This window comes from Xenia sp. Carnegie-2017, unplaced genomic scaffold (assembly GCF_021976095.1).
Source record: "Xenia sp. Carnegie-2017 unplaced genomic scaffold, XeniaSp_v1 HiC_scaffold_3, whole genome shotgun sequence".
Lineage (NCBI taxonomy): Eukaryota > Metazoa > Cnidaria > Anthozoa > Malacalcyonacea > Xeniidae > Xenia > Xenia sp. Carnegie-2017.
In genome coordinates, this window is record NW_025813493.1 from 2,225,140 (window position 1) to 2,297,228 (window position 72,089).

At 32.8% G+C, this 72,089-nt stretch overlaps 4 protein-coding genes and 1 long non-coding RNA gene across 8 annotated transcripts in view; 2 read left to right on the top strand and 3 right to left on the bottom strand.

Moving 5' to 3' along the window:
- Positions 1–7,030: 7,030 nt before the first annotated feature.
- Positions 7,031–9,246, bottom strand: LOC124454986 (angiopoietin-related protein 7-like). Its single transcript, XM_047005747.1, has 2 exons — positions 8,891–9,246; positions 7,031–7,414 (listed from the first exon to the last, which is right to left on the bottom strand). The coding sequence occupies exons 1-2, from the start codon at positions 9,243–9,245 to the stop codon at positions 7,158–7,160; spliced, it is 612 nt and encodes a 203-aa protein (XP_046861703.1). The 5' UTR covers position 9,246; the 3' UTR covers positions 7,031–7,157.
- Positions 9,247–33,742: 24,496 nt separating this feature from the next.
- Positions 33,743–37,712, top strand: LOC124454866 (fibrinogen C domain-containing protein 1-like). Its single transcript, XM_047005619.1, has 3 exons — positions 33,743–33,746; positions 34,174–34,551; positions 37,391–37,712. The coding sequence occupies exons 1-3, from the start codon at positions 33,743–33,745 to the stop codon at positions 37,642–37,644; spliced, it is 636 nt and encodes a 211-aa protein (XP_046861575.1). The 3' UTR covers positions 37,645–37,712.
- An 810-nt stretch (positions 37,713–38,522) lies between these two features.
- LOC124454867 (fibrinogen C domain-containing protein 1-B-like) lies at positions 38,523–50,511 on the top strand. Its single transcript, XM_047005620.1, has 4 exons — positions 38,523–38,675; positions 38,790–38,842; positions 44,505–44,908; positions 50,087–50,511. Exons 1-4 carry the CDS (start codon positions 38,523–38,525, stop codon positions 50,347–50,349), a joined length of 873 nt encoding a protein of 290 aa, XP_046861576.1. The 3' UTR covers positions 50,350–50,511.
- A 427-nt stretch (positions 50,512–50,938) lies between these two features.
- Positions 50,939–57,650, bottom strand: LOC124454980 (choline kinase alpha-like). 3 transcript variants are annotated; one of them, XM_047005739.1, is made up of 10 exons: positions 57,270–57,650; positions 56,229–56,469; positions 55,746–55,879; positions 55,438–55,545; positions 54,285–54,343; positions 54,124–54,208; positions 53,443–53,551; positions 52,750–52,841; positions 52,308–52,389; positions 50,939–51,126 (listed from the first exon to the last, which is right to left on the bottom strand). In XM_047005739.1, exons 1-10 carry the CDS (start codon positions 57,428–57,430, stop codon positions 51,097–51,099), a joined length of 1,101 nt encoding a protein of 366 aa, XP_046861695.1. In that variant the 5' UTR covers positions 57,431–57,650; the 3' UTR covers positions 50,939–51,096. The 3 variants fall into 3 exon arrangements, with proteins under 3 accessions (XP_046861695.1, XP_046861696.1, XP_046861697.1); XM_047005740.1 differs by lacking the exon at positions 55,438–55,545; XM_047005741.1 differs by lacking the exon at positions 52,750–52,841.
- Positions 57,651–60,407: 2,757 nt separating this feature from the next.
- The window catches only part of LOC124454987, a 16,549-nt gene continuing 4,867 nt past the window's right edge, over positions 60,408–72,089 (bottom strand). Inside the window, exons 2-4 of one of the 2 annotated variants that reach the window (XR_006951636.1) lie at positions 67,504–67,510; positions 66,010–66,014; positions 60,408–60,684 (exon numbers count right to left, since the gene is read on the bottom strand). This is a non-coding gene — a long non-coding RNA (uncharacterized LOC124454987). Of the gene's footprint in view, positions 60,685–61,286; positions 61,368–66,009; positions 66,015–67,503; positions 67,511–72,089 lie in introns of those variants that run through there. The other variant, XR_006951637.1, reaches the window with a different exon arrangement.

The following is a 72,089-nucleotide window of genomic DNA, read 5'->3' on the forward strand; positions in this document are numbered from 1 at the left end:
CATCAAATTAGTGGTACTTTTCTTCTATACTATGTAACTAGAACATCTTTTTCATAACAAGACTGACAAGAACAAGTAGACTATATAGTACTCACAAACCTTGGGAAGTATTCATCTCAAAAGCATCACAATTTTGGAGGTTCTCTAGTGCATGTGGTGTTAAAGTTGCATAATCAATAGATGACATTCAAACCAAAGTTGTGGAATGTGATTCTTCTCCAAGCTGTGATTCTGTGCACAATTATTCATTTTGAGTCTTTGTTAGTCTCATGTCTTCCAAATCTAATTGCTCTTCCACAACATCATCAACTAATTCATTAGCAACTACAAAACAAATATTTGTATTTTTATCAATAATGTAACTTATTTAAAAAAAGATTGTTGCATAACACACTTTTGATGATTTCCTTATGCACTCATATTGGAATTCTCAAGTATAACATCAGAATGAATGTTGCCTTTTACAGTATTAATGTGTAATATTTAAAGTTAGCTCCTTATAAAGTAAGTGTTTAATTTTATTTGTAGCATGATAGTTTCATAAAATTAACCAAATGGTGCAAAAATTATTATATACTTGAGCTTACAGAATTACTTTGATTGTTAAATGCTCATAATTAGGTGTTAATCAACATTAATAAATTGCCTACGCATTAACAAAGTGTTTTTAATAATTAATAGAAAACCTCTTCACTTTCATAATCCAAAGTCTTGCTAACATGCAAATTGACATAACTGCATGGCCTGCAAGGTAGTCCTTGTACTTTTCTACAGAAAATGTTTCTGTTGTGCCTGGTAAACATAAAACTCCATATTAGGGTACAACAAAACCCATTCGGAACTTTCATCACAGAGTTGCTTATTGTGAGCCTATTGCTTCTCCACCCTAGCAGTTTCTATGACATCATGACTCATGAGAATCACATTTTTTTACATCAGTAGGAAAAAGTGAGCCTCGCTTAGTTTTCAAATAATTCCCATCCAGCTCAATAATTCCAATGTTTATCTGGGGTGGAAAAAATATCCAGTTACAAGGTGCTCATGACCTGCCATCACAAAATGTTTGATAAATAATGAAAAAATAATTAGACATTTTAATGGAAATACTATTCCATCCTTCTCCGTGAAAACCTGAGCCTGATTTTTAAAGCATGCAACAAAGTATTATAGCAGCATTTTATATTTCAGCTTACATAGGTGGGAATTACATAATTAACATCTATATAAAAACAAGCATTGAATATAATTATTCACGAACATCACCCATCCTTCAAATAATTATTGACATGACCTATTTGCAGAGGTAGTAATAATCACAAACCTTGACAGTCTCATTCTTCTTCCCCTTTTTCGTGGAGACAACAATCTTGACGCTTCCTTGTCTCAACAGTGGCAAATGAAATATCTGCCAAATACACTTTAAAAGTCAAAGGTTTGGTGGCACAAGGTCATTAGAAGGCCCAGCTGATGTTGATGGATCACTGTTCCGCAAGGTCTTTGATTCGTCAGACTTTCGAAGATCCGTCTCACTGTTAGCACAAAAATTACCCTTGTATTTAGTGAACTCCTGCATACTGTACAAAACATGGTGTTCAAGTTCACATTACCAACAGCCGGAAAAGATAATACGAACATAGACATGAACGCTAAATGTAATAAATACCTCACGAATATTTTGCATTTATCTTACTTTCTCGAAATAAAACGAAAATATAAGAATATGACAATATTCTGCACTTCGGCAACTTTGTAAATTCAGAACACATTTGGCGAGCAAATTAACCGGATATGAATTTTGCATATTATAATTTGTGTTTGTGTGTGTGAATTTGCGTTAGTGTAATTGATTTTGTGTTTGTGTATTTGAATTTGCGTTTGTGTATTTGAATTTGCGTTTGTGTATTGGCATCTCTGGGCCTCCGTAGTATGTAGTTGATGTTAAGAAATAACAATGTTTTGGGTAGTGCTTGATATTTGTTGTTGTAGGATCGCCATAGTTTGAAAATTTTACATCAGCTACTTTCTTTTTGAAGAAACACTTAGCTATTTTAATGCACTTGTTGAACTGATTAGAGATTTAGCAGCGTGGAGCGCCGTATACGTCAGAGGAAATTACTTTTTAGGTCATATCATCAAAAAAATTTGAGCTTGCTGTTTACAAAATTAAAGTTATGTTCAATGGTTTATGTTATACAGCATAGCATTTAAAAACAGTAAAAAAACAAGCACTATTTTGTTTTCTCGATAATTTGAAAGTGATATAAAAGGCAATCCAACAAATATCATTCGTAATAAATTAAATGGTTTGAACCTGAGAGTATCGTTACATGTTTGTGGATGTAGATCGTCCAAGCTAGTAGAGTCCTGAGAAGGACTATTGTTGTTGATGTTAATTGACGTTTTAACAACCTTATAGTGGTAAGCCATTTCAGTTTTTAGCCTGAACAGTCGGCTAATGAAGATCAAGAAGGTTACCAGTCAATTGAGAATAGGAATTTGAGTATGTTGATCATCAGCATTAACCAAGCCTCAACAGTTGATGACGAACAATGGCGTGCCATTCTTCAATAATGAGTTAAAAATAATTGTAACGTTGACAGATGTTTTGTAATTATAGAGATGCAAGGTTGGATCAGCGCCCACAGTCAAAATAAATTATAAATGAATTCGATCAAGCTATACGTAAGTATGTTTGTTTAAATAAAGTGCAACGTTAGCATAATTCGACGTCTGCCGTAAGAAAAACCGGCTATCACTTTCACACGTGCACGACGGACAAGTTTTTTTTGCAATAATAAGTTTTGAACCATTACAAAAGTTTCGTCGAAATAAAACTTTGATTATATATATTTGTTATGACTGAATATGTAAGAGCACCTAGATGCAATCAGACGTTAACATGCATGTTCTCTTTTACATAGTAGCCATACAAACATACCAAGTTTCATTGCATCCAAGACTTACTTGAATAGAATTAACTCGTGTAACGCTAATGAAACACTTATTTGCAAGAGAAAAACAATTTGTAATTATGGAAAATGTAAGTTATACACATAATCTAAACATAAGTTATATACTGGGTGCTTACAACTTGAAGCGTATGTATATAAGAGCCTGTTCATATGAGCCGGGCTGGCTCTCCTTACCGGGCTAGCCCGGCAGTAGCAAGATCTCACCTCTTTTAGTATTTAAATATAATTTCAAATTTGATTCATATGAGAGACGGCTGGCCCGTTTTGCCGGGATGTCCCTTAAACGAGGCAAGATCTCGGCATAAAATGGGTTCATGTGAATTCACAAGGTGGGCAAGACCGGCATGCCGAGTTAAGCATCGCATCGTACTATTGCGCATGCTCATAAAATTCAATGCGATGCAAAAGATAGGGCAAGCAAAAGAACAACTTTCGGTGGACTATAGACTAATAAATAACATCATTGAGTTTCTTTCAGCTTATAAAAGTAACATAAAGTATCGGGATTTGAACTTTTATGTGGTGTGCGTAAATAATTTTTACTGTACTTTGTCGGGCTAGCCCGCGTCATGTGAATCAAATAATAAACTGGCCCGGCAAAGTCGGCCAGCCCGGTTCATATGAACAGGCCCTAAACTAATAATAATTCGTTATTTATTGACATCACATTTCTTTGACATAAAGGCAGCCGTCATACTATCTCACCGACCAACGCAAAAGCAAATTTTGCCATTTTATGATATGTGATTGATATCCACAAGCTTGAAGTGAGGACAAGATCATGAAAGCTCTATTTATGTATTTGAGTCAACTGTATTTTAATAATTTATTGCCATTTATCGATGATGCATGCACGTAATTTCATGTTAAGTATTTATAAAGAATAAGATTGTTTCAGCTGATAATAAAAGAGTTTAATTATTTGAGATTTAGGCAGTAGCCATTTTATGCTCAAAGTTTTGTCCAATGAATTTGCATTATTACAAGTTCTGCTTGATTATGCAATGTTTAAAAGACAAATTTTGCGCCACCATTTTATTGTATATAGTCAAACCTTGATGTAAATCAACTTGCACAAAAAGATTTCTTTTTTCTTTAGTATGAAAAGCAATTTTACTATTTATAAGGAACAACAGACCCAACAGTTTGTCTACAATTTCAAACTGACAGTATTGCATCATATGTTTGGAATTTGTATTTAAATAAACATCCTGTTGTTTACTTATTTGATATTTTGTTGTATAAAATACAACAAATTTACAAAGTATATAAATTTCTATGCCTAAAACTCGACCCAGCTGTTTTCCTGTCTACAAGTGATATGTATTCTTATTTTCACATTCTGTCTCAGCACTCAATTAAATTAAGTAATTTATTCATACACGACTTACAAAGAAACCTTTAAAACGTGGCACTCGATACAAATATGGCTATATTTTGTGTACTTACTTTTGATACAGTAAAATTGATTACAAGCTGTATTTCGCCGTTGACCACTCTTAAAACAATTTACGTTGCAGCTATATTGAACCAAACTGGCAATAATTCCCCCCAGCTGTCTCCAGTACAAAAATTATATAAATATAACTCTATTATCTCAAACAGCATCTTTATTGTGAATATCAACTTTGCACGTACATTGAAGGAAATTGTTGTGTCATAACGAACAACACATGCAATTACGTACATATTAACGTTATCAACATGAATTTTTGAAACTTCTACTTTAAAATAATGAATGTACAGGACATTTTTTTTTAACGTGGTTCAAAATGAGAAAAATGTTTTATTTACAGTTCGTATCTCCAGCATGCTTATGTAATCCTGCTGTCAATCTCTTTGTGTTTATACTCACGGCAAAAACATCGAATTTAAATAGACATAAATAAGGATGATGAAAAGCTGGACTAAAACTTGAGAACTAAAAAACTAAACATCACTTGAAACATAGCCACCATCAAGGTATGTAGCTATAAACTTCTACCTCATAAATTGACCGAAATTATCCATTTCAAAAAGTAGCTTGTGTTGATGTGCTTATTTTTGGTTTCAGCAAGCTATTGAAATTGATAATTAATTCATGCTTTATTTTCAAAGGAACCGTAAAAACACAAACGTGGCATTTATAAATATCTACATTATAATGATATTAGTTGAAGTAATTTCATTTGTTGTATATTTCTTAAAATGATTAATTTCTCACTAGTCTACAACATGTCTTTTTATTTTTGTTTGTACGTTCATGCCTTATTTAAAACGTGATCTTTTAGAGAACCTGAAATTGATGATCTAACTTGAATTAGTTGAATATGCCAGTATTGTATCGATTCTCTTGGCCTTTGCAAGCAACACGACAATTTTACAAGACGTTTAAAAAAGAACTTGAATTTTCAAAGTGATTAACAAATCATTCCTCTTTAAAACTGAGATATTTTCCTCTGCTGCATGATGTTACGTTCTGACAAAAATCTTCAACTCTAGTCCCACTGATATTCACTAAGTTTCTGAAGATTGCAGAGCGAGCATTCTGGGTACAATGGCTGGGTACTGCAATATAAAATTAATACGCATGCGCATCATTGCTTTTAGCGCGCTTTGTCAACGAGAGCGACGCTGACTATTTTTGCTCTAAATTACTCATTTCATTCCTAACGATTCGGAGATGACTTTAACCACCAGGACAACGATAAACTGTTTTAGCAATGTGATTATCTTTCTTCAACATTTATAATTTTGATTCGGTGTTGTAATGTTGTTTTATTTATTTTGCTATTGGTAGAGGATAATTAAGCCACTGATATGTAAACTAAACTGGACTATTTCTCTACGCAAGACACGTCCACAAATGTCAGTATAGAAACCAATTAGGCACGACTAGAAACCGACACATCGGACACCTCAGTCAAAAGAAAATCTTCTATAGGACGTACATTACAATTAACGTTCTACATTTGATTACCAATTTTTATGAAAACTACTCTTAGGTCCTTCAAATTATAACCTTGTTTTATTCCTTATGAGGAGATAGATGTAACGATATAAATTATCAAACATAGTACACCGGCCTTTTGACCGGATGTACTGTAGTGTTGGGAGATTCTAGCGCCTTCTAAATTGTGTAAGTTTTCCTAGGACTACGTGCAATGATGGGGCTAAAACGTCGGTCCTTGGTGAGTCCTAGGTCAGGCTTGATGTGTTTACACTGGAGGCCTAGTCAGTCCTTGGTAAGTTACGAGAACGCAGTGTAAACACGGTTTATATATGGTGTGCAACCATTCTCTTTGGAAGGAACAAGATTGCTGACGAGCCAGATAATAAACAATTGTTTGGATGAGGTTGAGCATGATATCAAAAATTTTTCAGACCAAGGTCAATGTTATCTGCAGAAGCAAAGCTGAGGAAGATAACGTTGCCGAGGTCTGAATAAATTTTAATATCATAGCTACGAAAATCGAGTTCAATAATTATTTTATTATTCACTTTAACTAACTGAAATATTATTAACACATATCAATATAAAACATTTTTCAAACCTTCGTTAATTTGTTTTTGTCGGCTGGTTTATTCAAGTTCGTCTGGTTTAATTATGTTGTAAGCACGTTCAAAGCCATCTCTGCCACATTTTTAGTGTTTTCTGGATGCTTCTTTTTTAAAAGCTTTTACATCGTTTTTAGAAACTGTGGAAAACATCGCTATGATTTGACTTTTTTTCGAAACCGGCTCTTAATGACGTCCATAATTGTAGAAACTGTTATTTGTAAATAGACGTCTTACCTACAGATATGTAGAATTATTTGCAGGTAGTTGGCCAATCAAAAGCGACATTGCTTACATAGTGAATAATGATGTAAGATAATTGCATGAAATGCATGATACACCAAGATTGCGTGGAACGAGGCGAAAATATAAAATTAGCTACTTACAGAGCAACATCTCATTAAAGAAATGAGTGAAAAGACATAACATTAGAATCACATAATTACCTAAATCAGCTCTAATTTTAGCGAAAATATTAGAAAGTTATTATTTCACCACAGTATTTTTAACTATTTTTCAACGCTTTTTTAAATGATAATGATTATAAAGGATCTTTAAAAGACATAAAAGTTATTTTTTGTTATTATATGTTGAAAGTTTCATTAGAAATAGTGATCAAATTTATGACATTACAGTTTTGGAAATTCTTTATGGTTTTATTTTCATCTCAGTGAACTTTAAGGATTTACCACCTTTCCATTGTCGCCAAGTCACACCTTTGTAATTGTTTTGGTTGCCACTATAGTAGTGTCCATTCAGGTTAGAGTCATAACAATAGTTATCATAACAATACCACCAAGCTCCTTTCCAGTCAGTGGCACAGTTTCCTGCACTTTGATGATTATTTGAATCTTTTGTTGAAAACGCCTTGGCTTTATGACAAGATAATGAATTGCTAGCATTTCCTACAAAAGTAGTACCTTTCAAAGTTCGCATTTTATGCAGTTATAGAATTCTTCTGAACTTGCAGAAACTCTCCCAAAATGGGTTTTATGTCATTGTTAGAAGATTCCTACAGCGGTTTTTTGGGGGGCTTTTGTGAGATTTGCCAATAAGTTTTTTTTATGTAGAAAAGAGGAAGGAATGATGTAAGTGTTAAAATATGTTATATAACACTGAGTTTTCATTTCACATATTCTGGTGCATGTGGGACATCCAACGACAATCACATTATAACATTGCTACCGTTTGTCATAAAGTTGTTATAGCTGACTTATTTAACAATATGCTATATATCCTGTTTCAAAATGGAATAAATAAATTGCAAAGGTAAATTTGTCAAGACTTTGACTTTGATCCTACTTTCATTTCCCAGAACATTATTTCCACATCCTAGCCTTAACTCATTGCTCTCACTCCTATGTTAAGTAATGAATGGTATTTAATTTTTATTATAATAGACCTTAAAAATTCTTTATTGACTTGATGATATACCTGTAGTGTTGTCCGAGACTTAATTTACATTTATGTTTTTCATTCTTCTATATGTAAATTTATCCACGTATAATTGAATGAATTTCAGTAACGTTTATATATGTATAAATATATTATATTTATTTATACCTATTCTTGAGGTTAAATAGTTGGAATGTTATGAAACAAAAAGAATAATAGCATAATGCTTTAACGAACAACTACAAACAATAATGACCTTATCTAACAACATTTGAAAATTAAACTTCCACCCTCTTCTTTGTAAACAAGACAAGTCTATTCAAAAGCAGAGAGCCTTAATTACAAGTCCTGAGCTTGTGACCAGTATAGCAGAGTATAATTCTAGGACTAAAAGGAACAGGAGTGGAAGGTTAATTTTGCAAATGTTGTTAGATAATGTCGTTATTGTTTGTAGTTGTTGGATAGAGCATTATGCTATCATTTTTTTATTTATACATATATAAAAAATCTTGGAATGGAAGCCTGAATTTAATATTATATATTACAGGTTTGCATATATTTTATATAAAAGGTTTTAATGTTTATTTAAGTCCACATAATTTAGCAATGTTTCAGGCGCATGCTCATTACTTGTTTACAAAGCTTCAATTGAATTTTCATTTAATCTTAATCATACGGTAAGCACAATCCATGAATGATCTCTTTTTGTAAGTCAAAAATTGTTGTCGTAGGGTGCAACTTAATGATTCACACAACAAAATGATTTTTATGTTTGTTCAATGTATTTTGTTCGTAATATCAAATTGATTATATTTTTTAAGATCTAACAAGACTTCCGCTCAAAGTCAACCGTTAAAATATCTATGTTTTTCCCAAAATTGCTGACCTGCCCACGCAAACTCGAATCATTACAACGTATAATGCTTATATCAAAAAATGGCTTAGAAATTTGTCCATCAAATGTTTACATTTACTTATTGACTCACCAGAATATGCACCAAGACTCAACTTATATTTATTTGCTTCATTCTCTACAGCAAAATAATCATATTCAGCATATGCTTTGTTTCCTGACCAGTCTCCAAGGTCAACACGAAGTTTATTTCTCCTTGCTGATGTTAGTCTGTATATTTTATCCAATCCAAGCCAGAATTCGCCTTTCAGATCACCAAAACCATTCTTATAATCCCTCCAATCTCGATAAAAGTCTACACTTCCATCTTGACGACGTTGAAACACAGTCCAACCTCCACTAGATGTTGTCATATCACAGAAAACATTGAAACTGCCCTGGCCATCTGGATCAATTTCATAAACTCCATTCTTCCTCTTTCCTTTCATGTATAGATCTACACAGTCTTTTGCCTATAAAAATATTATTGAAAAATCTATTGCATTGAACTTCCTACGGGTTATAAATCATTAGGCATCCAAAGAAATTGTTATGAAAAGCTTTCCTACATAGATCCATTGTGCCAAATAGCTGTTCAAAACATTTTAAGATTAAAATAAACATATTTAAAATTGGCACAATTTCATTCTTATCCTCAAAATCGTATGAATTTTAAAATTGCATTCTTTTTCTCGAAATCGAATTAAATTCAGTAACCTAAAAATAGACACTTGATTGGGCATTTTTCTTTTAATTAGTACTTTAAGTCAGATTTTATATAGTTTTGCACAATGCTTATCAGGAAAAAATAAGCGTTAACAATATATTTAAAATTAACACATAATACCCACTTAACAAACATTTTCAAATCAACCACTTTCTTTTTTCTTACCAATGCATGAGATTCATAAAAGTCCATTTGCCTTCTGAGGCTAGTTTCTCCATATTTCTGGTTTTTTCTGTTGGTAATTTGGCAGTTTATCTCAAATTCTTTTGCATCAAATAAGAAATTAAAGCCAACACATAGTTTCTGTTGATGACATTTCATGGAACATTCAATGTCATTGTGAACAGCATGAGTTGAAATGATATCTTTTGGTGATAACGTCTCACCTTTAAAACAAAGAACAAAACAGGATCAATTACAAAAGGTGTAAATAATACAAAAAGATAACAAAGTCTATTTTATAGTCAAAAATACAAAAAAGAAATAACAAGATTTATAAAATGCAATGAGTCATGGAGCAAAAGAAAGTGAAAGATTATCTTCGCTCGTCAAAATTAACCAATAAATTATCAACGTTTAAACCTTAGATGGAAACATTTTATATAAATATCATGAAATATAGGGTGATAACACAATGGTAAATATATAATATTTCCTATAATTTCTACACTGTGTTTCGTATATCACCACTTTTATTGCTCTTGCTTCTGAAGCTTTTGATAAATATTTCCTCAATCATAAAGATTTTTATACAATTTAAATATTAGCCGTCATGTTTAAAGTAAACATATAAGATCAGTACTGTACATTGCCCCTTGCTACTCTTAAATAAAAGACCAGCTTCATGGCTGTATAATTTCGGACTTAAAGCTTCATTTGAAAAGCTACTATTACATTTACACTGATGTTGAAAAGAACCATAGCTACAAGTATAGCAGGTAGATTCTTTAATCATGGAATGATTTAAAATTTTAGAAATCATAGCATTACGACTTATTTCTTATGTATAGCAATGAAACACTATTGTGTAAGTATGCCTGAATGTTCAATAAGAATAATTGACTTTATGAGGTCAAATGCAGTGTTCTTAAACAAGTCCCAGCGTATTAATTCTGTCAGCGCAAGCTCCCGTAACTTTGCCTGAAAGAGAAGGTTTTGTTTTGGATAAGGGTAGAACTAATCATAAAAGTTTACAACTGATCAAAAACCGTAAAAATTTTGGCTAGCGTTTATTTTAGCATCGGCCGACCATTCGCACAGATATTACGTTCATTCAAATTTTAATTATAATAAACCAAAAAGAACTCCTTTCATACATTTTGGTTTGTTTTATTTTATATGTACAAACATGTTTTTAATATCTAACCTCTAGTTCTTTCCTCTTTTCTGGAAATAGGATGACATTGCAAAATTTTTAGAAGTTAACTTCGATGCATCAAAGCTGGAAAATAACACGACAAACATTGCCTCGTCAAATTTATACCGTCCTAACAGCAGTTTTGTTAAGTCTTGGTTTATTCCAAACATTTCATGAGAAGGAAATAGCAAAAAGTTCAAAATATTGATGTGTCCTTGTCGGCTTTCTGATTTAATTGGTAACATACACCAGAAAGGGAAAACAGCCGAAGATCATACTGTAGTCAAAAATTGAAGCTGAGAAGTCTGCCTGCTTCTATTTACTATCTACAGAGATGGATTTCTCTAATTTACTATCTACAGAGATGGACATTTCAAATCTTTTTGCTTCTATTTACTATCTACAGAGATGGACATTTCAAATCTAAATTTTTTAAACTACAGTGTATGTTCATTTTGAAGCAGGCAGACTTATTACTTATTAGCATAGATTCATGACGTTAGACAGAATGTACTAATCTCACATCAGAAGACGCAAAATAATAAATAAGAATCAATGATCTGAAATGTGTTAGAATGCTGTTGAATTGATTTGATAAATGTTAATAAAACAGCAAAATAAATCATCATAATTATTTTTTTGTGGGTTTGGGAGCTATTACGATAGGAATTGTTGTTCAAATATCAATCAAGATATGGTTTAGAGGTATATATGCATATGTAGATGCTTTTGCAAAAATTTTTACCATGACATAGTGAGGACATTGGGATTATTACTGTTTCATTATTCATGATGATAACTCACACTGTAGGTTTATAATACATCTGCTTACAGGACCCTAATAACGTCATAAAGTGAAAAAGTAAAGTACACAAATCTAAAATATTTAAATTCGTATAAAAAATTTATATTTTATTTGAAACAAAAAAAACTTTGGTAAATTTTGCTTCAGTTTTTCAGTGTAATGTAATAAGACATATTTAAGGAATCGCTGGATCGATGAAACATTATATAATTGTTCTTATGGTTTTGTCCTTTATCATAAAACAACTTTCAAAACTTCAGAATAAACCAAAACTCAGTAATTCTACAAGTAGACTGCTTTGTTGATTTGAGTGACCACTAGGTAAAATTTTCTTGTTACAAAATTTGTCGTGTTATTGCTTTGATGCATCCAAGTTTACATTCAGTAACTCTGCAACGTTATCCTATTTCCAAACAAGTGGCTAAGAGTAGCATGGAAGCAGGGGCGAAACTAGAACGTTATTGGGGAGGGGGGAGTGAATTTATATATCTAGACAACACAGACGTCTCATGTAAATTAAATACATTAATTTCTTTTATTATATGGCTGGTGTCACTTCCAGTAAACTAGCGTGCCTTCATTAGCTCAAAATCTGTTTTGTAGGTCCATTTTTGCAAACAAACGTAAACAAATTTCGTAAAGCAAATATTTATAAAACGCAAAAAGTTAAGCAAAAAACAATGTACGGAACTGAGTCCAGCTAGAAGTCTCGGAGTCTTACCTGTTTTATTATTCTTATCAATGACACAATTACATGTATTTTTACTAACGATCAAACGTAAAGAATTGAAGGCCAAAAACAGCGAGAGCAACAATGTTAGATAGAACGCTTCATTTTAGATTAGAAAAAACATATATGAAAAATACTATCTTCGCTTGTTCAGTTTTTGCTAATACATTTTGCCAGAATGGTATAAAATAGAAATGAGAAAGCTTTATTTCAATTAAACAACTACAAATGTAGCATGCAGGTACGCGTTTTAAAACATTTATTTTATCTTTTACTCTGTAACTTACCGTTGTCTTTTATCTTCATAAAAACACTTTGTGAACTTTGACAAGCATTATTCGATGCATTGCAGATAGCAACTAAAAGAAAAACTACAGAAACGCGCATCAGCATCTTGCATAAAAGAAAGAAAACACTTTATGTTTGAAAAACGTTTTTGAGAACATTTATATAGCCACCGTCATAAAGAATAATGTATATTTTGTACATGCAGCTGTGTTTAATTTACCTAAATTGCATAAAAAAGCACTTTCCGATATTTTGGGAAGTTTTAAGGCGATAAAAGCGATTTATATTCAATTCCTAAAGGCGTAAGCTTGTAGAAATATTTTTGCTGATTTACAATTGATAAATTGGATAAATTGGTGTATTAGTGAACATTATCTTAAAACATTGTTCACACTAATTATATCCTATGTGATAGACAACGCATTAACTTAAAACTACTAAGTTATTAATCATTAAGTACTCATGTGTCTTCGTTTCACATATCGTGGTTAATAATTGATTGCTAAAACCACCAGGTCTGTATTAATTAAAAACGTAAAAACTTTGCAAAATCATTTATAAATAAAGTAACTGTTAAAGACATCTTTAGACGATGTTGTTGTGTTTTGTACTGTAACATACCATTGTCTTTTGTCTTCATAAAACCACTTTGTACGCTTTGACAAGCATTATGTGATGCATTGCAAAAAGCAACTAAAAGAAAAACTACAGAAACGCGAATCAATATCTTGCATAAAAAAGTAAACACTTTGTGTTTGAAAACTTTTGACAACATTTATATAACCACCATCATGAAGAATAAATTATATTTTGTGCAAGCACAGCTGCATGTATGCTTTACTTAGATTGTATAATAAAGCCCTTTGGGATTTTTTAGGCAATCGAGCTATAAGGCCATAAATGCCGATTTTTCTTTAATTCTATGAGGCGTAGGCTTGTAGAAATATTTCTTTCTTGAAGATAATTGATAAATTGGTGTATTGGTGAACATTATCTTAAAGAATGTACACATTAATTTTACCTATGTGACAAAATATATATAGATGAGTTAGTTAAAACTTAGCTTTTTTATTATTAAGTACCCAAATATGTCTTCCTTTCACAAATTATTGTTAATAATAAATAAAACACCAGGTCTGTATTAATTACAAACGTTCTAGTTTAAAAATCTTTGCAAAAAACCTCATTTTGAAATTAGTGAACAGTTGTACAGACTTCTCCTGTTTTGTTTTTTTCGTTTAAAATTAATTTTGGGGTAAGTACGTATCATATATAAGGGGTTTTTACGCGATATATGATGATGGTGTTAATGTCCGGAAAATGTTTTTATTTCAAATTGGACTGAAATTACAAAGCTTTTACCGGACAATGACGTGCTGTTTTGATAAGCTTAATGATAAGCTCTTTTACAAAAACATATACGTCAATGTAAGACGTATATGATAGTGCTCAGAACAAACAACAGATGAAGCGTTAAGTAATATATCACTAAAAAAGATAAAAGCATTTTTAAAGAAAAAAATTATCTCACTCTTGAAGTTCTATAGTATTAAAATACATAGAACCTATATGTTTAAAAGAATGTTTCAAAGAATAAAATTTCATTAAAAAGAGAGTCTAAAAAATGCATGCATATAGCTAATTCATAAGGTGATAAGAAGGTTTTTATACTTCACAGCGATTATGAAAGAACAACAAAGAAACTCCTATAGCTGGGGAAAATCTTTCAACATAAAGAATTATAATTTTTTAATGATTAGGTTTATCATTTCACGAAAAACATAAAAAAAGAGCAATCATATTTTTCTTTTCGTGAAATTGCAGTTGTGTTGCATACATTTTTTTGCTATTTTTTATTATTCGAAATGTTTAAAGACAGCTGCCATCTTCTTTCGTTCATTTTCTTGTCCATTAGCTATAATAACGAAATTAATTTAAATTGAGACAAAATGACAAAGCGTGAATTAAACAATGACATCTAATCATTTTAAAATCATTTGCTATATTGTTTTCACTCACAGTCCTTAACATTAGTCCAGTCTTTAACTTGTGAAACGGGGAAACTGGTAGGAACTTAAACATAAGACTTACTGAACACAAACGAGGTACAAAGAAACAAGAACGAACTAATCACATTGCCGAACATCACCGAATCACAAAGCACAACATTGACTGGGACTCGGCAAAATGCATTACTTACAGTACTGACTATAGACAACGGCTTACATTAGAAAGTTGGTACACCAACTTTGAACAAACCCCCCTGAACAGATAACAGCAATTACCGGCACCTTACAAACGACTTATTCACAATACAAACAAACGATCAACTAAAAACATTACACTTCACATTAATTCACAATGACAATACACAATTGACACCCATACTTTTCCAGTACACTCAATACAATGAGGTAAGAACCAGCTAAAAAATACGGCTAACCTGACGTTTACTCCTCATTGAGCTCTGAAGATGACTACCGCTAAGGTTGTCGAAACGTCAGTCAACAACAACAAAAACAATCCTTCTCAGGACTATGCCAACCTGGACGATCTACATTTACAAACATGTAACAGTTATTATATTCAACATGTTTTTTGTTTTCTGACCAGTCTCCCAGGTCACCGCAAAGTTTATTTTGCCTTGCTGATGTTAGCGTATTTCATACAATCCAAGCAAGAATTCAGAACTAAGATTACCATAGCCTTGTTTATAGTCATTCTAACCACAATGTTTCTGTTACTGCATTGCTAGAATATAAGCCAAGCGTTAAATATGACATGTACAATTTGTTTCTTTGAGATTAAAATGTACACTAGTGTGCTACTTTAGTAAGAAATCAAAATGGCAAGGTTGTCATTTTCATGTTAACGAAAAACAACAGACAGGAAAATTGAGAAAATTTATATAGCCACCATCATGAAGAATAAATTATATTTTGTAGATGCACAGCTGCATGTACACTATTCTTAGATTACATAATAAAGGACTTTGGGATATTTTAGGCAATATAGCTGTAAGGCCATAAGAGCTGATTTTTCTTTAAATCCAGGAGGCTTAAGCTTGTAGAAATATTTCTTTCTTCATGATAGTTGATAAATTGTTGTATTGGTGAACATTATCTTAAAACATTGTTTGCACTAATTATATCCTATGTGATAGACAACGCATTAAGTTAAAACTACTAAGTTATTAATCATTAAGTACTCAAATATGTCTTCGTTTCACATATCGTGGTTAATAATTGATTGCTAAAACCACCAGGTCTGTATTAATTAAAAACGTAAAAACTTTGCAAAATCATTTATAAATAAAGTAACTGTTAAAGACGTCCTGTTTTGTTTTGTGAGCTAAAATCAATTTTCGCTAAAGTCCTACCATAATTGGTTTTTAATTACGATATCTACAGCCATAATATATTTGCAATAATGCCCGAAAAGTATTTTTATTGTCAAGTGAATGCAAATTAAAGCTTTTGGGGTACAAGAAAGTGCTATTTTTAGTATAAATGTTATTTTAATACACAAGTTTAATGATATGTTCTTTTAAAAAAAACGTCAATTTCAAAGTAAGACGTAGGTGAAAGTGCATAGAACAAACGACAGCTGAAGCAATATATCACTAAAAAAGGCAAACGCATTTTCAAAGAAAATAAATTACTTTTTCTTATAGTTTCACGACCTTGCATGATCAATTATCAAAATCCAAAATAATAGATGTGTGATTGCTTTATCATTCTACCATCGCTCAAATATTTATGCTGTTGCAAAAATGTCGGTTTGAGCTTGTTTACATATTAGTCTATGTTAAAAACTTGGGAGATGTTTTTTTTTTTGAAAAGGTACAATAAGAGTGTTTTTTAAAAATACAGGCATAATATTTAAAACAAGTTTTGAACAATACAGCAGAGATAATGAAATAACAATAAAGGAGCCCCCATAGACTGAAGTCAGGAATAGTAAACTTCAAAAGCATATAATTCCTTCCTATATTATTAAGAAGTATAATTCTTTATTCCTTTGCCATAAACAGTGCTTTTAAGCAGCCTTCAATTGATCAATAATTTTAATAAAATAATTAAAAAGCTCAAGATCTGTAGTTTAATATGACCACTGACTATTGTTTCGAATTGATTTCATTTCCGACAACTTAATGATCATTATATATTATTGTGATGATACTAATTTCATGGAAGTTTTGCATTGTCGAAACAGAAATTCTCGAAATTCTTTTAAATCTATTTCATGATCTTCAAACTGAATAAAAACTGAATACTGGAATATAGTTTAAATAAGCTAAATATACTGCTCATAAGGTCAAGTGGATTTGTTTTAGCTTTGACATAAATAAAAAGAAGGAGAAGCTGAAGAGAGGAAGTATAATCTACACCAAACGAGGATAAAACCCAAATTCAAGAAAAGGATTCCAAAACTTGAAAAATCTTGGAAATTGCGCAAGGAAAGAGTAAATATCACTTAAGTGACTTAATCAATGGCGTATAGCATTTATGTAAAATCTATCTAGATCCTACTTAAATAAACACCTGCCGAAAGAGGTTTTAATAAGAAAAATAACAATTTAGTCTTTCGGTTTTACGTACAAACAAAATTTAAACAAAAGTGAACATTTCAAAGAGTAACTTGGATCGATTACACCTACGATATATATATTTCGTACATATAGCTTTGTTTGATTTACCTAAATACCATAAAAAAGCACTTTCCGATAGTTTGGTAAAGTTTTAAGGCGATAAAAGCGATTTATATTCAATTCCTAAAGGCGTAAGCTTGTAGAAACATTTTGCTGTTGACAATTGATAAATTGGATAAATTGGTGTATTAGTGAACTTTATCTTAAAACATTGTTCACACTAATTATATCCTATGTGATAGACAACGCATTAAGTTAAAACTACTAAGTTATTAATCATTAAGTACTCAAATATGTCTTCGTTTCACATATCGTGGTTAATAATTGATTGCTAAAACCACCAGGTCTGTATTAATTAAAAAAGTAAAAACTTTGCAAAATCATTTATAAATAAAATGACTGTTAAAGACGTCCTGTTTTGTTTTGTGAGCTAAAATCAATTTTTTGCTAAAGTCCTGCCATAATGAGTTCTTTAATTACGATATCTAGATATAATGTTTGCGTTTTTGCCCAAAAAGTATTTTTATTGTCAAGCAAAATAGAGCTTTTGGGGGTAAAATAAAGTGCTATTTTGATTATAAATGTTATTCTAATATACAAGTTTAATGATAAGTTCTTTTAAAAAAAACGTCAATTTCAATGTAAGACGTGGATGAAAGTGCACAGAATAAACGACAGGTGAGGCAATATATCACTTCTTGTAATTAATTCATATGCGTTATTAGCTATCTTTGTTAACTTTGTTTTACTGTAACGTACCGTTCTCTTTTGTCTTCTTGAAAATATTTTGCAAACTTTGACAAGCATTACTTGATGCATTTCGGAAAGCAAGGAACAGAAAAACTACAAAAACGCGCATCAACATCGTGCATAAAATAATGAAAACATTTTATAATTAAAAAAAAGTTTTTGACAACGTTTATACAGCTAGCTGCCTTCATGAAAAATGAATTATATTTTGCAGATGCGCAGCAGCTTTTAAAATTACATAATAAAGCAGTTTGGAATATTTTAGGCAATTTATAAGGCCATGTTGTGTAATTTAGATTTCATAATGAAGACATAATCCTAATAGAAAACATTATAAAAATAGCCTTTCGTACATAGAATTTAGGTGTAGTTTCCTTATAGTTTACAATTTATTTACATGGAATTTCCTATTTAATAATTTAAGTCACATTTTGCACGAAAACTTTAATTTCCTACGCACGAAACCATTCGTATAAATAGAAGTAAATTTAGAGCAGAGTTGAGTTGTTATTCGATAAGAATGTTAAGTTGTCTGAGATTGTTGTGAATTGGTCGTATAATCCTTTCTTAATAAAATTTCCATAACTAAGAATCAGAGTGCAGATCAATTTGTGGGATGAACTCAACGAATTCTGCGACAGACCATAAATGCCGATTTTTCTTTAATTAGCAATTACGGCTCTCTATCGAAATTATAATTAAGAATCATCAAAATTTGTGTCCCCGTCCACAGAAAAGTACTTGTCTTGTGTTGATATCAAAATTCAAAAAGCCAATATTACTAGCACTTTAGGACAAGACAGTTTCTACTTCAGTTACATTTTTTCTAAGCTGCTGTTTGAGAAGAATAGAAAACAACTCGTCAGAACTCAAAAGAGAAATTTCATTGATAGCTAAATTGCCTCTTCAATGGTAAGTAATGAAAACATAAAGAAAACCTAAGATTCAGAGCCTATCACATAATTTAAGAACAATAGCTCTTATGGAATAAACTTCCTTATGAAGACCATACATTTCATTTATCATAGTCATGCTTATACGTAATCATCAAAAAATACAATCTAATACAATCTTTACCTTTTTTAAAATGGCATTATGAAACTTTTCTGTAGTGTAGCGCAGCCATGTATACATAGCTGCCATTTGTTAATTTGACTAATTTAAAATTCTTAAAAAAACTTTACTGTTTCGCAATCATTTTATCATTTTATATTTATCCTTATGATGAAAACAATAACGAATGGATTGTTCACAACAAATGATAAAGTTCTACTAATTGATATTTATGAATGTCTGGAAATATATTATATCATATTTCCATTGATACGCTAGAGAAAATCGTAGCTACATCAAAAATATTTGAATTAACTATCATTCGTATTTTTGCTCTGAATAGAGATAGCAAAAAAATGTGTTTAACTATCATAGACATTTAAGAATAATAAAATATTTGCAAACTGTGTTACGTTTTTACATGAGAATGATAGTAAACTAAAACTTGAATGCATGTGTTTTAAAGAATATTTGATTGGACATTAAAACTAAGCTTTAGGCTTGAGGGAAATGATAAAGAAAGAGAGGTACATAATTCAACAAATTGAAATGGGGCAAATCATCATCAAACATCAATACAGAAGTCATTTTAAAAAGCAAGGAATGCATGCAAAATAAATGATACATTTTTCGTCTCTTGTTTCTTCTGTTACAATTATTCAATATTGCAAGAATATTTTTGACAGATGGTAAATGCCTTTTTACTGTCTGAAACAAAATATTTGAAGAATTAAAACTTTTTGATACTTCAAAGTTGAATTCCTATATTTAGTTATTTAAAGTTTTTTTACTTTAGCAATTCGGTCGAAATGCTCATAAATTTCATTGAATTCAAAACTTATATCATTATGAGAGTCGAACTTCTCTATACGGCTGACAGATGTTGTAAACAGAATATCATGTATATCATGTAAAATGTAAGTCGAAAATTTTGCTCTGAAAATGTTTAGGGGGATGGTGGTCTGCAACCATTAATGTGTCTTTTTTTGTCCTTATTTTCTGCTTTTTTGAGAGAGGAAAGAGAATGAATACATTGAAATAAACTAAATTTATTAAAAACACGAGAAATTAAAATCATGTGAAATGGGATGTATAAAGATAATTACCTAAGAAACTAGCCTTGTTTGAATTTGATATACTTTAGAAAGTTTTATGTTAGGTTAAGTAAAAAAGGGTAAAACATATTATAATGAAGTATAAAAATTGAACAAGAGTTGTTTATAGACAATACTCCTTTTTTGGCTTTATAATATCGTATCTATGAGCGGAAACTAACATCTGCAGTGCAAATTTTTCTTTTAGTTTATAGAGACACTTGAAATAGTTGACCAATTTGAATAACGTCATCATAAACATATTTCTTCCCGGGGTGTTGTTATAAGGAATTAAAATAATTTGGTCTGTTATTTTCAATGTAAATGATATTTCTTGGAATTGTTGAAACAATATTTTGTTGCATATTTTTTCTGACACTAAATTTCTGCAATTACGGCTCTTTATCCAAAATATAATTAAGAATCATCAAAATTTGTGTCCCCGTCCACAGAAAAGTACATGTCTTGTGTTGATATCAAAATTCAAAAAGCCAATATTACTAGCACTTTAGGACAAGACAGTTTCTGCTTCAGTTACATTTTTTCTAAGCTGCTGTTTGAGAGGAATAGAAAACAACTTGTCAGAATTCAAAAGAGAAATTTCATTGATAGCCAAATTGCATTTTCAATGGTAAGCAAAGGAAACATAAAGAAAACCTAAAATTCAGAGCTTGTCACATAATGCAAAAATAATGGCTGTAATGGATTTAACTTCCTCATCAAGACCATATATTTCATTTATCATAGTCATGCTTATACGTAATTCAACAGATAATCTAACATAATCTTTATCTTATAAAATACTTAAAGCATTATGAAACATTTTTGTATGTTTTTTTTAAACATTTTCTGTAGTTTAGAGTAGCGCAGCTAATCATCATATATATAGCTACCATTTGGTAATTTGACTAGTCTAAAATTATTTAAAAATCTTTTACCGTTTCGCAAATCTTGTTATCATTTTATGTCTATCCTTATGATGGAAACAAAAACGAATTGATTGATCACAACTAAATATAAATTTCTACTTATTTATGTTTATGAATGTCTGGAAATATATTATGTCATATTTCCAATGATACGCCAGAGAAAATAGTAGCTACATCAAAAATATTTGAAGCAACCATCATTAAGTATTTTTTTCTAAATAGAGATAACAAAAAAATTTTTTTTTAACTATCATAGACATTTAAGAATAATAAAATATTTGCAAACTGTTTTACGTTTTTACATGAGAATGATAGTAAACTAAAACTTGAATGCATGTGTGATAAAGAATATTTGATTGGACATTAAAACTAAGCTTTAGGCTTGAGGGAAATGATAAAGAAAGAGAGGTACATAATTCAACAAATTGAAATGGGGCAAATCATCATCAAACATCAATACAGAAGTCATTTTAAAAAGCAAGGAATGCATGTAGAACAAATGATACATTTTTCGTCTCTTGTCTCTTCTGCTACAATTATTCAATATTGCAAGAATATTTTTGGCAAATGGCAAATGCCTTTTAATTGCCTAAAACAAAATATTTGAAGAAGTAAGAATTTTTTAGCTTTTTAGATTTTCTTTACTTTAGCAGTTCTGTCAAAATACTCATAAATTTCATTCAAGTCAGAATTTATATAATTATGAGAGTCGAACTTCTCTATACGACTGACAGATGTTGTAAAGCAAAATATCAAGTACTGTTTAACGGCCTTCATTTCTGTAACTAGACGACATGTAGTTACAGAGAGGCCTGCTAGTCTGTTAAACACAGCGCAACAGATTATTTGGCATTTAATTTTATTGGCTTAGTTAAGCAATACGTCTTTCCCATTCATCTGGTAAACTGAGTTAACATGAGCAAATTTGAAATCAACCTATTTTAAATTTTTTCTAAACCGCTCTTGGTGAATTTCATATATTGCGTCATTTCCTTATAGTGGACATTGAAATGATTTATTTCTTTCTATGCTTTCGTTTGCTAGAAACCCTACATCTATTTATTCACAACACGTTCTAGGCGGATGAACTCTACTTATATGAATTGCTGTAAACATGGGTCTTTGTAATGAACAATTTGTCTAATCATGAGTCTTTGTAATGAACAATTTGTCTAATCCATTTACTTTATTACGATCATTTGGACGACAGAGCGAACAACTTGCTAACGACTACATACGTTTTGCAAGCAACGTCAGACGCATACGCCAACAACTCTGGATCAACCACCGCTGCAAGGATTTTGGTCTCGTTCCGGTAGGACTTAGAATTAAGTCTCCGTTGAACACACAAGAGGCTATTCAGATTGTCAAATCCACCAGCAGACGACTGATACGAGCACGGATTAACGACTGTCACAGACGAATCAACTATTACATCAAACAACAAGAACAAAGACTGAACAAACTGAAGGAACTTATACCAACGACCGTAAGTGATACTTTACTTTCTACCATACAAACTATTGCAGAGAAACGAGCAAACAAGACAGAGACACAATACCAAATCAAACAACAACAAAAACTTGAACGTTTAAAACAAACTAAAGCATGTGCAAGACATAAACAGGACGATAACTGGGTGAGGAATATTTCTTCCCGCCCATTAGACGAAACTGAAACGCGACTACTATCTTACGGACTAAAACATTCCATAACACCTAGACAAATCCCGACTGAGACGATAGTATCAAGTGTCGAGGCTGTCCTAGCGTATCAAAGAGACTTGTAAGAGACAACCAAAGACGAGATCAGAAGCAGGATAGCCTCCACTTTACAATCGTCCTCTATACGTGACAACAACTTGACAAAAGACGAACAACAAGCACTCAAACGACTAAAACACGACAACAACATCGTCATTTTACCAGCAGACAAAGGACGCGTGACTGTGGTCATGGACAGGAATGATTACTTTAACAAAATGGACGCACTTGTTAACGACAGACAAACGTACGAACAACTCAAACGAGACCCAACACCATCACTAGTACGCAAACTTAACAGCAAGATCATCTCTATGAGAAAATCTAACATTATATCTGAACGTATTTACTATCGACTCAGATGTTCAGTACCACGACCACCCAGACTATACGGACTACCAAAACTTCACAAACCACAAATACCCATGTGACCAATTGTATAATTCTGTGGTTCGCCTACTTACGAACTTTCAAAGTACTTGACTAACATACTGCAACCACTTACAAACAAATCAAAACACAAGCTACAATCCACTGAAACTTTCATTAAAAAACTGTGCACTATACTAATACCGGACAACTATATACTAGTGTCTTTTGATGTGAAATCACTGTTCACCAGTATTCCACTTAATCTGGCACTTACTTTTACAAAAACCCTCATTAAAAACACCACGGACCTACTGCCATTACCGACAGAAGACATTATGGAGTTACTAGAGCTCTGCCTCACCTCGACTTACTTCCAATACAACGGAACACACTACCAACAATTACATGGGACAGCAATGGGCTCGCCCGTTTCTGTTGTAGTTGCTGAAATTGTAATGCAATCTATAGAGGAACGGGCACTCATGACTTACAAACATGCACTACCTTTTTGGTTTCGCTACGTAGATGACACAATCACAGCACTACATGCAGACGAGGTTGATGACTTCCATACTCACATCAACAAACAGAACAGCCAAATACAATTCACCAAAGATGTCGAAGAAAACGGAACTCTTCCTTTTCTCGACTGTTTGGTAAAACATGACAATCAAAAACTAGGAACAACAGTTTATCGCAAGCCAACACATACTGACCGACTACTAGACCAATCACCTTACAACCCTACATCACACAAAGCCACCACAATCAGAACATTAATAAGACATGCACAAATCATATGTGATTCACCGGACGCTCTACAAAACGAAAACAACTATCTCAAACGTGTTTTTGACAAAAAAAACTATAACTCTGACTTTATCAAACGCAACACTTACAAAGCCCAGCAGAACGAACAACTCAGTGACAACAGCAACGATACCTTACATCAAAGGTACGTCTGAGACTATCTCTATCTTACGACCATACAACATACGTGTCGCACATAAACCAATCACAACGTTACGACAAGTTACGAACGAAAATAAAGGACAAAGAACAACCTAACGAACGACAAGGTGCAGTTTACAAAATAAACTGCTCCGACTGCCACGCCTCCTATATCGGGGAAACTGTCAGGAACTTAAACATAAGACTTACTGAGCACAAACGAGCTACTAAGAAACAAGACAAAACTCATCACATTTCCGAACATCACCGAATCACAAAGCACAACATTGACTGGGACTCGGCAAAATGCATCACTTACAGTACTGACTATAGACAACGGCTTACATTAGAAAGTTGGTATACCAACTTGGAACAAACCCCCCTGAACAGATCACAGCAATTACCGGCACCTTACAAACGACTTATTCACAATACAAACAAATGATCAACTAAAAACGTTACACTTCAAACTAATTCACAATAACAATACACAATTGACACCCACACACTACAACTAAAAACGTCACACCTAAATCACACATCACAACTAAAAATAAAATATTTCACTTCACACTAATCCACAATGACAATACACATTTCCTGCACATTTCCTGTACACACAATACAATGACATAAGAACCAGACAAAAATATGGCTAACCTGACGTTTACTCCTCATTTGACTCTGAAGATGACTACCGCTAAGGTTGTCGAAACGTCAGTCAACAACAACAAAAACAGCCCTTCTCAGGACTTTATTAACCTGGACGATCATCATTTACAAACATATAACAATACTCCCGGGTTCAAACCATTTACTTTATATGCTTTCGTTTGCTAGAAACCCTACATCTCTTTATTCACAACACGTTCTAGGCGGATGAACTCTACTTATATGAATTATTGTAAACATGAGTCTTTGTAATGAACAATTTGTCTAATCTATTGCAACAATATCCAATCATCATAAATTATCTGAAAGCAAACGTGAACATACTTTTTGAGAAGGAAGTTAAAATGTTACATAATTATAGAAATCATTACTTGATTTATATACCAAAAAAAGTTTAAGAGCAAATGATTATATGATTATATTGATGATAAGCCTTTCATAAATAAAGTAAATGTTTTACTACAAAAGCTTTAAAGAAATTAGTAACCGTCCACCTTCTAATAAATAGAAAATAAAGATGATATCACGCTCAACAAAAGCGTTTCTTGGGACTCTCATAATCCTGTCTATTAGTGGCCAAATAGTAAATGGTAATGACGACATATCAATCTGCAAGAAAAGCTTAGAGACATTAAAAGACAACGTGAAAGAATGGATGGAAACTTGCGTTGATAAAAATGGCAATGACGATAACACAACTGCATGCAAGGAAGTAAAACAATACAACAAAGAAATGATGCAAATGCAAACAGAAATGTGTTTTTACAAAGGTATAATCTTTAGATTTGACAAACTTTCATAGTTTCTTGTTCATAGCACCAAAAACAATATTCAACAAAAATAGGTAGAAGTTGTGCAGCCAATCTAATTTCAGTTATTAGTAATATTTCTACAGTGAAAAATTCTTTCTAAAAATACTTATTCTGGTCTTTCACCAAATATTATGATCGTAAAGTCTATAAAAAATTTGCATTTTTATAATCCACTCTCATCGTTGTTATTTATAATTTTTTTATTATTTATTTAGGTGTTTATCCAAAGCCATATTTGATTATTATGAGCTTTGATAAAATATACTCTGTTGATTTTATTACTGGAGATATTCATGTCAGCACTATTAATGGCTCCAGTAAGAATAAATCTGACCATGCATCAAGATATAATGACATAGAAATTGATGTAGTTGAGAATGTGCTTTACTACATTGATGACAAAGACATAAAACGGGGAAATCTTGACTTGACTAGAAACGAAATTTTTGCGAAAAATCTTTTTGCTCATGACATTACAGTTGACTGGATTGGTCGTCGTATCTTTTACATTAACTCTACCAACATTATCTACGAAATTTATTTGAAAAAGAAAATTACAAGTGTTATGAGGCTTCAACCAGGCTTAAAATTTTCCAGCATTGCATTTGACACAAAACATGGGTAAGGCGATATTGAAATTCTTTTTATTTACTTGTAAGCGTGAAATTAATAAACTATGTCACTCTATTGGAGGTTTCCTTACGTAAGGTAAGAGTTTTTGTTTTTAGAGACAGTGTTTTAATTCAATAGAAAAGTTGAATTTTATAAGTCCGTATTATGGTTTGTTATTTAAAGGTTTAATAATAGAAAAAAATATCGATTTTCCGGGAAAATCAAAATCGCTTTTTCCCAAGGGAGCGAATATTAAGTATTTTGTTGGCTATAAAGAAACAAACGTCATATAGTTCGACAGATTTTTATTAAAATCAACGTCTTTCGGAGAGATTTGGCCAGCAAAATTTTATTGCGTGACTATAAGGCATTTCAAACCAACTGCAATAATGAGCACGTTTCGTGTGATTATTCAGCACGCATGCAGTAGAAAATAACATGCAGATCCTGAAATTTCAAAAATCGACAGCGATATTTAGGTTGAGCAACCAAAGAGCTTTGAAAAAAAAGGTAACAACGGAGGGATCAATGTTTATATATAATGAAGTCATTAAATGAAATAAAACAGAGCGGTAGAAACTGAAATAAAATATTAAATAATTACTTTGCACATAAAACTTTAGTCAAATACTCACAGAACCTTGGCTTTCCACAACCTACAAAAAAGTAGTACAACTTCACTGTGCAAATAGTGTTGTACATTTAATTCCATTAATTCTTTAGGCTGGCCACCTAAGAGCGCTTTTCTATGACAGAAAATGCAATTTGCTTGACGCCTCCATGGTAATCATATGCTTAATAAGATATGCCCTACACATAGGAATATTAACAGATTGGGAGCATTGTTTGTTGCTATACTGTGCTCTTTTGTATACTTTTTTGAGGCAGTGTAAGGGATGTGCAACAATCTCAATACGGAAAGGCAATAAAGTTTTAAAATATTCACGTATGTGATGAACGTAAAAAACTTCAACTTTTCGTTTTGTAATGAAGATAAAAAGAACTACACACATTCCCACGTAGTTACATGAAAAATATAAAAATGGATTTTAGTTTTCAAAAATGTGGCAATTTAGAAAAACATAAAATATATCAAGTTTATTGTTTTTCAAGCCTTCTTTTAACTTGCATTGAATGGCAGAGTATATTGAAAAGTCGAGAGATGCAAATTACGTGGCTGCACACTTCCCTTTAATAAATTCAATCACACATCCAATCAAATCACCTGAATGGAAAATCATTTCACGACCTTTAGTTCATGCAGTGTTTCTTAGTGTAGCTTAGGCAAACGTTAGGTCTGCAGCTGCTCCACTGATGATGAATCTGAATATAATAATCATGTGATTAAAAAGAAATTGGCTTAAGAGCCTTGTGGAGCGAGAGCTTTCTGAATATGTTATAAATAATTTACGACTTTAAAATAATTTCCTCTTCTATGAACTCTCCATTCATGAGAGCCTTCTAATCAATAAATACAAGCCTTCACTCTTCGTGCAAGGAGGTTCCATTCCACTTAACCTCTCTTAACTTCACTAAATTTTACTTCCCAACTTCTTTATCATGTAATCCATTTAACACCGCCTCCTTTAGTCGTAATTCAACACCTTTTGTAAATACAATATCTTGTCTTAAAATCTCATTATAAATTATTACTTGCCTGAATATGTCTTGAGTAAGGACGAAATGTCAGTATAAATTCAATTTTACAGCTTTTGGTCTATTTCTATAGCTCTAATTAAAACTTTATGTTAGGCATTAATTGTTATCATATTACAAGAAAAAATTAAGTTTCACGAACACAAAAAGCCAAAAGAACGGTAATATATACGAGAAAGTTTTTAAAGAGTTCGGGGTAATTAGCAATGAACGACAAGAACACATGGACTTTACTGTTACTCAAATGCGTAATACATTTAAGAAATGTATTGGGAAATGCAAATATGCTGCGATGATGATCAAAACTACCAGTTGCATCAAACATTTTCGATAAAATAAAGGCCATAGTGTTCAAGCAGTTTTTGCAGCTTGTCCAATCCAAAGATTCTTAAAAACATGAACATGACATGGCGATAGAGTCATCATTTTTAAATGATACCAATAGCGTTAGCTCCAGTGTCAATCTTCTTCTGATTTTTCAGAAAAACAATGAAAAAATTTGACAATTAAAAAGAGAAGGTTAAGATAATTATAAAAAATCGTTTGTCCAAACAAACAGAAAAAAAGTATCAAAAAAAGACAATGTTTTTGAAGCTATAGCTCTTTTAAAAACATTTGTGGATGATGATCCATCCAAGGAATTGCTAATTTTCATGCAAGATGAAACTGAAAAATTAAGAAAGCTTAAAATTGAGATGACAAAGCTTTCTTAATTTTATATCTACATGAAATGGTGCATAACATTTACCAACACCAAATTTTCAATTCGAACAAAAATTCCACGCATCAGCTAATTTTCAGCATTATCAATTACCAAGACAATTCATTCAACAGCCACTCCAGACTACAGCATTACTCATTCCGACAATAATCGCAAACAATACCAATCATTATAGAAGTTATGTGAATAAAATAACATATTACATTTATTATTATGTTCTGAACCTCATGCAATGTTTAATTACTTCATATATTTTAGTTCGGTTTTAAAAGAGATTTCAAATGATAAAGGTGATCTTTTCCTGTTAGTTACAATAGCTTTATGTTGCTATATCATCAAATTTTATGAATATGTTCCATTAAACCGTCTGTATATGAAAGTAGTTCCGAATACTTTGACAACATCTTTGTCTAAACTAAAAAAGTATTCTATCTTTCCTTTCTTGCATATATTAGCCTGCCAATTGTTTATGTATTTCAGTACGTATAGAGAAAACTAATGTACAAAACAAATATTTTTATTAAGGTATCTATTCTTGGCAGAAAGTACAAAACTTTTCTTATGGTTATGGAGCGTGAGTGCAAATAAACATCATATTCTTTCAGTTTCACTTCAGTCAATAGCACATGATCTAACGCTTGACATGGCTAAAGAGAAGATTTATTGGCGAAGCTCAAACGGAAATATTTTTTCCTATGTTTACTACTCCCAAAATGTAACTGATTTTGGAACTTCACGCGGTCCCATGGCAGTATTTGGGGATTTCATTTATATCATGACTAGTGTTGGACGAAGTGTCGTTAGTGTCCATAACACAACAGATAAACGTACGAGACGTAAATATTTTCTTCCTGTAAACAACGCTTATCTTGATTTGGCTGTAGCTATGCACAGTATCACTCCTGACTCAAACGGTAGTTAAATATTTACTTATTTGAGATAATAATCTAAGACTTGCAAAAACTCCCACGCTAATGTTCATAAAATAGAAAGACGTTAAAAAGTTCAAAGTTAAATTGCCTTAGTAAACGGTTGTTCTTCCTTCCAAAATTATAAAAAATTTGATGAACATTAAGTTCAAAGTGCAAAGTGTCTAATTTGGACATTTTTGCCGTTTGTCTATTCTTATCAAACTTCTTGGGTGTTAAATTTAAGTCTTTATTGTTTCTTACATAATTTAAACAATTACTTGGGCTTGAAATCAGTCTTAAAATAAGAAAAATCATGAAAATAGATTGAAAAACGTCCAAATTGAGCATGTTCTGCAGTGAGCTTAATGTTATCAAATTTCTTAAAATTTCAGTATATTACAAAACAGAGTTTAAACTTTTACATTATTGGATTAAACTAGATTTGATACTCTGTAAATTTTTCATACTCTGTAAATTTTCAACATTTATTTAATTGTTTTGTTTTTACGAAATGCGCGAACACCAAAACTACTAACATTGCATAACAAACTTGCTTGATGGGTACGTCAACGTGGATACTGAGTGACAAATTGTGTTCTTTGAGGAAGAATATGTTTCGTTTAAAATCCCTGGTTGATTTTATTTTTAATTTTATTGATCGATATAGCGACAAGCACTTTTCACTTTCCTTTGTGTGGACCCAACACATACTATCGTAAAATTAATGGAACATTGAACTGCACGTGTATGGAAGGATACTTTGGAGAATGTAACTCGTGCAGGAGAGGTATGGATTTATTACTGTCTTTATCAAGATTTTTTATCACCGATCATGAATAAAGAGCATCTCTGTGCAGTTTTAAAACTTTGTTCTTTGTTGAGAATCCTGAGCTGTTCTCAGTGCTGCTGCTTCTGTGCAAGGAATTTGCTGCATCTACATTTTACATGTAACCACATAAATGAGGCTCACAGCCACACATACAAGTTCATTATTATCAATACAGTCAAGCAGGAAATCAGTAATAAATTTATGAAAAGCTTCAATACACTTAAAACTTCCTCAGCACACAACATTGAAAGTGTATGGTTCTCTAAATGACAATAGCATATGTTAACATTAACATATTTTGACTTTCTCTACATTAAGGAGGGGGTAGGGGTAGGGTTAGGGTAAGGGTTAAGGTTAAGTTTAACACTCGTCCTGAAGTTAGTAATCTAGTAATGGCCCTGGTAACCTAGATACACCATATTGGACAGTCTTGAGCTTATTAGTGGTTGGCTTTCCTAAACTAAGAATTCTGTAAATACAAACTTTAAAAAGCATTTTGACAGACATGCTTCCAGACAGGGGCTGCGGAAGTATCTCAAAAGGGGCACTGACCGAAAGGGCATGTGAGTTTGCAGCTTACTGTTTTAGTATATTACAGATATGCATTGCTTCATGAATCATGATTAAGTTTCAAAGTCTGCAAAATATTGGTAGACATTCTTAGAATGCTATGCGTATTCTCTACTGCTCGGCGTGCGTGCTAACAAATTGAACTAAGATGACTACATGAACAATTTTATTAAGTAATGCGATCTCATTAAAATTTCCCAAAAATCTAACCCTACGTTCGTTTTCAGAACAAAGTTCTTAGCTATTAAACGTAAGTCCAGTTCGTCAGTTCTGGCCTTGTTTACATGCATAACAATAAGATTATTGTAGCCTGCTGCCGTCATTGTGCTCCTGAGATGTGTCTTGACAAGCCACTGGCATGAAAAGATCGTTCTAAAGAGGCTGCACTCATTGGAGCAAGAAGGTAAATCTGCAAGTGTCGAACAACATTAGACATTGCCATGACAATCTGCGATGAGTTATTTTCTTCGGTTGAGAATATTGATGTTATGGTGTCAATTGATGTCACCTTCTTTACTTCTGGAAGTCGCTGCGAGATAACTCCTTCAAGAAGCTTTAACTCCGCCTTCAGCTGGTCAAAGTCGAGGTCATTTTCGTAAAGGTGTTCAACTTCATCATTCAACTCAAACTTACGCCCGTTTGCTGCATTAATGAGCACGGTTTCGATGTTCATCAATACAGAATATGTTTTTTGATCGAAGCGCTCCTGTAGTGAAGCCAAGCACGCACCAATTACTTAGTTGTTTTAGCAAATTTCTTCTTCGAGTTTCCTGGGTTTTCTTCAATTCCCTGACCAATATCGCTCCAACATCTCTTCTCGAATCATCAGATAATAAAACTTTCTCAGTCGCCTCTGCGTGAAATTTAGACTGAGAGTGTTTTTTAAGTTTTTCTCCGCACTTCCTCCAGTCAATGAATTCTCCTAGGAGAAAAGCCTTTTCACCATTATGACTGAAAGTAATAAGGTCTTGACGCATCGCTCTTTTACAGAAGTAACAGGCAATGGTGCCTTTTGTCATGCAGTATGTGACCCATGTATATTTCAAAAATATAGAAGACGGCCAAGTTCGTACATTCGACGATCCTCCTGTACTGGTTCTTTCTAGACGTGTGCTTTATTTCTTCTAGGGTAGGATGGTAAGGATGTCGGCCTGTACAGCACAAACGCTTACAATCGAGTCCTAGCAAACATTCCGTTGACTCAATCTGCATAGGTCCTACCAATAGGGCGGTAGTCGTGGAACTTGGCAAAGACGCATACGTTAGGTTTTGAGAAGGTGTGTGAACTGGCTCGGTCGGTGGCGCGACTAGTATCTCTGAAGACGATGTAGAGTCAGAATCGCCGAATTTTGGTTTGGAATGAGAATGAGGAGATAAACACGTTGATGGAGTTTCTGTAGCTGACGGCAGTGTCAAATTAGACCTAGAGTCGATGTTTTGGTCAACAACGTTCTCTGCTGGAGCACTACTAAAAACTCGTCAGTTTTCGCATCCTTTTAGCTCTTTCTACAAGCTCTTTTCCTTTTCTCGTTTTCGCCTAGCAGCTCTAGGCATGATGATTTTGATTAGAAGTGATTTAAACCGCAAAATTTTCAATTATTATGATTATGAATTGTCAACAGTTTTGTAGGACCAATGGCCTGAAAGACAATACGACGGGAGCAGTGCGTTGCCGTAGAATTTATAGTCTCATGTGGATCATAAATTGCGACTTCTCATTGGTTAATTAAGTTACTGGGCGGACGTCTGCGAAGACAACCCCAATCGACAAACGCGATTTTTGATCTATCTGGGTAATCAAGATCAAAAACTAAGCTATAGCTGATTTCGCATGATGCCGACAGACTATGTTCTACTCTCGGGGCTACTTGTATCTAAGAAAAAAACTTCTTCTGTCCAATTTTGCCTAAAACAAGGGCATTTCTATACCATGAAAAAGGGCACTTTCATTCCAGTAAAAGGGCACATTTTTCCCTGTTGCAAAAGGGGGGCACTTGCCCCAATGCCCCCCCCCCGGTTACGCGGCCTCTGCTTCCAGACCTCCTAGAATGAGTGCACCTCAATAATATTACATCAAATGTCTTCAACCAATGGATTGTAGCTTTATAAACTTATTCCAAGAACAGACAAATATGGCCGTTGTCCGATTACTCAGTAGGCTATGTAGGCTGAAGCTTACATTCCCGCGTTTTCAAAAGTCCTGTTCTCTTTAAACATAGTTTTTACTCTTTGCCATTCTAGATGAGATAAATGATCAAAATTTCAATAATATATCCTGTTGGAAACTGTACGATATACTGTTATAATGCTCTATGTATAGAACTGATAAAGTAGTGAGTTTATCTCGTTCGAAATTTAAATTTATTCTATAATATTTACACTATGAGTAACAAAACTGAAGCAAAGGCAATGGAGCATAAGAAACGGAAACGTCGTCAAAAGACTGAAATTTTTGGGAGAAAGTTATATCACTTAAAGTCCCACAAATTTTTCTAAGCTTACAGGCTGCGCAATTAGTCATCCGCCGCTTAGTATGGATGGTATGCACTGATAATGTTCATTCATAAATATCTTGTTAACTTTCGATGTAAGAAAATTAGGTTTTACTATTAAGAATTCACTTCCTTAAAAAACCTAAATAAGCAATATTTTTAAGAGGTACAATAAATAAGGTCAAAAAATGTATGTAAATAATGGGTAATAACGTTTTTCAGTAGATGGCATTAAATTTCTACTGGGTTTAATAAAATTTCAAATGACTTTCTTACTATTCAATTTAACGCTATTAGAGTTAGACTGGAATTTTCTATTCAGACATAAAAATTTCATGTAAGCACACATTACAATGAAATTGACTTTATATTCTGAAATTGAGTATATTGCAAAACAGCATCCCCACTTCAAATGTAATTCACAGTAGTCAATAATATCCATATCTTACATGCAATGCTTGTGTTCTGTAGGTTTTCAGCCTGTGAAACATGAAACAAGCAATTTTAACAAATAATAATAATACCTAGTAATGATTTCATTCGCTTAAAACACTTTTCACAAAATTCAGTCGTTTATCCTATCATAACATAACATTGAGAAACTGAATTTTTAACATTTTCAATTTAAATAGCCAAAGATTGCATTGATGTACAAAATAATGGCAAGAACGAAAGTGGAGTTTATCAAATTGATCCTGATGGTCAAGGATCTTTTAATGTCTACTGTGACATGACTTCATATGGTGGTGGCTGGACTGTATTTCAAAGACGCCAGGATGGAAGTGTTAATTTCTATCGTGGGTGGAATGACTATAAAGAAGGTTTTGGTAATCTTAGTTCTGAATTTTGGCTTGGATTGGATAAAATATACCGACTAACATCAGCAAGGAGAAATAAACTTCGTGTAGACCTGGGAGACTGGTCAGGAAACAAAGCATATGCTGAATATGATTATTTTTCTGTAAAGAATGAAAGTAAAAAATATCAACTAAGTCTTGGTAAATATTCTGGTAAGTTAATACGTAAATATAAACGTTTGAGGGAAAAATATTTCGATATATGCAATATTTTTGAATGATTTGAGTGATTACAGTTTGCAACGGGGGATTCTCCAAGTTTTGAAAAAAACGGATAGTAACGGTTGGTTTCGAACTAAAGCCTTGTTTGTCAATTAAAGTATAATTAATTTTGAGCTTAAAAACTTACCGAAAAAATACAACAAACAAACGTAAAGTAAAAAGTCGTTCCAATTTCGAACAATTCTGTCGCAAAGATTGATTGTGACATGTAATAATTGTGATTAACTTATCATCAACATTAAATGCAAATTCAACTGCAGCTTTGTAAATTACGTAACGATAACCTAGCACATGAGCGACATGTAGGTAATAAACACAACTAAATTATTTGGTACATAAGAAAAAATCTCTACTGTGAATACCATTGTCTAATGATCAGTGACTGAAATCTTTTTTATAAAATGCAAGCATTGAAGTAAGCCCTAGTAAATAATTGCAAATGCAAGTTTCAATGCCTAAATGTTATATACATTATAACTTGTTCTTACATGTAAAAGTTTTTTATGAATTTAGCAACAACCTAAACATAACAGAAATTTATTTAAGTTTACATGGACAATTCACATTTAAAAGCATGAAACACAAATATAACAATTGAGCCTCGGAAAATACCCAGGTACGCCATTAAGTAAGGTCTGTTTCATACGTCAAACTTTACATACACCGAACAGAGCCCTCTATTTGTAAGATTTGGGACATGTATTGTTCTCTCGTTTGCGAACGTTGACTGGACAATATCGATCACATGATTAATTTCCGCCATTTTCGTTCCTAATTTTGAAATTTGAACTAGTGTTTATATGGCGATTGTTATAAGTTTGTTTGTATTTAGAGAAAATATTTTGATTTTTTGGAGGTATGGTTACAATAATTGATTAATTGGTAGCTAAAACATGTAACTGCATATCGCCATAATTATGGATCGAGAAAAAAGAAAGAAATGGCTTTACGATAGATTGGATTGTGCGTAGTGACCATTGTGTCTAACTGATCTTTATCTAAAGGTTTATTTACGAAGATTGTTTTCGAGTAAAACATCATTGGAAATATTTCTCCTAATGCTAACGATTCAATAGTTTTCTTACATACAAAGCCTGTTCTTTATAGAAAGATTATGACTTATCATTATGTTCGGAAATTACTCTAATTTACAAGTTCTTAACCACTTCAAGAGATAATTATTGCTAATCCAATATGCTAAAATAATATACTTTCGAATATTGTATTTTGCATCTTTAGGAAATCCTTTGAAAGTATAGTATCAGTAATCATAAATAAAATATTTACTGAAACAGCTGGGTAAAATACATTACTGGTAATGAAATACACATTCTGACTGTACTTCAAACCAGAGCATGTTCAATTTGGTTATCAATGATTTGTTCTGGTCTTTACATAATCAATGATTTGGTGTGGTCTTTGGTCTTTATAATTTGGAAAACATGCAGAGATTTTGTCATTACTGAACTTATTATTTTTTTAAGATAGATTAAAACTTGGATCAGACTCATATACAATGTCAAAGTCTGTACAAACAGTGACATTTGTGGCAAACAAGACTGTTTTTCAACAGCAGAATTGTTTTATAATACACAAACATAATTTCCTTTTCAACAAATTCTTCACCAAATAGAAGCCTATACCGTTTTGCATTAGAGTTAAACTTTAACTATAATCTCAGTTTCACAATCAATAAGAAATCAACAACTTCACATTAGATAAATAGAATATAAGAGCTACTGCATCTAACAAATAATTTAAATTCATAATTTTCCAGCAAAAACTTTTTGTAATCTATCTTCATTAAATTTTTATGCCTGGACTACATTGCAAAATATGTACTACCTAAGCAAAATTTCACGACCACAGTGCTTCAAAACAAAACTTGGATAACACTGATTCAATGGTAGGCACAGTTTAAGTCAAAATAAATTATAGCAGCTCAATTGTAAATTCAAAATACTTTTTAGTTTTAGAATAAGATTATTAGTGGTGAATTTCTAAAGAATATATTTTTACCAGTTGAGTCGCCTCTACGTTTTCTAAATGTAAATATAACCAAAAATGAGCTGCAGTGATTTATTTTACATACCTTATACCTGAAAAGCATTGATTCAAATCTGGAGATATGTGTAGTAACGTGTTTTCCCGAACAGGAATATGCAGCCAAAATGTCGAGTATTTTCTTTATCGCTGGTAAATTATAAGCAATGAAAACAAATATCTTGGTGCTGTAGTAGAAAACTGCGAGAATATACGTTCACATACGTAAAAACGTCTAGCAGTGGGTCACGATTAGTTTAAAAGCACAAACTAGTCAATGTATCTAAAATCTGCGAAATTGAGTTTGGTTTGCAGTAATTATTCACAAAAACGCGAAAAGCTTGATTGTGGTTTCCGATATGTTTAAAATTTCCTATAAACAAGGCGGAATTTTATTATTCTTTTGCTCATTAACCAATTTCACACAGTTTTATTTCAAGTTTAACTTGCAAGTAGTCACGAAAATGGCGGCTCAGCGCTCACCCCAGACCCGTTGTCCTAGCTCTTACAAATAGAGGGCTCTGGCACCGAACACATTAAAGACAAAAGAACCATTGTCAAATGAAGATTGACTGAAGTCCTTTTTATATCTAAGCCTCTAATAATCAATTGTAAATGCAAGTGTCAATGCCTAAATGATATATACATTAAACTTGTGTTAATGGAAGTTCAAAAGAATTCTATAACTGCATTAGATGTGATTTTTGAAAAGTATTATTTTTCTTAGGAAATGCTACAGATTCATTACTTTATCATAAAGACATGGCGTTTACAACAAAAGATTCAGATAATGATAAGGAACGTCGAGGAAACTGTGCCACAATCAGCAAAGGTGCTTGGTGGTATAACGATTGTTATAACTTTTCTAACCTGAATGGGCACTACTATAGTGGACCATACAGCAGTTGGAGTGGTGTGGTTTGGTATTCTTGGAAAAAAACACAATCCTTAAAGTTTACTGAGATGAAAATAAAACCATAAAGAATTTCCAAAGACTGTGATGTTATAAATTTGATCATTATTTCTAATGAAACTTTCAACATATAATAGAAACATTTTAGCTTTTATGTCTTTTAAAACAACCTTGATGAAATTGTTAAAAATGCGTTGGTGAAACAATACTTTTCTAATATTTTCCTAAAAATTAGAGCTGATTTAGGTAATTATATGATTCTAATGTTACGTCTTTTCACTCATTTTTAATGAGATGTTGCTCTTTAAAGCCCGGTTTCCATATGATCGTTCCTGTCGTAGGATCGTCTTTGTCGCTTGCAATTTGTAGAAGCGACAGAGACGATCATATGGAAACGCTCAACTCAAACGACAAAAGCGATCCTTACGTTAGAAACGATCCTTGCGTATCGATCGTTTGAGATAGACTAGAGTTCTATCCTTGCAACAGAAACGACCGGAAACACCTTTACGCGCTTGCATTTTTAATGGAAACCGGTGCAAAACGATCGTTACGAAGTAGCTAATTCTATCTTTTCGCCCGTTTCACGCAATCTTGATGTATCATGCATTTCATGCAATTATCTTACATCATTATTCACTATGTAAACAATGTAACTTTGATTGGTCAACTACCTGCAAATAATTCTACATATCTGTAGGTAAGACGTCTATTTACAAATAACATTTTGTCATGAAAAGCCGATTTTGAAAAAAATTCAAATCATCACCCGTGTCGCATGTTCTCAATCGTCTGAAGCAAGACTTCTCTAATTGAGAACGTCGCATGTGTGTGATGTAGGAGATCCTCTAAGCGTTCTTCTTGACGCCATATTTGATTTATATATGCACCAATCTATATATCATCAACACACGACATGCACACGACACACGTGTACCTTATGAACATGGCGGCAACTGGAAAACAGTATGAAGTATTAACTGACTTGCAAAAAGCTATCTTGAAATCTTATGACGATCAGGGAATGAATACAACCTCAAAGGAGAAACATAAAACAATACAAAAGGCAGCTGATGAGACAAGAATTACATTTGAAAAGGTGAGTGAGTATTTCTACCTACTTTTTACTTGGAAGGGCAGGCTACCCCTGTACTCTCAGAATTGTGCGCACTAAAATGTCGTATCCAAATCTGTGACCTCAACCTATTTCTAGGTTGAAGTATTAACATACAAATATTTTTTAGAAGGTACTAAAATTTTTCATACGTAAGTTTGTTTGGAAAGGCATATATACGCAACTACAAATATACACGTTAATGATGTTGCATTGCCTATGTTGAGAAGCTGCGCATTATTTCTTCGACTAGATGCGCTTTTAGAATAATCACAAAATAAACTTAATGGTAATATTTTGGCCTTGCGTGATGTGCTTTTGCATAGGAAAGACTAAAATTAAGAATAATTTGGGATATCAAATGATTTGTGTCGGAATGATTTTGTAGCAGTTTTTGGTTTGAAAAAATATCAATATGTTAAATTCAATTCTAGTCCGTGATACTTATAGTCCTTTTTATGAAGATTCTTTTCTTGCCATTGTCTACGTGCAAATGAAGTGAACATTATACTTATAAAAGATAGCTTTTACTATAAAACATATAAATTCATTTTTGACGGTGTGAATTTCTAGCTGAAAATCTATCATATGAGCAAATTTGTATATTCCATTTCATTCATAGTAATTTATTTAAGTCAACGAAGCTCGTTAAGAAATCTGACAATTTGTGTAATATCTTGCAGGTTTAGTTACATCAAGCAGTAGTAACTGGAATGATCCAGCATTGGTAATAACTATTTAATATTTACTTTATGAGAAAGTACATTTCCTTACCTCTGTCTTGAGTATTTATAAAAGAAGACGTTTTTTTTGATAAACATTATTAATAATGAAATTGACCGACAAAAAGCAAATTGCCGTATACTTTGTGTAAGACTTGATGCAACTTGTCTCGCAAAAAACTCTGACCGCTGCGATGTATCAAGAAAAAGCAAACGGCGTAACAGCACAGCGCCCAAATCGATGGTGAAAAAACAAATTTCTATTATTTTTCCAAATGAAGGCAGATTTATTGATATAGTTCTACTGTGACGTCTTCTCTCTCATTTCTTTGACGTTTGTGGTGAAAGTAAATTGCAAAAAATTTTGATGTTTTTTGCTTTGTTCTCACGCAATCTTGGATTTATCATGCATGTCATGCGACTATCTGATACATTATCTGGTTTGTGAAGCAATAATATTGTTCCCATCCAAGAGAATGTTTGCACAGCACCTACAGACAACACAATATATCTAAATATTTGTTGTTCAGTTTTTAGAGTTACACCATTACAGTTATTCTCAATTTGAGAATTTATGTAGAAATTCACACACAAATTAATACAGTTTTGCACAATTTTATATCTTTGGAGTGATTGTTATATTCGCCAATTAGCATATTTATATAGAAAAATATATTTTGGTCATTTCGGAATCCAAATCAAGGAATATAAATGTTATATCCTTATTTAAAGGTCATAAAACTGTAGTTAAAACATACAAACACAACTTTGAGAAAGTTTTAATGGTTTACATTAACTTTACTATAGTCAGAAAACTGCATTTGGAATTACAACAAGACAGTAGTGAGCACAGTCTGTGAGAGTTTTCAACCGGAAAGTAACGTAATAGCAAGTAAAGCAATAGAAGTGACAAGGGATAAATACCAAATAGATTGACATTGGCGGAAATGGTGTGGAGATACTTGTATATATTCAGAAGGAATTTCCAAATTGTCGCCACACATAAAATAAAAGCAAAGTGTGAACAGTCTGTGTAGACACAGCGTGAAATTTATGCTCACGCTTGCGTAGTAAGTTTTAAAGTTTCTAGCCAAATGATCAAACTCATAAATTATAAATGCAAAATGCTGTCATATGTTAATAATATTTTTCTTTAAAATCAAATTGGAAACCAAAAGTAAATCCAATTTTGTGGATATGAAACTCTAAATTACTGCTATAAACAATAACACAATAGCCAAAAGAAATCATTGCAGTTTTTAAAATGCAGATCACCCCGCCTTGAGAATGAACAAAAAATACGCTGTCAAAGACACATTCATTTTTACATAACATTTAAGCCTATTACTGCTAGTAATTGTAAATTCAAAAGAAACCCCGTTATTCAAAAAGACTTTGAATGAAAATGCAAACAAACCTTAGTGTTTCTGGAGATAATTTACATACATGCTACATCTGTATAGTACTCTCTTTTATCACTAAAATATCGAATTTCGCGATCATCAACGACTTGTGATGGTATCAAAATTGACACTAAACATCACAATGGATTTTACCATTATCATGACGCAATTGTCTCCAGGTTTCTCCTCGGAAAAATTATTGAAATGATTAAAGCATTCCAGTCGACAAAAGGCGTATTCCTGAAAGAAAAAGAGCAGTAATCAAGCTGATAAAGTCATATTAACTACACCTCAACGTTAGCCTTCAGGAGGACCATAACATCATCTAATTATACTGAAAAGGCAATCTTATCAAAATAAAACTTACAAAGGAGTAATTGAGAAAATAATTACTGCAAAAATGTTAACACGTTTGTGTACATGCTAGTGGAGCAATTCAACGTTCTTCATGGACGCCGGAACGTCGATAATAGGGAGGGGGGAAAATATTCATATATGTGTGTTTTAGCTGATTACTTTTTTTTGAAATGAATTGTTTTTTAAGGAGATGTGACTACGAATATATGAATATTCTTCCCCCCTTCAATTAAAGACGTTCCGGCGTCCCTGACGTCCTACAATACATGAATTAAATTGCACGCAAATAACTTGGTTTGCCTGTTTTAGTTTTAATAGTATTTCCTTTGAACATATTTTACTGAACACAAAGAGAAATGTTTTTTATCGATCATTTATAAAACAACTACAATAAAAAATGCGTACGCAACTTGGTGTACAGCTGGGTTTTCTTTTGCTTGTGAAAATGTGGAAGTCGATCTGAGCCACTGAACTAAAATACATGGAACGCTACCAGTAATAGAAAAGCCTAATAATTTTTTGAAGCCAAATTTTACACCCAGACACGCGAGATTACATCCAGACACGCGTGTGTAGTCAATCAATTTTCACTCCGCGAGAAAATCTCGAAACACTACACACGCGTATCTGGTGTAAGATTTGGCTTCAATTATTTTCTTAAGGTAGCGTTCCATCTGTTTTTAGTTTAATGATCTTAGCTTTTATTAACTTAACATAACAAGTTCCTGATCTCAGTTCTTTTTACTGGAATGTGCTAACATTCACGACATTATCAGACAAGGAGCATGCATTTTTTAACATCATTGTAAGACTATGACTAGTAGTAGTAGCTTAAACAGAGAAGGACAACGTAATGCATACGTATGTAGCTACGTATAAAAATAAGCATTCATTTATCATGTAAGAAATAGAAAATATTTTCCGTGTTTCTACACGCGAGAAAGTTTGAGAGAAATAAGAAGTTGCCTGTCAACTTGCACGAATTGCGACGGCGAGTGCTTCTGAGCAATTTTGAGTTGCTCAGAAACTTTCACAAGTACGTATTTCTATAACTCAATGGAAACAAGTAAATATGTTTTTTATTACATTCATAAAATAGCCTATTAAAGCAATATTAAAAAGACAAATTTATTGACATGTTCTTTTAGAAATTTTCTTATAAAGTTTCCGCACACACTATGCAATCTGCGATACTTTTACGAGACTGTAATAGAGTTTCTGAAACACGGAGTTTTCGGGCATTCAACCAATCAGCGCCCGCGTCTTCAAAAATATTTTGTAAATTTATTTTCAACCTACCAGAAAATCAAAGATGAAGACAACTTTAAACAGGGAAAACCGTCAGTATCATCTACTTTTCTAGCTAATCCTACATCGTACGTACGCTCAGTCAGTCATAATGTATGATATCAACTATAATCACAAAATCATGTTAATACCTCACCTGTAGACACACTAGTTTCCCAAAAAGGTCTCCCCCATGTGACCTTGCCGTTTCTCCCTAGTCCCCGTGACCGTTCGTTGTTTGAGTGACTGACGTTATTTATAAACTGAGTACTTATCATTATTGCATAGTGACATAAATAATAAAAACGACACGTCAATAATTGTACCCAAAAGCTTCAATTTTCATCCACTTGACAATAAAAATATTTCTCGGGTAATAACGCAAACACTATAGATTGATATCGTAATTAAAGAACTCATTATGGAACTTTAGGAAATTATACTTCAAACCACAAAACAATACAGGACGTGTGTACAAGCTACGTTTTTAGCTAGCAAAGGTTTTAGCTAGCAAAGGTTTTTAGCTGCGAATCAAATTAATACAAACAAGGTGGACTTTTGTTAATTATTAACTATTAATTATTATTATGATATGTGTTATAGGAAGACATATTCTAGTACTTTATGATTTATATATGAGTTTTGTCTTAATGTGTTAGGTATCACAAAAGAGATAGTTAATGTGAACAATGTTTGTTCACCAATAAACCAATCTTTCCATTATCATCAAGCAAGAAAATATTTCTACAAGCTTCTAGGAGTTAAACAAAAATCGGCTTTTATGGCATTTAAACATGCCCAAAATATCGGAAAAGTGCTTTTCTATGTAATTTAGGTAAATTGAACACAGCTGCATGTGCAAAATATAATTTATTCTTCATGATGGTGACTATATAATTGTTGCCAAAAACGTTTTTCAAACATAAAGTGTTTCTTTCTTTTGTGCAAGATGTTGATGCGTGTTTTTGTGATTTTTCTTTTAGTTGCTTTCTGCAATGCATCAAATAATGCTTGTCAAAGTTCACAAAGTGTTTTTATAAAGACAAAAAACAACGGTATGTTACAATATAACAAAGATAATAATAACGTATATGAATTTAAGGATATAAAAACTCGTATGTTTAAAACGCGCATGTTTTAAAAACCATTTTTGTGTTTATTAACTTAACGCGAGGGAAACATATTTTTCGTTGAACCTTTAACAAAGCTCGAGGTCTTCACCGAGATAAAATCGACCGAGGGCTTTTTAGCTATATACAGAGAACATACGGCGAGGTTATCTACTCAAAGACTAAAATCCAATATTTAACGGTAATGACCGAGCAGACAAGGTTGGTTGGCTTATTACATGACTTGAAACAAATCTTTCTATCTAGCTTGATTGGTCTTTAGCTTGATTTGCCAGTAAAATAATTTCTTTGAAATTGTGTCATCACATCTAAATAATAAAACTTACTTCTCTTGTGTCTTTAATTTCTTCGACTCATTTTCGTATATTGCTTGCGTTCAATGCCAAAACTTGTGTAAAAACTCTGGTAGGTGAAAGCTTGTAAAGGTAATTCATCCGACAGATATATAGTTATAAAGTTTATTAGTTTTGTTAATCAGAAATTTTATCTGCCACCACTCACGCTTAATAAAAATCATGCAGTTTTGCAAGGATAAGTTTACACTTTTGAAATGACATATAATTGGCAATACTATAAAACTATACGCCTAAAGGTTTGGGCTCATTTGAGTTTATTTATAGAAAGCGTCTTTATGTAGTGCAGCCCAAGAATTTTTTTGTTAACTGCAGGTGAAAAACGTATATTATTCTTAATTTCTCATCTTTATGTTTGTGTTACGGAATCTATCTCCCGGCTAAGTTTGATGTTGAATTTCTACATCTAACAATGCATACATGAATTCATCAATCGTTACAAGTAAAAACAACTAACTATACGTTGATACAAACTTGAGCCTAATTCACACGACATTAGCTAATCTGGGCTCAACCAAGATTCAAATGTATCCTCAAACCCATAAGACGTACAATGCAATAGCTTTTTTAATAAAACTTTTTTTCAGGAAAAGAACTGTGCAGATCTTTACAAAAAAGGTGAAAAAAATAACGGAGTTTATGTAATTGATCCAGATGGCCAGGGCAGATTCCGTGTCTTCTGTGATATGACGTCATCTGGTGGAGGTTGGACTGTGTTTCAACGTCGTCAAGATGGAAGTGTAAACTTCTATCGCGGTTGGAAAGACTATAAACAAGGATTTGGTAATCTTACTTCTGAATTCTGGCTTGGATTGGATAAAATATACCGACTAACATCAGCCAAGAGAAATAAACTTCGTGTTGACCTGGGAGACTGGTCAGGAAACAAAGCATATGCTGAATATGATTATTTTGTTGTAAAGAATGAAAGTAAAAAATATCAACTAAGTCGTGGAGCATATTCTGGTGAGTCAATACGTATATATAAACGGGAAAATTTCTAAGCGTAAGTTTGACATATGCAAAATGTTGGAATGATTTGAGTGATTGCAGTTTGCGATGGGGGATTCTGCAAGTTTTGAAAAAAACGGATAGTAACGGTTGGTTTCAAACTAAAGCCTTGTTTATCAATAAAACTATAATTAATTTTGAGCTTAAAAACTTACCGAAAAAATACAACAAACAAATGTAAACTAAAAAGTCGTTCCAATTTGCGAACGATTCTGTTGCAAAGATTGATTGTAACATGTAATAATTGTGATTAACTTATCATCAACATTAAATGCAAATTCAACTGCAGCTTTGTAAAGTACGTAAAGATAACCTAGCACCTGAACAGCATGTAGTTAATAAACACGACTAAATTATTTGGTACATAAGAAAGAATCTATACTGTGAATACCATTGTCTAATGTTCATTGACTGAAATCTTTTTTATAAAATGCAAGCATTGAAGTAAGCTCTAGTAAATAATTGTAAATGCAAGTTTCAATGCCTAAATGATGTATACATTATAACTTGTTCTTGCATGTAAAAGTTTTTTATGAACTTAGCAACAACCTAAACATAACAAAAATTTATTTAAGTTTACACGGACAATTCACATTTATAAGCATGAAACACAAATATATCAATTGAGCGTCGGAAAGTTTCCAGGTACGCCATCAAGTAAGGTCGGTTTCATAAGTCAAACTTTACATGCACCGAACAGAGCCCTCTATTTGTAAAAGTTGGGACATGTATTGTTCTCTGGTTTGCAAACGTTGACTGGACAATATCGATCACATGATTAATTTCCGCATTTTCGTTCCTAATTTTGAAATTTCAACTAGTGTTTATATAGCGATTATTACAAGTTTCTTTGTATTTTGAGAAAATATTTTGATTTTTTGGAAGTATGGTTACAGTAATTGATTATTTGATAGCTAAAACATGTAACTCCATATCGCCAGATTCATGGAATCGGGAAAAAAGAAAGAAATGGCTTTACGATAGATTGGATTGTGCGTAGTGGCCATTGTGTCTAACTGACCTTGACCTAAAGGTTTCTTTACGAAGATTGTTTTCGAGTAAAAAATCATTGGAAATATTTGTCCTAATGCTAACGATTCAATAGTTTTCCAACATACAGAGCCTGTGCTTTATAGAAAGATTATGACTTATCATTATGTTCAGAAATGACTCTAATTTACAAGTTCTTAACCACTTCAAGAGATAATAATTGCTGATCCAATATGCTAAAATAATATACTTTCGAATATTGTATTTTGCATCTTTAGGAAATCCTTTGAAAGTATAGTATCAGTAATCATAAATAAAATATTTACTGAAACAGCTGGGTAAAATACATTACTGGTAATAAAATATATATTCTGACTGTACTTTAAACCAGAGCATGTTCGATTTGGTTATCAATGATTTTTTCTGAATATTGTATTTTGCATCTTTAGGAAATCCTTTGAAAGTATAGTATCAGTAATCATAAATAAAATATTTACTGAAACAGCTGGGTAAAATACATTACTGGTAATAAAAGATATATTCTGACTGTACTTTAAACCAGAGCATGTTCGATTTGGTTATCAATGATTTTTTCTGGTCTTTATATAATGAATGATTTGGTGTGGTCTTTGGTCTTTATAATTTGGAAAAACATGCAGAAGTTTTGTCATTACTCAACTTATTAATTTTTTAAGCTAGATTAAAAATTAGATTAGACTCATATACAATGTCAAAGTCTGTGCAAACAGTAACATTTGTAGCAAACAAGACTGTTCTTCAACAGCAGAATTGTTTTATAATACACAAACATAATTTCCTTTTCAACAAATGCTTCACCAAATAGAAGCCTATACCGTTTTGCATTGGAGTTAAACTTTAACTATAATCACAGTTTCACAAGCAATAAAGAAATCAACAACTTCACATTAAATTAATAGAATATAAGAGCTACTGCATCTAACAAATATTTTATATTCATAATTCTCCAGCAAAAAACCTTTGTAATCTGTCTGCATTAAATTTTTATGCCTGGACTACATTGCAAAATATGTACTAGCTAAGCAAAATTTCATTACTACAGTGCTTCAAAACAAAACTTTGTACAACTATGGATAACACCTATTCAATGGTAGGCACAGTTTAAGTCAAAATACATATATTAGTCAAAATACAATATAACAGCTCAATTTTTACTTTTTTAACATTCGCTCCCTCCCGAATCTGGATTTCTATTTCTGCTTATATTAATGACAACCAGCGAAAACAACCGCAATACCGTAAGCATAAAATGTTGAAAATAATGCTTCAAGTTTTTGTGAAATAGACATACACATTTAAATGAGGTAAATCTACTGGAAAATAACGTACATTTTGTCAAATAATGTTTAGCTATATTAGAAATAAGTATCAAACGGCATTCTTAACACTGTCAATGTGTCGTTAAGCTTTGATGCATAATACCATGCGCAATACTTGTGTTTTTGACTGTTTGTGAACAGCTTGGTGCAACTGTCTTTCTTAAATAGATGGGTAAATCTTAGTTAGAATGTCCAAAAAGGAGTTAGAAAAAGTTAACTTACCCCTACGATTTAATCGACTGGAAATATATTGTAAGTAGGTATGTAATTTTTTTGAGTTTTTTTGGTAAGATTGATTCTGGGTGTCTTATAAAGTATTATGATATTCTGATAAATCTACTAAGACCTTATGAGAAAAATATCTTGAACTAGGAGAGCAAAAGAACAAAATTCAGAAAGTCTATAATCATGTTGCTGGTTCTGTTTTGAGCTAAGATATTAGAAACTGGATTGTCATTGACAACCATGGATCTACTACTGAACAGAACTACATTAATTTACCATTGAAAGTACTATTTCTTAAAATTAAAGTGCATTGGTTTCTCTGACATAACACTTTTCTTATTGCTGCATGAAGGCAAACCTGTTTAAATAATTATAATGTAGGTAAAGATATTTAGCATGTTGTATAATTGTTATTGTACAGTCATTATTTATAATATTATGGCCTTGTGTTATGTATGTCAAGAAGAACTTATTTACTCTCAAAAATGCTAACCTTCTTGCACAATTTTTCTCTTGTGTCCTTACAAATTACAGTTACCTATACTAATTTTTTTAGGTTCAAACAACTTGAAAACTATTGAATTTTACATTATGCCTTTGAATTTTTCTTTTTGTCTTTTGGTAAAAATATCAGTGAATGACTTAAAAATCAAGTTTTTCTAATATAGGATTTTGTACAAAGTAACTATACATAATTGGAAAAGTCTCATGTTGAAGACAGATGTCGCTTCTTTTACTGGATTGCTACTCTTATTCTTTTAAATGATATCCTAATTCTTCAAAAGACATAAAAAGTTCTTTGCCATCAATTTTTGCTTCTTCCACATTCAACTTCAACGCAACCAATGCATCTTATGTGAATTTTTAATCACCTGGAACTGAATAACGTATGGATTTGTCAGATGATGCAGTACTAAATTTAATGTTTCATGCATGTCATCATAAGCTTTTCTTGAGCAAATATTTCAAGGTAGGCGCAAAATTTGGCACATTATTGAACAAAGTAGTTTTTATCTTCATTTTGATGTACTAACCTATTTACTACCCTGCATAACAAACAATTCATTTACAGAAACACCAGATGGCATTTATAAAACTTTTAGCAAAAAGCAAACCTTTACACACTATCATCATGATTTTCCATAATCTGTCAAATTGTCCAGGTTTGCTGTTTAATACAGGTATTTTTACGACATGTACCAAATCGTTCATTAATTAATCCTGCACTGCATTTGATTTCAATACAGTTCTTTCCTTAATATTTGCTTCATATTTTCAGAAAAACATCATGAACAAATCCTCCATTTCAACTCAGTTGAAACAAGGAGTTTTAAGATATGCATATCGCGATAAGAACTGGTTGCTTTGCCTCGTCTAGCAAGCGATTAAGTAAAGAACAAATAAGACTGCATAAATATTACTTAGATTATAACCTAGGAGTAAAAATATTCACAAAATATATACCATCACACTTCAAGTATTGACTTAAATCAAAACACAGAACACTTTAAATAGTAAACAATCTTACGTTGCTTACCGGTGTCATGAAATGTTTCCTTTGACATTACTTCAGCATCCGTATACCAAACAAGTTTGCAGCATGTTTTAAAGATAAAATTTCTAAAGTTTTTGCTTGGCATTGATAATTTATATAATCGCAACTGTGGTTGTCAAATCCGGGTGGGCGAAAAAATTTTATTTTATGAGCCCGCGTCTTTCCGCTGACTTTGAAACCAAAATCCGCCATGTTATTGACCACACGGCCGCGCGCTAATAATTTATAGTAATTTGGTTGACATTTCCTCCAGGTCTTATAGAACTCAATGGTCACAATTAGTTTAAAAGCACGAACTAGTCAACAGCGAATGTAGCTCAAATCCACGAAATTGAGTTTGGTTTGCAGTAATTATTCACAAAACGCCAAAAGCTAGATTGTGGTTTCCGATATATTTAAAATTTCCATCAAACTAGGCTGAATTTCTTTATTATTTTGCTCATTTAGCCATTTTCACACAGTTTTATTACAAGTTTAACTTGCAAGTAGTCACGAAAATGGCGGCGCCGCGCTCGCCCCAGACCCCTTTTTCTAGCTCTGGCACCGAACGCATTAAAGACAAAAGAAAATGAGATAAAATTCCAAATTATCTGTTGTTTTAAATGCATTCGGCTTATTTAAAACGCTACGTATGAAACAGGCCAAAGCAAACAAATTTTGAAAATCTATAATATAATAAGAATCAGTCCAAGTAACAATTGAGATCAATGTGAATAGACTGGGTAGAGAAAAAACTTCAGGGCAATGAAGGTGGGGTGAAAGAAAGTTAAAAAGCCTTCGTGACATGTAGCTAATTCGTAGACAACTTTTACTTTTGCGATTTACTTGATTTCGAGAAGGATAAATGGTTTAATAAATTAGTAACAACAACTATAATACCAGCGATATTGTCCAGTCAACATAATTGTGCATGATTTGGTTGGGACTTCCGCAATTCTTAAGGAGAATTGTAATAACATCAGCTAAATGACGTAAAATTTTTCTGAGCAAAATTACTTTTTTTAGGAACTGCTGGAGATTCATTACGTATTCATAATGGCATGGCGTTTTCAACAAAAGATTCAGATAATGACAAAAGTGGAAGAAACTGCGCCACTGTCCTGAAAGGTGCTTGGTGGTATAATAATTGTCATTCTTCCAATCTGAATGGGCACTACTATAGTACAGCATTCGACGGTGGGAGAAGTGTGAGTTGGTATTATTGGAAAAAAAACAAAAAATCCTTAAAGTTTACTGAGATGAAAATGAAAACCATAAAGAATTTTTAAATATTGTGTTTCTTAACTTTCATGAATATATCTTATGAAACTTTGCATAATATTGACATTTGATAATAACTCTTTCAATAGAACCTTTACAATCATCATTCTTTTAAAACAGCGTGGAAAAAATTGTTGAAAAATGCTGTGGTGAAATAATAATTTCCTTTCCCAAATGATGGCAGATTTAATGCTATAGTTTTGCAGTGACGTCTTTTCTTTCATTTCTTTGACGTTTGCGCTGAAAGTTAATTGCAAAAAATTTTAATGTTTTTTGCCTCGTTCTCACGCCATCTTGGATTTGTCATGCATTTCATGCGACTATCTGATATATTATCTGGTTTGTCATGAAGCAATCTTGTTCCCGCCAAAGAGGATGGTTGCACATAACCTATTGACAACACAGTGTGTTTAACTCCTTGTTGTTTAGATAGAGTTAAACCACTAGATAATTCATTGGAAAATTTGAGTAGAAATTCACACACAAGTGAACGCAGTTATACACACCTTACATTTAAGCCCATTACTGTTAGTAATTAGAAAATCAAAAGAAACCCCGTTATGCAAGAAGACTTTGAATGAAGACGCAAACAAGCAATTGTGTTGGTGGAGATAATTTACATACATGCTACATCTGAATGACATTCTTTCTAATCACCAAAAAATGTACTTCACCCTAAACATCACAATGGATTTTACCATTATCATGACGCAACTTGTCTCCAGGTTTCTCCTCGGAAAAATGCCTGAAATGATTTAAGCATTCCATTCGAAAAGGGCGTATTCCTGAAAAAGAAAGTAATCAAGCAGATGAAGTCATATTAACTACAGCTCAACTTTAGCCTTCAGGAGGACCATAACATCATCCCATTATACTGAAAAGGCAATCTTATTAAAATAAAATTTACTAAGGATTAATTGAGAAAATATTTACTGCAAAATGTAAACAAGTTTGTGTACATGTTAGAGGCCCATTCAACGTGCAATAATGCACCAGTTAAACTGCATGCAAATAACTCTGTTTGTCTGTTTAGGTTTTAATAAAATTTTTGAATTCATTCGTTTTCATTATTTTTATTTCATAGAAGAAACAGAATATATATTTCGCAAAACATGTTTTGTTTAGATAGATAATTTTATTTTAACACGATTACCATTGTCAACATACAAGTTGATTTCCACATGGGGCGTGTGCAAATAACACTGGGCAATGGTGATAAAAGGCTTGTACCTCACAGTTCTTTTTAAGAACTGTTTAAACTACCATCTTGCAGTTAACGTAATATTTGCGTAAAATTTTCTATTTAAGTTGAGGTTCGCATTTCTCTAGATATTTTCTGACGTTTTTAAATACGTTGTTTGTGAGACTAATACGTTGTATGTGAGATTAATACGTTGTATGTGAGATTAATACGTTGTATGTGAGACTAATACGTTGTATGTGAGATTATTACGTTTTATGTGAGATTAATACGTTGTATGTGAGATTAATACTTTGAATGCGATATCCTTCGGTTAATAATACAGCTGGGAATTGTTTTATATTGATTTGATTCTTAAAAAAAATCCGTGCAAAGTGTTACGTTGCTTTAACGTTTGTCCGCAGTAGAAGGTGCTCATTATGTACAAATTAGTAAGACAATGAGATGCACAACGTATGAGAGATTTTGAATGGTAACCTCTGTTCTGAATAAATCCACATCGAGAGAACGTAGTGCAAAAGACCATGCATTTACACAAATGTTTGTGAAGTAACGCAAATTATTTGTAAAAGATGATGAAGTGGTGGTTCGCATTTCAACATTGTTCGATGTAGAATGTTCCTTATAAGATATGGTATTTTAAAAATAGCAAATGGTGTTTAGGATACATTACCACGGTACGACAATACAACAGCAAAAAGGCAATTCAGTCACGTGATGTAAATCTAACGGTAAACAACACTATTGAACAATTCATCTACTTACGAGATAACCAAAATTGATCGAGGATTTATAACTTTGAAGAATTGAAAACATCGCCCAAAAGAAATGAGAAAGAAGAGACAATCTATAGAAAAAGGAAAACAAAGCTGATGTTATTTCATAAATATTTTTAAAACATACGTAAAATTAACATTTATTCGCAGAAAAACAAAACCGACGCCAATATGTAAGCACTTGAGTACAAAAGGTAAAAAGTTACTTGAATAGGCTGTGTAATAAAAGCCTATAAAGGTATACATAAAACCGACCTAAATTAAATGGCGTCATTAAACCCTAAACTGACGTATTCCAAAAACTAAACCTTAAATAAACGAGAACTACGTCAGTCAATCAGTCAAGACATACGTACTCATAGAAATCTAAGAATTTCCAAAATTTATCTTGCGCTATATTAATATAAGAGGACGATTGTTAAAATATTTACCTATCAGCTTCGTCGATAACTTTTTCAATCTCGTCTAACGTGACGTCAGTCGTTTCATTGTAAGCTTGTAAATACGCACGGACGAAAAATACCTGAAATTTCGAAGAGTTTAGAATAAGAATTTTTCACGAAATTTTTATTTCATGAGCCCGCGCCTTTCCGCTGACTTTGACAACCAAAATCCGCCATGTTTTTGACCACGGGCCGCGCGCTAATAATTTATAGTAATTTTGTTAACGTGTTCCATCCAGGTCTCATAGAACTCAATGGAAATACCTCTACGGCAAAACACCGACGACAAAAAACCTCCACGGCAAAACACAGACAACAAAAAACCTCTACGGCAAACACCAGGGGGAAACCTGCACGGCAAAACACCGAGGGAAATACCTCTACGGCAAAACACCGAGAGGAGAAAGCAAAATAAGCAAAGAAATCAAAAGCAAAAAGAAAACACGAGAAAAACAGAAATAAAGTACTGAGAATAAATAGTTATACCGCAAGGAAAAACACAATCATCACATCATTAACACATGGTAGCTATAAATGTTGTAATTCAAATCAAGCAATAACAGATAGCCACATTGTAAACAGCAGATCATCCTTTTCATATGAACTATAGTTCGGGGGTTATTTTTAACCATAAAATTGTATTTATCTTTTCTGAAATTATTACATATATTAGTGAATTACCTTTTGATCATAAGAAGGATATTTGGTGACGTCTCCGGTAAAAAAGGGATAATGTGGATGATTATAATCAAATATCCATTCACTGAAATGATTACCAATATCGTATCCTCTTAATCAAAAAATAACAAATATTATAAAAAAGTTTGACAAGGTAAACGATGTTTAAAATAAGAAAAATTGAACAGTTTTGATGAAATAAATAATTTAAAATGTTCAAGAAGAAAGATAAGCAACCGGTTGAAAAGCATTATGGGTACAATATGGTTATTTTGTTGCCAGCTCTTCCCCCCTTGCTCAATTGATGACTGCTTTAAAGCCCGCCGCACACTGGTGAACTTGCCGCGCGTTCTCGTTATTCGTGACAAGTGTGATCGACAAAATTTCCTAGTGTGCGCAGAAGTTTTGAACAACATTTGTCATTCATGACAGATGAGTCAAATATCAAATGCGCGTTTGTTTAATTTTGTCGATCACACTTGTCCCGAATAACAAGTACGCGCGGCAAGTTTACCAGTGTGCGGCGGGCTTAAATGAACAAACAAAACCCTTGCTATCATAATATTTGACAACTCTACGCAGCGCAAAGATGAAATAATATTCCAGATATAGAACAAAATGTCTCCTTTCTTCCTTCCTCATTTGCGGTTTAAACGAAAATCATCCTTCTCTCTTTTTTTTCACCTGTAGTTATAACAAGAATATTCGAAATCAATCACACGAATTTTTGCCTCATCGAGATCTTCATTTGCTTTCACCAACAAGTTTCCTGTAGGTATTTAAATTATATTTAACCTTTATTAAAAACCCATAATATTCACAATAACCTAGTTGGAAATCTTTACCTGGTTGTACGTCATTATGGCAGAAGAAAACTGGTGATTGGCTGTTTTCAACCACGTGCCTAACACATCAACAACAAAATAACAATAATGTAAGCAACACTTAAATTCATTCATCCTAAAACATCTTTTTGGCACATAAGTATTTCCAGTTTAATTAACTTTGTACATGGTTTGTGCATAGCATTTCAGCAGTTAATGTCTCATATTATATCATTAAATAAATTAATGATTTGTGATTATGTGAATTTAAAGTACTCAAAAATTTATTGTTTTTATTCATTTAGTACTGTGGTTGATTGACTGTGTGTCCAAATAAGTAAATACGTCATACAATTGCTTCAATATAATGTTCTTCTTTTTAAAAATTCTTAAGTAAAGGCTACGTAGTCCAAAGGCAGCATAATAAAAAAAAACGCAGAAAAATAAGAAGCCATTATTATTCTATCATGACGTTGATATTTGATCTTCATCTGGCATGAAGCATACATTTTTTAACATCACTGTCAGACTACTGGCTAGCAGTAGTAGTAGCTTAAACAGACAACGACAACCTAATGCATATGTATAAAAATAAGCATTCATTTATCATGTAAGTAATAAAAAAAGTTTTCTGTGTTTCTAAAGTTTGGAGGAAAAAATAAATTGCGTGGCAAGCACGAGCACGAATTGAGTACTTTCAATGAATTTCGAGTTGCTCCAAAACTTTCACAAGTATGTATTCCATTCATAAATTAAAAGCAACATTAAAAAGACAAATTTAACGACATATTGTTTAAATTTTCCGTGTCCACGCAAACCACGCAATCTGCGATACTTTTGCGAGACTGAAAAAGAGTTTCTGATACACGGGGTTTGCGAGCATTCAACCAATCAGCGCCAATCATAAATTTATTTTCAAAATATCAGAAAATCAAAGACTAAGACAACTTTAAACAGGGAAACCCATCAGTATCATCTACTTTTCTAGCTAATCCTACATTGTACGTACGCTCAGTCAGTCACAATGTATGATATCAATTATAATCACAAAATCATTTAAATACCCCACCTGTAGACACAATAGTTTCCCAACAAGCTCCTCCCCTCCACACGTGACCGGTCTCCCTAGTCCCCATGACCGTTCTCTTTTTGAGTAGCTGACTATTTTCCATACCTGATAAATTTGAGAATTTCATCAATATCAAATTTATGAAAAATTTCATCCAAGATCTTTAATTTATCAACATTGGAAAATTTAAGACCTTTAATTTCCTTCACAAATCTATCAAAAAAAAATAGACTATGTACAATCGACGGTATTATATACTGTACACTGTGATAAAATAATAATATAAGGACATGGTGAGGTCATTTCGAACAATATGAAGTCTTGAATATATTTTAAAAAAAGTTGTAACAGAAAGTGGGTTTACTTCAAAACTAATTCAGATTGGTGCAAAAGATTCAAAAAGTCAAACTCACATTTGAAGTGAATCCAAAAACCAAGTTCCTTCCTTTGAGAGAGGAAGTTTTAGCTTATGAAACGTAGCAACATGCTCAGCTATTTGTTGTGATAAACGAGGATACTGGACTTCCCGACTAGTCAATGCTCGAACCTTTAACAAATTACAACACAAGTAAATTAAACTTTGGTAAACAATGCAAAAATTAATGTTGCGAAAATTTCAACTATTTAACAGTTTAATTTAAAAATTTTAAATTCTTTCCAACACAAATGAGAATGAATTTATAATTTTTCTATACAGACTGTATAGTGAGCATGAAATAATCAATACTGATTATACTACTATCAGTGGAATACAAACTCAACTGTGCAAGAACAGATTTAAATTGATATTAAAGCTGGAAAGCTAGGGCACGTTCTTTCCATACAAGTAGGTGGTATACTCACTATAAAAAGATAAACTTTCCTTACATTAATCGCTGATTTTTTTTGGTACTTACATTAGGAATAAACTGTTCAAGTCTTCCTTCGGGAAATATACCATACAACTCTGGGGCCATCTTTTTTTCAGCTAAAAGGCCACAAATGATGCATTCCTCCATCATGCGAACATTGTTGTCAGACAAATCTGCATAGAATGCACCATATAGCCGAAGCAGTGCTTTGTTCACACCATCAGGATTTGAATTTGCATATTCATGTGGCAGAGAGCACAGAAACAAATGATTTGTTAATCCACCACTGTAATTGTTAAAAGCATATTGGTTAAAATAATCACTCAAACTATGCTTTCATCTCTTCTGAGTGGTAAGTTTATCAACAAAAGAACAACGATAAGCAAGCATAGAGGTAAGATTAGAGCATTGGTTAGATAAATATACAAAATAAGCCCATTCTTAGATTAATCATATCTTACAAGATTTTTTCTTCCGGAAATTAATTTCTAAATCAAAGGCACTATTATGATGGTATTTTGCATATAAAACAAGGATGCTTATTTTATTTCACGTATGTATTCTGCCTCCACCCCTGAACACAACTATAACAACTTTAAACAAGAAAATATCAGACATAAGAAATATCAGACATGGAAGTTGGAAATTACAAAAAAACTAGCTGCACTTGAGAAATTTTATCACTTTCATGGGAAGACACCAGAGAATTCTGCAATAGCAGAATTCAGTGTTTATTTGGCTGGCATAATTGCTGGAGAAATTTCTACATATTAAGATGAACATGGACTTTAGATGTGGCTTTTTACACACCCAAGATATCTTTTTGAAATCCATCACACTTTGCAATCTGCAGCCTTGCTAAACTACAGAAAATCTTGCATATCGCATCGAAACATATAAATCTTGAGAAGAAATTTAGTGTGGCAGCTAACACAAACAGCCCAGTACTCTTTAAAATGTTGGCAATAGAGATATAGAGAACATTTTCACCTTGAATATCATTGAGAACATTTTTACCATTAAATAATTGTCGCCCCATCTAAACAATATAGTTCTTACAGTTACGTATTTGAAAATTGTACTTACTGAATTCGTTCAATTTCAAAATGTTGTGGACTGATTTTCTTCCATTCCCCACCGAGATATTTTCGACATAAATTATAGCCGAAATCTTTGATCTTAACGTCAACCATTTTTCCAGTAAGAAAATAATTTTTCAAACCACGCAGAACTTTGTAGCGAGGCATGGTCGAAACCAGCCAAGCAACAACGCAGTCATTTTAGTGATGGCTTGAGAAATGTGTCGAATTTACTCGGGAAATGACAACAATCACTGATTCTACGGTCGTTGAAGGTCGATCATGAGATCGTTTGGTAAAATGAGGTGTAAAATTGCAAGAACTTTGCACAAAGTACATGCAACAAATGACATGATTCAACGTAAACAAAGCTTTAGCCATGTGATACTTATTCATTCGTGCACAGAAGGCGGTCTACCATTTCCTGTTATGAAGTGACGTGTAAACTTCATCCGTCAACATCACAATATCATATCCAACAAAACTAATCGTGAAAACGCAGAGCCAAAGGACTTCTAGAAAACGATTAACATGGTAATGAAATGTGCTTTTGGCTCTGAAAATGACTACCGCTAAGGTTGTCGAAACGTCAGTCAACAACAACAAAAACAGTCCTTCTCAGGACTATACCAACCTGGACGATCTACATTTACAAACATGTAACGATACTCCCGGGTTCAAACCATTTACTTGAAATGTGCATTGCTTACAGTAATAATATTAAGTAATTAAATTATCATCGTTTATTAGTAATTGCAAGTGATTAGTAATAGCAAGAAATGTACTGCAACCAGTGGCGTAGCTAAGAATTTCTTTGACAGTGCAGATAGATAAATTTTCCTACAACAGGGCGTGGCAATTTGGGCGTGGCTAAAAGAAATGTATTTTTTAAAAATGGGGTTTATAAACTGTGTACAATTGAATATACATAGGGCTTTACAATTTTAAAAAAAACAAGTGCAACAAATGTGAAATAACAAATAATTATTGAAAAAATCTTTTAGTTTTGTCGTTCATGAAAGACACTTGAGGTTCTCGAATCGAAATTTTTGAAATAATTTCTCGCGGTTGATGGAAATACATGCGAGATTCGAAAGGCGCTTTTCTGTCATAGTACTGCTTATCTGTTTTTTTTTTATCGGAAATGATTAGTGACATTGGAGAATAAGGAAATTTGATGGACACTAGACTTAACACGTGAATATCTTTTACAAATTGCTACCTATATGTAAATTACTGCAAAGAATTTGATAAAAAGCTTTTACAAATGGCACACAATCTATAGCTATTAATTTTCTTGGTGAGAATGGCTTTAAAGTCCAAATATATTTCATTTTTGTTGTACAACTGAATAAATAATCACTTTCATCACTTTCAAAATTCCCACAGGTTTCCAAGTTTCCGACAAACACCATCAATAACGTTGAGCGCGGGGGGAGGTGTAGCGGCTGAATTTTTGTGAAAACAATCAAAAAAAATTTTATCCAATCTGAATGAATGAGAAAACAATTTTAGCCAATCTGCATTGCGTTTGAGCATTCAAAAATATGACGAATGTTTAGATAAGTATCCTAGCATAGGTTTTGAGAAATATTTGGCGCAAAACCTGAAAATATTCGCATTTTTCATATGCATGGAAATACATTTTAATCTAAAAAAACTGCAAAATGCAGTAAAATTATTCGTGACTAATGAGATGTATTTTTTCGTGGTCTTCCATCTAATTATAAGATATTTATGGTTTTGTGAAAGTGTTTCTGTTAACGGTCGTTAAATTTGTATTGAGAGTTGCCTACCTTGTCAAGACCTTTAAGACCATACATACGTGTAACTCACGCGAGATTGCGTACGTAACAAACATAACAAACATTGCATATAAATCAAGAAATATACTTACTACATAAATCGATTGCATAAAAAACATAAACAGATTTCTGGGCCGCCAAAGGTAGGACATGCAATACTGGAAAGTTTCTACCTGTTAATGAAAGTGAACTAATATCTTCTACAATCTTAGGGAGAAACTGAAAAATTCTCTGTTGGCCTTGTACAATTCCTTGTACAAGAGTACTCTTCTCGCAACACTCCATCCGTATTTACAAATTTTGCAGAGTACACTTTAAATCTTCTTGCATGCAAATCTCTTGTAGTGATTGCTTCCTCTTCACTTTCAAAATCAGATTCCTCGTCCTAAAGCAAAGACACTGGTATGTATTTTTTCATGTCTTTAGCAAGATCGTGAACATTTCCCACTTCTATATACCACTTGAGCCAACGAGCTTAAAAAGTATAAGTATGATTCATCGATATTTCTTTAAACAACATCTCCAGAAGACTCGGTTTTGTTACTCGATTGTTTTGGTATTGAAACCTCGTCTTCGCCAGGGGTATAGAGCTTTTATCGTCGTCAACATGGTTGGAATCATTCGCATTTTCTTTGGTCCACGAGTCACATTCCAAATTCTCGAGTGTACGCTAGATGCTTCAACTACGTTCAGTTTCATCAAGCTTTCTTCAACCTACAAACGACTTAATTACCAATAACTTAACTAAGAGTTACTTAAAACATACCCACGTGTTACAAATATCTCAACAAGTTTCCAATAACATACCAACGAATTACCATCGAGTTACCGCTAGCAACCTACTTTTAGTTTATATAGCTACATTGCTTAAAGCTCAACAGCAAGTTTGCGAACTATTCTCAACACAGTAAATAGTTCATCAAAAAGTATGAAGCATTTTAAACACTAAAACGGATACAAGTCAAAATATGAGAAATCATAGACTGCTGCAGCTGCTTTTCTTCTTCAAGGAGATAAAAAGGAAATTTATATTTTGATACAAACACGCAACATTTGAAAGCTCAGATACTGATGTTTTTTTATGGTAAAAAATCACGGAAACTTATTTAGTAATTTTAGTTATGCACAAGAGCGAGCTGTAGTTGGATTGCTTTTTTGCGACACGGTTTCAGTAAATACTATACCAAGTCCAAATAAAAATCCATCTGTCAATCAATCAACACGAATAAAGACTGTAGAGATTTATTTTATTATAAAGACTATAAGCAATAAACTCTACGACAAAATACATAAATTTCACTACAGATATATTCATTATCGTCATGAAATCATTACTTTACTAAAAATTTCCTGATGGTTTCATTTTCATTTCAGTGAATTTTAAAGAATACGAAAATCCTTTCCAATCTTTCCAAACAACACCTTTGTACCAAGATGCAGAAGGCTGATAATTGCCATGATAATAATACCCATTTAGGTTGGAATCATAACAATAATAATACCACCAAGCACCTTTAGCATGTACAGCGCAGTTTCCGACAACATCTGTATCGTTATCTGAATCTTTTGTCGTAAACGCTTTGTTTTTATGGGCGGATAATGAATCCCCAGCAGTTCCTAAATGGCGATAATTGTATTCAAGAGAACACACAGTTAACAGAAAAGTCTTTTATAACGCATTACATTTTGCTACTACAGTCTTACTTGAATGCTTGTGTAATATTAACGTTTATTCAATGGACAATTGACAAAGATATTTACAATAAAGATGTTCTTTTCGTACTAACATGTTTCTCATCGCTTAGTTGTTTGATTATGTAGAGAAATATTTAAACTAATATACCAAATTTACCTGTGTTTTCATAAAAAATATGTTCAGACCCTTGCTCATAATTTGATGTACACAAAGCTGAAGCTGAATTTGTAATTTATTTTAATGAGTAAACTAGTCCTTATCCTTGAATGTCTCTAGTATTGCTTGTCAGAAGTAGTTGCTGCAGTTTGTAATTTAGTTGCTCTACTGGTATTTTCAAAACTGTATACACACGACAAAATAATTTTTGATTTACCAATGGGGTTGTTTATTGTATTTTATAAGTTTAAACAATATATTGTTCCTATGACAAATATTTACCAAAAAAGGTGAATCAGTTCATACAAACTCCAAGCACCCAAGGCATATTTTAACTTAATGCTGATATAATTTTTATCATATTGACCTTTAGAATTTTGTGTGCTTTAATTGTTTGTATTTGCCTATTGACTTACCAGAATATTTTCCAAGTCTCAATTGATATTTTTTATTTTCATTCTCTACAGCAAAATAATCATATTCAGCATATCTTTTATTTCCTGACGTGTCTCCAAGATCAACACGAACTTTATTTTCCCTTGCAGATGTTAGTCGGTATATTTTCTCGAATCCAAGCCAGAATTCGCCTTTCAGATCACCAAAACCTTGTTTATAGTCTTTCCAACCTCGATAGAAGTTTACACTTCCACACGATATATAGTCGAACTTCATTCCAGTGCTGTTGGAATGAAGTTCGACTATATATGTCTTAAAGTGAATGGTTTGAACCTGGGAACTCTGAAGATGACTACCGCTAAGGTTGTCGAAACGTCAGTCAACATCAACACGAACATTCCTTCTTAGGACTTTATTGTCATGGGTGATCTACATCTAAAAACATATATATATATACGTCAAATGTCATTTGTGACTGTTGTAGGACATCCAACCGTGGTTAAATATGATTAACAACAGAATTGAAATTTGTATTATAGGCTATAACGTCTTACCAAATAAAATAAGAAAATTGAGCAGTTCTTTTTGACAGTTGAATGGTGAAATTTTACGGTCTATTACAAATTGTAAGGGAGAGAAAGTCGTTTGATACGTAGTTTTTGGCTTGCGCTTGTAGCCAACCATTGCATCATTTGCATATTTAAATTATTGGTTCTCTCTTGCACATTAAGTATATAACTTTCACGCAAAAGCCCTCAAGAGCGTTAACTGTACCACATAAAAATGTTTCTACCTTTTTCAAACTTATTTCTGATTCATTTTTGTATACAATACGTAATAGAATATATGTCTTTCAATACTGGCTCCTTAAACTTATCCATTCTAAATTTAATCACTATTGTCTATAAAATGATTTAAAAGTGGCAGGTTTGCATGTCTATCCTACGATTTAAAACTTTTGCCATTAACCTTAAATGATGCCCAAGTATTGACATGCAAAAACTGGTATTTGCGATAGATTTCAATTGTCTCGGTTGCCTGTTTTGACCAAATCTCCCCAGTAATCTCAAATATATATGCATGTTCTACTTTGGTTGCTCCTAACAGTCGATTCATTTCAATTGAATTCATGATCCACGTTTAGATATACTAAAAGCATAGAAACCTACATTGTCTTATATTTTTAAGCTTTTGTAAGTTACAAGAAAAATATGCATGTGTATATGTTTTCAAAGTTCCTTTGTCGACGCATCCTTGTAAAAATCTCACTTTTGAAATATGTTTTTCCATATCTGTACATTATCATACATTAATAATAATGTCGATTTCGACATATGAGGGTTCCACGAAGTGGAACATCATGGTTACTTAAATTATAGTGAAGGCAGCTGACCAGACTACAATCACTCGTACATTTCACGCAACTACAACGCTGATATCAGCGTGACACATTTGTGACAAGGCTGCAACATTGCAGATGCAGATACAGTCCATCCGAGGACATAGTTTCCTCTACCAAATTTCCCTCACATGGCTTTGGTCAACCCGGGCGAGGTTTACAGACACATTGCCAGATGTGCCACGAGCCGGGATTGAACCAGCGCCGTCTGGCTTGCAACTCACGCAATTAACCATTCAGCCACCCGCCCCGTCCCGTATCATACATTAGGGCATTGTCAATCGCTTAAAAAATGTTTTGGGATAAAGAAACAACAGTCTCAACCTCAAGGCCGAAATATGTCAAAATGTCATTATACGAAGTTTGCATTCTGTACAGTTCTTGCTCGCTGGGTTAGAATGTCCATCTTCTAAAAGTGTTTTTCTCGCGATATGACTCTAGCCAGTCACATGCTGCTTTCATTGATGAATTCATTGGTCCCTGTCCGCCCACGTATGCGACTTTACCTTCTTCGATGGCGTAGAGTCTCTCAGGCAACGCTCCATAGGCCACATTTGCATTGTCGTCCATTGTATCTGCCATTATTTGACATGGAAGATTGGGTTCTTGTAGCTTTTGCGCGGCTTTGCATCTTTCATATTGATTTCGATGCTTTCGTACTTTGATAAAGTTATTCTAAAATGAAGTGAAATTAGCTTCCTTCATGACTTTATCAAGAAATCTTATGACATGTTTTTCTCTACACAAAAGATTGTCAAATAATGAAACAGACGATTCTTTTTGAAACAACATCTTTGTTTTTGCCTAATGAAAGTATAGTTCAATAGAAGTGCACTATTTCTGCCTTTGAAAAAGGTCCCGTTTTTATCAGTAAGATAAAAAAGCTATTATTATGTCAGCAGAACATATTGTCTGGCTATATAGCCTACTAAAATGTTATGAGTGTTTGCAAAAGATTTTTACCTGATGAAATTTATATGCTTCGTTATTATTATTATGGTTATACAAAGAATGTTTTATAAATCACAAAATTGCTGTAGCCGTTTAATTTCTCTTTCATGTTATACTGGAAAAACTATTATTCATAATGAATAACGTAGCTATAATATAACTCTACGATTTTCATCAATTCAAAATTATGTTGAAGAAATAATAGAATTTACCTTGAAGACCATGCATCAATTGGATGAGCTTCTTCAATATATACAACGACAAAATCCAAGATATCTGAAACGTCTTGAGCTAGAACACCAAATTCTTTCAGTTTATTCATAAACACTGGGCAACTACAACTGCCAAAGTACACGACTAATGCTCTCTCAGCTTAAAGTAAATCAAGTAAACGCACACATTTCTTTCCATCGGGTGTTACCAAGGGAACATTTTGTGCCTCCAGTCCGTTTCGCATTTCCTTTGTAATATCGACAACTCTTGATTTCCAAACTGACTTAAACATTTCCCATCCAAGAAATGTTTCCCAGTAGTTGGTTTTAGGGATATTTAATCCCGTCACTTTTCTCATACCATTCTCGAGCACAAACCCTAAACCTAGTTATTCATGAAAATCATAAAACATTAATCATGATCATTTTGACAGAAAAAAGGAAGAGATGCCATATATTGGTGTGAGAGTTAGTGCACCATTATAAGGCTTTTTTGTTGTGTGAAAGGACGTACTTGTTTATCAAGACAATATGTATGTGATTAGAAAAAAGTTTTATGGTTGATTGGACAAGCAGCACAAAGCCCATGTTTGAATTTAAGAACAGTCCAAATGCACACAAAATTTTATGTTGCACAAAATACGTATGAACTAGCTGTCTAACATAAGATTGTATTACATTTATATCTATATACGAGTATCTATAATGTATATGCCATTTTAAACTACGAATTCCGAAATTTTATGTGAACTTGTAAAAGCAATTTGATCCACCGTTACTAGCTTGACCATTGTTCTGCGAGGTCTACATTTTAGGCCCCCTTTACAGAGCTTACAAGCTTTTTACTTCTGCTATCTGTATATTTAGTTTATAAAATTTTACATCTGTAAGGTTTGTAAATTTTAGCTTGAGCTTATTTGCCTGCATTACAGGAAAAAATGACCGAAGAAACGAATGATTGTTTTGGTTAAGGCGTGATATATAAACAACGTAGGTTTCTCACCTGGAATATGATAAAATATGCTACAAATAGCAAAAATGACTGTTACTTCAACGGTAACTCAACATTTGACTGCGATCCTGTACATGCTTTCACCTTTCATGTCTGTCTTGCTTGAAGTCTAAGTGACTGGGAAGATTTCAATTCATTCATTTAGTGTATTTGAAAGTTCTTAATTTGCATTTTTATTCTTTTAAAAAGCGTAAAATCACGGTATAATATTTCCTGTTCTCTGTTTTCATGGGACATTTCAAATGCCAGGAATAACTGAATACACATGAATAACGGACCAACAACCAGAAATTTTCTCTCACAAAAATTTCCATGCCTAATCCTTGAAAGAAAAGTAAAATGTATGCGAGACATGTTCTGAAAGTTTCGTGCAAAGAAATCATGTCATAGCAAAATAACATGTAATAAACTTTAATATTCAATGCGAATGACCTAGATACGATAGTGTTAATCACGCTCGTAAAATGACCACTATTGTGTTTGATAGTTTCATCCGTGCCAGCAAATGTTTGTAACGATGGAAAACATCAAGGAAGAAAATTCAGAACATTCTTTACTCTATATAGGCATAGACGTTTTAAAGCATTTTTATATTTAATGAATGCAATCGAACTTACCGTAAAAGGACACCCTTGAGACCAAGACTTGGTGTTCTGTTGTCGGAGGTGTCCGCTTATGACATGTTTGTTAATTTGTGCATAATTATAAAAATTTTTTTGAATATGACTGTTTTTACAATGTTTTGAAATATGATTATATGCTTGATAACGACTGAAAAGTCCAACATCTGTACAGTGAAACGTTTGAGTCCATAGACGTTATCATATAACAAATTCATCATGTATATTGTCATTGTACAGACACAATGCTTAAAGTTCACATGACATGAAAAAATTTTCTTTGAGGAACATAAATGCGCAAACCTGGAGAAGAAACTATAGTGGTTCATTAAGAAAAATGAAGGAGACGAAGGAATTTACATGCATTACAAAACAACATTATTTATATACTGTAATATGTCAATTAGTCGGGATAATTACTAATTTGACTGAAAATAGATCAAGTGCAACCGCTTACAACAGTTTATAATGTTGTTTGTGAAAGTTGTTTTGGTATTCACCTCCGCTAACGAAAGGTCGTAAATGTGTCTTCACATACAAGAGGTCTTGGATTTTGAGAAGTGTCTAAGTTTCTCGACTGTATACGATTTTTTCATACTGTATCAACCCTAAATATGGTTTTCAATTATTATTTGGTATATTTATGAATATATAAAAAATTTTTGTTCAAGTTGTGTGTTTCTTAGTCAAATGATTTTCGACAGATGAGAGTAGAATTATTACATTAAAGATCAGCCGGTATAAAGACGGTGGACGTAGTAGGAGAATAGAAGTAAAACATTAGTGATCGAACAGTATAAAGCTAGGACCATAGAGGTAGGAGAATACAAGTAAAACATTAGTGATCGAACAGTATAAAGCTAGGACCATGGACGTTAGGCTCATCTTTGCTCTCATTTCCCTCTGTTTTACGATTATCGTAAATTTTTCAAACTAATAGTTCATTTTCATTCAGTTAAATTCACTTTATCTCCTCGATAAAAAGCAACTTTTAAATTTATCTATAGTGATTATGAATATGTTAATTAAGGATTGTGCTTGACTCTCAATTAGAATAATATCAATAGGTAAATTGAAGACTTGTTAATAGTATTTTGTCTTTTTAAAATTAAATCCATATGTACGCTATATGTACCTTTTTTCTTAATCTGCCCGTACTCGCACGGTCAGCGTCTAATCACTACGTGAATGTGGTTGTATCTAACATCTTTTAGTAACATCGGGCATCGCATAATAAGGCCTGTTTCAAGCGTTGAATTTTGCATTTTCTCGAATACAATTTGGCGCTCGCGTTTTGCTCACAACAAGGTCTGGAACGCGATAAAGGAAAGGCGTCGTGTAATATTATTGAAAGAATAACAATCAACGTTGAATAAGGGTTGCTGCATTTTTCAAAACAAAGTAGAAGTGCTTTTACAACAGAGATTTTAAAATACGTTGCCTCAGACCAGTTAAAATATACAAAGCATGTTCAATTTTTATCTTCTTTGCTTAGCTTGCGATATAACATGACAATGCAAGTCTGTAATTGTTTACCGTGTTTAAATTTGAGCTTTGTATTAAAATATCTATTTTACCATAGATGTAGTAGTCATAGGTACGTACATATTATATGTGTGCGCGTTGGGCCATCATGATTATTCAATATGTCGGCGTCAACAGGGCAAAAGATATGTAGATTGTATTACAAAAATGAGGTTTTTCGCAGTTCTTGCCATTGTATTGTATCGAAATTTATCCAATCAAAGTTTATTTGAAAAAGGAACATACAGCGATTATTTTAAGCATGTATTTGAGTGAATTTAATAAAAACTCGCGAAGTTATCCACCGATAACAGTTTGTGTAAAATGGTCACTTGGTCAATTCCTGCGTTTATTGCCAGAAATATTGTACTTTGTTGACATCTAGCTTTTTCAACTTGAGTAGTGTATCATTCTCTTCAAACAGAACATTCAGACAGTTTTACAGGTTCATTTGTCTGCATCGATTTAACATGAACTCTTGACTAATCAGTTCAGTAAAGCTCCAATCAATAAATTGTGAATACGAGGAAACTGATTTTTCATATGAAATTGGTCGTACAGCTGTCGTAAAAATGCAATAGATAAAAGTCATATTACATAGCACAGTTTAAATACAGATTGCCTTTAAAGTTTTTGCAATGGCTTTTCTTTTGCATGCATATTTAATCGGTTTGTATCAGTTTCCTTTTCTTTCGACGAAACAACAGCAACACACACCTCTCAATAACGTCCATAGATTGCTTTGTGATGTTTTCTTCTGACGATGTAATTGTTTGGTTCTCTAGTCCATTGAGAATGAATTAATTTCCTGGCATCCACTGCAGTTTTCTTTTGTAGCACCCTCAAAAATAAGAGACTGTGTCACACCCAGTTAGTGGATGGACTAATAGCTGGCTTAAAGATCTATCAACGCTAGGAAAGCTTGCTATGTCGTATACTGGGACATTTTTGAATTTTCTTTTCCGAGCCATAAATTATTCAAAGTTTGTCAAAATCGATAACATCCTCCAGTGAATCTATATTGAATACAAGATAAGATTTTCCGTAGAATATCAACTTTATTTGTTGTCTTAAGCTGTTTCGGGAAGTAGAAGAGAAAGTCGGTGGTAATGTATTCTTCAAATGTTCATAAAGGTATTGACGGAAGAATTTTTTCGATAGCAGCACTATAAACCACCTTGTGATCTGCATTACAAAGCATTTAATTAAATCCATCTGTTTTTAAATGACGTGTGATGCTCTATGATATTGTCGTGTTGAACAAGCACATTGATTAGTCTGTTTGTTGGCATGTTAATAGCTGCTCGATAAAGATAATTGCATAAGTTGGTTTTTTGTAGTAAGTCACTTTTTGAAGTATCTCTTACTTTGCTGGCAAAGTATGAACTCGAAACAGAAAAAACAGTCAATCTTTAACAAAGGAGTTTTGGCCTTATTTTTCAAATAGATTTCTTCGTGTGTTTATTGTTCAGTTATTTTTCTGCATCAGATCTGTGATTGCATGGTTTGATAAGAAGTCAATAGATTGAGTGACATTTAAATGTCCACAGAAAAGGACATTAGCAACGAATTCTTTGTAACAAATAGTTTACATTGTACGTGACAACATATTTTAGTAAAATGACCTCTGTCAACTAGTAAAAGTATAACTCTGTAATATATCAAAAACTATTCGGTTGAACAATAGCAAAATTATAATGAAATTTCTTATATAGCAGAGATCCATAAATTTTAAATATAGTCAATTGGAAATAGAAGAAAAAACTAATTTATTCTTCAACACAAACAATTTTTAAAATTTAAATATTAAAGCAGCAGGTAAAGCGTTTCTATTATGCTGCGTAAATGCAAGAAAAATATTATAAGGTATCATGCATAGAGAATTTTCTAAAGTATTTTTGGATATATGTTAAAGCATAAAAGATGAATAAATTGGGCTCATTGATACCTGACGAAGCAAAATTTGTTAGAAACATGATGAATAAAGTACAATCTCTAAAAAGGCGTGTTAGAGCCACATCTACGTCCTATGATTTCTCTAACTGGCTTCTCAAACCTAATAAGTCACAACTCTTGTTGACGTTGCGTGACTCAAGGAAGAGAATGAACAACTTAACTGCAATATTATATGCGTGTCTTCGTGAGAATTTCAATGGAAATCTAAAGCACGCTAATATAATTACGTCAATGGAATTAAGCTGTTGAATAATTTAAACATTAAAAAGAATTTTTTTAAGAGGTGTTTATATTTTTTTGCAATCAGTATTAAATATTCCCTGTCACACAATCTGACTCAAAAGCAACGTAACAAAAGAGACATTTTTGTGCAGATTTTTTTTCAGAAAGCGTTTTTTTTTTGTAGAAGCTGAATAAATTTGAGAGAACGTTTTTGCATTAAATGACAATGTAATATTTTTAAAAACGAATTGCAGAAAAAACATTATTGTTTTCAGAAAAATTGCTCAAAAGTATAATCTAATGATGTACATTTATACATCTTACACAAGAAATGGGCCCAAACAACTTAGATTTGACATTATGTTAATAAGACACAAGCATACGTAGTACGCCAAAATTTATGATCGAAAAATAAAAACGTATGTGCAGAAACTTTGCTTTTATACATTCGGTGAAAACGAAAGAACACTTACCTGTATGAGGATTGTAACTTATGAAAATGTAAGTCCTAAATTTTCTCTGAAAATGTTTAGGTGGGGGTCGAAACCATTAATTTGTCTTTTTTTGTCCTTATTTTCCGCCTCCTGAGAGAGGAAATGGAAGTAATACGTTGAAATTGTGAAATGTGATGTATAGAGATAATTACCTAAGAAAGTAACATGTTTGTAAATGATGATCATCCAGGTTAATAAAGTCCTGAGAAGGACTGGTTTTTTTGTTGTTGACTGACGTTTCGACAACCTTAGCGGTAGTCATCTTCAGAGTCAAATGAGGAGTAAACGTCAAGTTAGCCGTATTTGTTTTCTGGTTCTTACGTCATTGTATTGTGTGTAGAGGAAATGTGTATTGTCATTGTGAATTAGTGTGAAGTAAAATATTTTATTTTTAGTTGTGATGTGTGATTTAGGTGTGATGTTTTATTTGTAATGTGTGGGTTATCAATTGTGTATTGTCATTGTGAATTTGTGAAGTGTAATGTTTTAGTTGATCGTTTGTTTGTATTGTGAATAAGTCGTTTGTAAGGTGCCGGTAATTGCTGTGATCTGTTCAGGGTTTGTTCCAAGTTGGTATACCAACTTTCTAATGTAAGCCGTTGTCTATAGTAAGTACTGTAAGTAATGCATTTTGCCGAGTCCCAGTCAATGTTGTGCTTTGTGATTCGGTGATGTTCGGCAATGTGATTAGTTTTGTCTTGTTTCTTAGTAGCTCGTTTTGTGTTCAGTAAGTCTTATGTTTAAGTTCCTGCTAGTTTCCCCGATATAGGAGGCGTGGCAGTCGGAGCAGTTTTTTTGTAAACTGCACCTTGTCGTTTGTTGGTCTGTTCTTTGTCGTTAGTACTTGTCGTAACGTTGTGATTGGTTTATGTGCGACATGTATGTTGTATGGTCGTAAGATACGCGAGATAGTCTCAGACGTACCTTTGATGTAAGGTATCGTTGCTGTTGTCACTGAGTTGTTCGTTCGTTGGGTTCGTTGGGTTTGTAAGTGTTGCGTTTGATAAAGTCAGAGTTATAGTTGTTTTTCTCAAAAACACGTTCGAGATAGTTGTTTTCGTTTTGTAGAGTGTCCGGTGAATCACGTATGATTTGTGCATGTCTTGTTAATGTTCTGATTTTAGTGGCTTTGTGTGATGTAGGGTTGTAAGATGATTGGTCTGGTAGTAGGTCAGTATGTGTTGGCTTGCGATAAACTGTTGTTCGTAGTTTTTGATTGTCATGTTTTACCAAACAGTCAAGAAAAGGAAGAGTTCCGTTTTCTTCGACATCTTTGGCAAATTGTATGTGGCTGCTCTGTTTGTTGATGTGAGTATGGAAATCATCAATCTCGTCTGCATGTAGTGCTGTGATTGTGTCATCTACGTAGCGAAACCAAAAAGGTAGTGCATGTGTGTAAGTCGTGAGCGCCCATTCCTCTATAGATTGCATTACAATTTCAGCAACTACAACAGAAACGGGCAAGCCCATTGCTGTTGGTGTTTGTAATGAGGGTTTTCGTACAAGTAAGTGCCAAATTAAGTGGAATACTAGTGAACAGTGATTTCACATCAAAAGATACTAGTATATAGTTGTCCGGTATTTGTATAGTGCACAGTTTTTTAATGAGAGTTTAAGTGGATTGTAGCTTGTGTTTTGATTTGTTTGTAAGTGGTTGCAGTAGGATAGTCATGTACTTTCAAAGTTCGTAAGTAGGCGAACCACAGAATGATACAATTGGTCGCATGGGTGTTTGGTTTGTGAAGTTTTGGTAGTCCGTATAGTCTGAGTGGTCGTGGTACTGAACATCTGAGTCGATAGTATATACGTTCAGATATAATGTTAGATTTTCTCGTAGAAAGATCTTGCTGTTAAGTTTGCGTACTAGTGATGGTGTTGTGTCTCGTTTGAGTTGTTCGTGCGTTTGTCTGTCGTTAACAAGGGTGTCCATTTTGTTAAAGTAATCATTCCTGTCCATGACCACAGTCCCGCGTCCTTTGTCTGCTTGTAAAATGACGATGTTGTTGTCGTGTTTTAGTCGTTTTAGTGCTTGTTGTTCATCTTTTGTTAATTTGTTGTCACGTATAGACGACGATTGTAATGAAGAGGCTATCCTGCTTCTGATCTCGTATTTAGTTGTCTCTGACAAATCTCTTTGATACGCTTCGACAGCCTCAACACTTGATACTATCGTCTCAGTCGGGATTCGTCTAGGTGTTATGGAATGTTTTAGTCCGTAAGATAGTAGTCGCGTTTCCGATTCGTCTAATGAGCGGGAAGAAATATTCCTCACCCAGTTATCGTCATGTTTATATCTTGTACGTGTTTTAGTTTGTTTTAAGCGTTCAAGTTTTGTTGTTGTTTGATTTGGTGATGTGTCTCTGTCTTTTGCTCGTTTCTCTGCA

What these genes read in the sequence shown, in the direction of transcription:
- LOC124454986 (XM_047005747.1), bottom strand. Translation starts at nt 9,245, where the DNA reads ATGAAAGGAAAGAGGAAGAATGGAGTTTATGAAATTGATCCAGATGGC. An exon ending in GAGTCTTGGTGCATATTCTG is followed by an intron (nt 7,415 to 8,890) that starts GTGAGTCAATAA and finishes CTACTTTTGTAG; the next exon opens with GAAATGCTAGCAATTCATTA.
- LOC124454866 (XM_047005619.1), top strand. An exon ending in AAGTCTTGGTAAATATTCTG is followed by an intron (nt 34,552 to 37,390) that starts GTAAGTTAATAC and finishes TATTTTTCTTAG; the next exon opens with GAAATGCTACAGATTCATTA.
- LOC124454867 (XM_047005620.1), top strand. Translation starts at nt 38,523, where the DNA reads ATGGCGGCAACTGGAAAACAGTATGAAGTATTAACTGACTTGCAAAAA. An exon ending in CAAGAATTACATTTGAAAAG is followed by an intron (nt 38,676 to 38,789) that starts GTGAGTGAGTAT and finishes ACCTATTTCTAG; the next exon opens with GTTGAAGTATTAACATACAA. An exon ending in AAGTCGTGGAGCATATTCTG is followed by an intron (nt 44,909 to 50,086) that starts GTGAGTCAATAC and finishes TACTTTTTTTAG; the next exon opens with GAACTGCTGGAGATTCATTA.
- LOC124454980 (XM_047005739.1), bottom strand. Translation starts at nt 57,430, where the DNA reads ATGCCTCGCTACAAAGTTCTGCGTGGTTTGAAAAATTATTTTCTTACT. An exon ending in TTGAACAGTTTATTCCTAAT is followed by an intron (nt 55,880 to 56,228) that starts GTAAGTACCAAA and finishes AATTTGTTAAAG; the next exon opens with GTTCGAGCATTGACTAGTCG. An exon ending in ATCCTTCTTATGATCAAAAG is followed by an intron (nt 52,842 to 53,442) that starts GTAATTCACTAA and finishes TCGAAATTTCAG; the next exon opens with GTATTTTTCGTCCGTGCGTA.